Raw genomic sequence first — 72089 nt, 5'->3', positions numbered from 1 at the left:
TAGCATGACCCCTTGAGATCTTCATATCTTCAAAAGGTCTTCAATTGCAATTCAAGGCTTTGTCTTCCAAGATACGCCGTCTTCAAGACTTAACCAAACTATGCAAAAACTAGTGTCTACAACTAGGAATGATCTAAATATTAAAGTACAAAAAATACTTAATGGTGCGTAGACCGTATTTAAATTTACAAAAATACATAACGGCACGTAGTCCGTATTTTCTATCCTAGTCGGGTCCCACTAGTTGCCATTTCATAAAACCTGTGAGAGAGAGAATATATATATATTCCATTCATCCATTCACTATTTGTGAATGGCCCATGCAATTTACAAATTAAAACAAAGTAAAATGCATTTGAACAATGCGCGCACTAGTAACTAATCTAGGTGGTTAATCTGATTAACACGCCTAATTAAAACTAGTCAAAGTTGTTTAACCGATTATATATAATTTACGTCATTAATAATTGAAGCTCCCACTAAATTCCGCATTTCCTTAATTAATCTAATTAATTAAGTTGGTAGCACCCAAACTTGTCAAAATGAAATTTTTGCCAATGCTGCTAATAACCGAGGCCTAGCCTCCCAAAATTTTAATTAAAATAAACAAAATTAATTAAAATAAATAAAACGGCAAAATAAGCAACATCAAGCCTACTATGGCTAGCCACCTCACCGCACCAAGCATACACACATGCCAAGACCACGAACACACGGCCCACGACACACGGCCGCGAGCTGCTGCCACGGCACACCCGTGCGTGGCTGCTGCCGCGCGTGTGGTCGCAAGTAAGGCGGTCCTGCCACCTTGGCAGCTACATATGGGCTGCTATGCAGCCCGACTCGCCAAGGTGATGCATTGCCTCGTTTTGCGTGCCACGGCCTCGGGATTTGATCCCTTTTCGCGAGACAACAATAATTAATTCTAAATTAATTATAGAACTAATTTAGAGAGCAAAATAAAATTTTAAACAAGTCTAACTTAATAAAATTTTCAAAGTGCAAATAACCAAAATAATTCCAAGAACCATTCTTAATTAAATTGGTTTAGCTTAGTGCAACATAAAATTGAGGCAATTTCTCACTTTCAATTTAATCAATTTAAATTAAACTTGAGAATTTGACAAAGTAAAGGGAAGTTGGAAAAATATGAACTTTAATGTTCAAATGAAAATTCCAAAATTTTGTGAATCCTTGAAAATTATATCTTCCAACATGAAGATAACCAAATTTCTATCACAAAAATCGAAACTTTATGTTTCCAATCAACTCAAAATGATTAAAACATCAAATTTTAACACAAAATAACATGGAATTTAGTGGTTTTTAAAGTTTCAATCACTTATCACAAATAAAGATTGAATCTTTAACACATATGGAAGCCTCAAAATTAAAACTTTCACACTAAAAAGCAATTAGTTTGCAATTATGTGAAAATAAATCAACCTTTAAGAATCAAATACTACCAAGTAAGTGTGCTTTCAGGGGACATAAAAATGCAGAAAATAATGCAAATAATCAACCATATAATCAACTAATTATACCATTAATTTCAAGGTTAGAAAAGACTTAAAATTTTTCGTCAAAAACGAAAAAACCCCTCGAAAAAGGCATTTCTGGTCAGAATTTGGCTATAATCACAGCTCCCTCTGGGGATAAAAACCTTTCCATAACACGTTCTAGTCTTGGGCAAAAATCTGGGTTCTGGGCCAAAATCGACATTAAAACGGGATTAAAATAAATAAAACCGAGCTACTAATCTAATTAGCAACTTAAACCAGAAAATTAAGCCAAAATAAACCTTGAAAAACATGATTATAAAAATAAACGAGCGGGGCTCCGATACCGCTGTTGGGGTTTAGTGAGTCCGACTCACCGCGGAAACAAACCCCTACCCGAGGAACCACTCGCAATAATTAAAATCATAAAGCATAAATAAATAATCACAAAGAAAAGATCACGAATCTTACCCTCGAAGCGAGATTCGCCCAAAAACCGGGGCTCTTACTTGAAAGCTACGAGCACGTCAAGCGCCGTGCCTCCGACGGTATCCACCCACAAAAGGGCGAACACAACTTTAAGGTCTACTACCTGGGGGTTAGCGAGGTCCGACCAAAACCCGAGTGTTATATGAGTTTAAGAGTTTTCCCAAAATTATGGAATGCTCTTTTTAACTCCCATTCAAGCATTATTTCCAATGCCCAAAGTTGGGTATTTATAGGGAATGATGGAGTATGAAAATCTCTCCCATCAATGTGGGACAATGAGATTTTCACATTTTATTTTAAAGCTAAAATAAAATTATTAAGCAAACTAGTAATAAATCAACAAGTGTCAAGCATAAATGAGAGAGTAGGTGAGGACCACTTGGAGATGGGGACCAAACTTGCTCCCCACTCTCTCCCTCACCTTGTGCCACATGGCAATCCCACTTACTCCCATATTTCAACCTTCACCTTATTCACGGCCCGAGCCAAGCCCGAGCCCGGCCCGAGCCCAGCCCGCACCCAGCCCGCACCTGGTGCTGCTGTGGCGCGGCTACTGCTGTGGCGTGGTGCGGCTGCGGCTGCTGCCGTGGCGCGGCGCGGCTGCTATTATGCCTAGCCGCGGCTAGCCCTGGCTGCCACCACGGTGCGCCAGCTCGTCTTGCCCCTAGCATTCGGATGCTCGGGGCACTCCGATGCTAGGGGTATTTTCGGGAATATTGTTGATTTATTATTATTTTGCGCGTCTCGACTTTTATCATTTAGACTCGACTTCCGACGATCGGTTTCGACGCTCTAAGCTCGAATTACCGACGTCTAATTATTTAACACTCAGGCGACGAATTAATTTCTTCCGAATTAATTCGTCGAGTTTGTTCGAATATATTTGCTTGGGTGTGACCCGAAGGGTTCAGTCAAGATTAAGCTGTAATATTAATTATATTAATATTACTGATCGGAAGCGGCCTCCACCCAGGCATTCCGATCACTTGACCTTACTGAATATATTAGCTTTCTAATAATTCTGAACCCGCTATCAGAATAATACACTTGTTCGAAGGACACTATTCCTTTCAAATAGGACCAGTATATTCATGATATGCATAATTACGAAACACAAAATAATTAGAATTTCATATTTCAATAATAATGTCTCAGAATTTTGATAATACATTGCGCGACTGGTCTTATGCTTTAACCAATGCTGACAAAAGAGAGTTAGAATTGTTCCATGTCAGGGGTTTACTAGCCCTGAGGCATGTGGCGATTGAACATGATTTTCTTAGGGTAGCATTGGACTATTAAAGTCCAGAAACACATTGTTTCAAATATGATTACGATGAAATTTGTCCCCTGCCGGAGGAATTTGGTGCAATCTTTGGATTTCCTGCTAGATGGGCTCTCTGGTATTGCTGCAGGTAAAAATACGCTCCGAGTAGCCCCCGTAACACGAACAGGCACCGTATCACGGTTGCTGTCTGCCATGACACGGTGAAGTCTGTCGTGTCACGGGGAATATGCATTTTTTTTTTACTGATTTTTTTTTTGTTTTTTTTTTTTTTTTTTGCAGATTTGGTTGATGGAGCGTTTAGAATTATTTGAAGCCCCCGCCGACGTTGAAAAATATGGCCCCTAATGACCTAGTCCGTAGGAAAAAGAATTACTCTTTGAACATGTCGTATGAAGACTGGAAAAATTTCTTTGCAAAGAAGGAATTTTCCATTCGTTGGGTGGTGCCTTGGTGGAGTCTTACTAGGATGGTTGGTACGAATGATACTCCATATTGTTCTTCTCGACTGATGTGGCAGTATGGACTTGAACAAGTAGTTCCACGCTATAACGATAGTCCTCGTGAAGTATCGTTGCATGAAAGTAACGTTCACAAGTACGAGACTTATTGGATTGGAAGACCTTTGTGGACCGTTTCTGCAAGTGACCAAGCTCCTCCTCCTTTATCTAGTGCATACAAGGCATGGTTGAACCCTAGAAGTAGGAGGGAACGATTCGGATCACGCAAGTCTGATGTGAAGAGTCGTCTTGGAAATAAGAAAGCACCTCCTAAAGATCGTCTAGGTCCAAGAACACAAGGGATTGAGTTTAAGACTCCTATAATGCCGAAAAGGAAAAATTATGTTAAAGGGAAGGGTAAAGAGAAGATAGTCTATAGAGAGAAACAACCGAAGAATTTTAAGAAAGGTGAAAGGGGTGAAAGTTCGACTAGGGGTGTGACGGTTTGTGCTACAAAAGACACATTAATGGTGAAGGCCGACCTAATTGACAAAGAGAATGAGGTTCCTAAAGTGAAGAGGGATTAGATCAGTATTGCTTTGCTTTTATGATTTATAATTTTTTATTTAAAATAAGGCGTATGATGCCAATAATTGTAGTCACATTTATTTCAATAATAATAGCATATTTATTTTAGCCTTAAATAAAAAATTACAATGACTTTTTTTTTATTTTTTTTATTTATCCGAGTCAAGGAGTCGGACGCAATGGAAGAATGAAAATAAAAACCTCGAACAAATAATGAATTCGCAAAGAATGCGTCACTACAAAAAATCGGAAAACCTGAAATTCCACCGTGTCACGGTTAAAAATCCCGTGACACGTTGCAAATTCCCGCGTCACGACAATTTTTTTTGGGCGTTCATTTTCCGTGTGTCAACAATTTTTTTTCAGGTCCATTGTGCCACGGTGGACTGTACCGTGACACGGTGGAATGTCCCGTGTCGCGGCAGAGATCCCACCTTTTTTTTAGTCGTGACGCAATGCTGAACTGATGCGCATACTTGATTGACAGAGGAAGGATTTTATTTTTTGAAGTGGTCGGGCCCCCTTGAGGGGTTGCCTACGTATCCTTAAAAAGGAATCAGGCCAAACATACCTCTATTGGGTCATGAACCCATGCGACTAGGCATAGAATTTCTTGAGTTGATCCAAGTTGGTTAAATTGTGGAAACCGTTACCGTCCATGTCTACCAATTGCGCCGCTCCGCCAGACAAGATGGCTTTAACAATGTACGGGCCTGACCAATTTGGTCTGAATTTTCCTCTTGGATCTAACACATTTTTACGAAGTGCCTTAAGCACCAGGTCACCTCTTTGATGTTCCTAGTCTTTAATTTTTTATTAAAATGTCGCGCCATACGTTGTTGGTAGGTTTGGACATGATGCAAAGCTGCCAAGCGTTTTTCATCAAGTAAGACCAGTTCATCATATCTTGCTCTAATCCAGTCGACTTCATCTAGTTGGCTTTCCAATGTGATTCGAAGAGAAGGGATTTCGAGTTCAATTGGTTGTACAGCTTCAACTCCATAGACCAAAGAGAAAGGGGTAGCCCCCGTTGATGTACGAACAGAAGTTCGATATCCCCAAAGGGCGAAATGTAGCTTACTTTGCCAATCCTTGTAATTTTTTGTCATCTTTTCGATGATAGTTTTCACATTTTTGTTGGTTGATTCGACCGCACCATTTGTTTGTGGTCTGTAAGGTGATGATTTGTGATGCTTGATATGATATTTCTGTAATAATTCTGCGCATTCGGCTTGGAAATGCGTTCCATTATCGCTGATCATCTCATGTGGTACCCCATAGCGGCATATGATATTTTTCTCAATGAATTGAGCTAGGGTATTTCGCCGTCAGCTTAGCATATGAGGCAGCTTCGACCCATTTGGTGAAATAGTCGATCGCTACGAGGATGAATTCATGCCCTCCTTGTTCTGGTGGTGTTATTTTTCCAATGATGTCGATGCCCCACGTGGAGAAAGGCCATGGAGAAGTATATGTGTAGAGAAGAGAAGGTGGAACATACTGTAAATTTGCGTAGACTTGACACTTCATACATTTCTTGATGTATTCGCGACAATCTCTCTCCATAGTAGTCAAATAATAAACCTGTCGTTGAATATTTTGGACTAACATCTTTGCATTCATGTGCGTTCCACACATACCGGCATGGAGGTTTTCCATGGTTCTGTGTGCTTATTTCTTGGCTATGCATAAGAGATTTCTCCCTATTGCAGTCCTCTGGTGGAGTTCTCCCCTGATGAGCACATACTGTGAGGCTAGGAGCCTCAAAGCACGGCGTGCCCTTTTATTAGTATTGGGAGGGTATTCTCCTCTTGTCACATAGTTAAGGATATCTGTATACCATGGCTCTTCATCTTCTTCTTGTGGTTCTTGTTCATCGCCGAGTGTGTGAACATAAGCCGGCTCATATCTTCTTTCTATGGTCAACGGCATTCTGATTGTATCCGTTGGAATTCGCACCATTGATGCTAATTTAGCTAGTGCGTCGGCGAATTGGTTTTCTTCTCTCGGCAAATACGTATATTCCACTTCATCTAGTTGCTCCGTGAGAGTTTCTAAATGAGCTTGATACGTAGCGAGACTTTCACTTCTCACTTTCCATCTCTTGGAGATTTGGTTAATGATTAGTGAAGAATCACCGTAGATTCTGAGTTTCTTAATTCCCAAGGCGACAGCTGTTTCTAATCCCAAAATACATGCTTCATATTCTGCGGCATTGTTGGTGACATCAAAGTCGAGCTTCATGGAAATTGGGATGTGCTCTTCATTGGGTGATATAATGAAGACTCCTACACCACATCCTTTTTGGTTTGAAGCTCCATCGCAATAGAGCGTCCAGCTATCATCTTCTGTCATGAGTAAATCTTCGTCAGGGAAATCGTACTCATCTTCTTCTTTCTCAACTTCTTCTAGCGGAAAGTCTGCTAAGAAGTCAGAAACGCAGAACCTTTGATGGCTTTTTGTGGTACAAATTTCAAGTCAAACTGAGCAAGATTGACTATCCACCTTGATAATCTGCCATTGAGTGTTGCTTTTTCGAACAAGTATTTAAGAGGATCCATCTTAGACACGACATGCACTGTATGAGTGAGCATGTAATGTCTTAGTTTCTGTGCGGCCCATACAAGTGCGAGACACAATTTTTCAAGTGGTGTGTATCATGTCTCATATCCTTGAAGCTTCTTACTCAAGTAGTAGATTGCATTCTCCTTGCTTTCAATCTCTTGTGCTATCATTGCCCCCATCGTTTCTCTTGTGACCGTAAGGTAGAGTCGAAGAGGAAAGTCAGGTATTGCTGGCGCTAGCACGGGTGGGTTTGCCAGGTACTCTTTGATTTTTGTCGAAAGCTTTTTTGCAATCGTCATCCCATGTGACTGGGACATTTTTCTTAAGCTTCTTGAATATAGGTTCACATATCGCTGTGAGCTTTGATATGAACCTACTTATATATTTCAACCTTCCAATGAAACCTCGAATCTCCTTCTCATTCTTAGGCGGTGGCATAGCCATGATCGCCTTTACTTTTGTGGGATCTATTTGAATCCGTCGAGAACTGATCACATATCCAAGTAATTTGCCTGACGTGACTCCGAATGCACACTTTGCTGGATTTAATCTCATGTTGTACTTGCGGAGTCTTTCAAAGAACTTGCGAAGTGCAATGATATGGCCTGGGCGATCTTTGGACTTAACGATCATATCATCGACATAGACCTCCACCTCTTTGTGCATCATGTCGTGTAACAATGCTGTAGCTGCTCTTTGGTAGGTGGCACCCGCGTTTTTTAACCCGAATGGCATTACCGTATAGCAATATGTACCCCATTGTGTAATGAATGTGGTTTTCTCCATATCTTCTTCAGCCATCAATACTTGATTATATCCGGCGTAACCGTCCATGAATGATAGGAGTGCATGGTTTGCTGTGTTATCGACCAGAATGTCAATGTGAGGTAGAGGGAACCCATCTTTTGAGCTTGCTTTATTGAGATCCCTGTAATCAACACACATTCTGACCCTTCCATCCTTCTTTGGAACTGGAACCACATTTGCTATCCATTCTGGATACTTGGATACTCTGATGAAACCTGCGGCCAACTACTTCCTGATTTCTTCTTTGATTTTGAGAGCCACATCCGGTTTCATACGGCGCAGCTTTTGTTTGACAGGCTTCATACCTGGAATGAGTGGTATCGTGTGCTGAGCTATATCTCTGTCAATTCCTGGCATATCTTGGTATGACCAAGCAAATACATCAACAAATTCACTAAGCAAGTTAATTAGCTCTTTGCGTTCATCTTGACTTAGTGTTAATCCAATTTTTACTTCTTTAATAGTCGTATCATTGGAAATGTTAACTGTTTCTGTATCTTCAATAACTGCTGTTTTATTTTCGTGTTCTTCCTTTCCTTTTATTATTTCTTTGTCATTTTTATCATTAACAAAGCAATATTGATCAGGGTTAGGGGAATGACACGCATCGTAAGCAAAGGTACTCATTTTATTGAATTCATTAGCTAATACATCAAGAGGGGCAAGGTCAGCTGCAACCTCACCGGGACTAGAAAGAGATGACTCAACAAGAGACTCAGGATTGAACTCTATAGCAGAAAGAGGGTCGGCCTCAGACTCTTAGGAATCGTCTACAGACTTAGACTCAGACTCGGACTCGGACCCAGACGACTCAGACTCATCAAACATAGGACCTTCGCCAGCGGTTATTTCCAACTTCTCTCCACTTGGCGTAGTGATCCTCAATGTCTTGCGCCATCCCCTTGAAATATTATCAGCTTGGACGATTAACTCGGAATGGTCGAAATTCTTGTTTGCTATAACAGCTTGAACAAGTTCAGAATTATCATTGCAGACGGGCTTAGACTCATTCTTCTCCATTCCAAAAAGCAGGTTGATGCCTAGATCATCGAATTTCGGGCTAGTTGGTTTCTCAGTTGTGAAGAGCTCTTCGTCTTCGTCAAGAAATTCACAATCGAGGAAACATCTCGAATCCTGGTTCACGCTTCCCATCGTAGACAAATGGCTCAGGGAATTCATAGCATGGGAAGTCTTCCCCTTCTTTGATGTACTGGCCATTGAGGGTTAATGGATATGGATCCATGGCCATTTCTGTCTTCATGATTCGAGCATTTTTGCGAGCCTTCATCTTCAAGAGGGCTTGTCTCACATCTTCTTTTGTCGGCTTGAATCCCAAACCGAAAGTATCCTTCTAGAGTGCACCAGGATGGTCCCAAAATTCGGCCATTTTCTTTTTGAATCCGAGGGTCGTTCCGGGGAAATGCCCTTGCTTCTTCAGAATGGCATTAATATTGGTGTTTGAATAGGGATCGAAGTCGAGATGGCACTTTTCCTGCTCTTCAATCACGAGAACATAATCTAGTGAAAATCCCCAAAGATCTTCATCTTCTTCGTCATGTTCGACATGGACGATAGGAGTGTCGATAACTTGAATGCGCATAGGAGAAGCATAAATAGTAATTGGAACCCCTCCAACTATGGCTTTCACGTTCTGGTGCAGCGATGATGGAACCGCCTTTAGCTCATGAAACCAAGGGCGTCCTAACAACAGATTGAAAGAGGCCTTAATGTCCACCACCTGAAATTTGGTGCGACGTTCAATGGCCCCAATAGCTATGTTGAGTATGATAGTACCCACGGTTTGATGGCGAGTATTATCATAAGCTCGAATCCCTTGAGTAGAGGGAGTCAGTTCTTCATTCTTTATGCCCAACTTCTTTGCAGTGCGGAGTGGGCATACATTAATTGCAGAGCCGTTATCAACCAGGCTCATAGGAACATTCATCTGCCTACACACCATAGTGAGGTGTAAGGCCTTATTATGTTGATCCCCTTCCGGGAACAGATCCTTGTCAGAAAACGAAATCAGATTGCTAGTACTTGGCAATACAGTAGTGAGAAAGTTGACCAGTCCTTGAGGAGTCATGTCATCATCAACTCCTATTTTCACCAGAGCATTCATCACAGCCTTTCGATGCTCGTGGGAGGTGGCCAAAAGCTTCCATACATTCATCTCCACCTTAGTCTTTTGCAATTGTTTGACCACATCACTGTTCACAGGGTCGATGGGATCAACTATCGGATATGATTGTGGCCAAGGTGGAGGTGAACTAGGTTGTTGAAACTGTCCACTTCTGGTGAGAACCTTGACCTCAAAGTCTCCCCAAACATCTTCACTCGTGCCAAGAGATGAACAGGCTATATCCTTGAGATAGACGTCTTCATCGTCAATATCCCAAATTCCATTCACTTCTTCAGAACTCGAGACAAATACAACTTCCGGTAGAGGTTCATTCACAGGTTGAATGAGTATTGACGGATCAAAGGAGACTTCATCTCCCATGATAGCCAAAGCATCAGAAAGAGGACATGTTTGAATGTTAGGCTTCTTACCCCCTGGAGGGACAGGAAGTTGATTAGCATCAATTAGGTCTTGGATTGCATCCTTCAACCTCCAACACTTCTCAGTATTATGACCCTTTCCTTGATGAAACTTGCAATAAGCATTGGGATCATAGCTAGCGGTCCCATTCTCTGGTCGAGGTTCTGGAAATGGTCCAATTGGCATAATCAATCCTTGACCATGCAAACAGTCATAAGCAGCATCATAAGTCATTCCCAAAGGCGTGTAAACCCTCCTTTGCCTTTGGAATCTTTGAGGAGGAGCATTAAGGGCCAGAACATCATTGATATTGATATTGTTAGTAGCATTATTGGGCTTGGAAGACGAAGAAGAAGGAGTGTCGTCTTCTTGTTTTTCCAAGTGCTGTTATTACTATTGCTATCAGCAGTCTTCATTAGTTCGTCCTCGATATTGATTCCAATATCGTATACAGCTTCAAAAGTACTCAGAGGCAGAAACTTCAAGTGTTGCTTGTACTTATGAGTCAGATTGGCAATGAACAAGCGAACCATCTCCTTTTCCTTGGGGGGATCCACCAAGAGCGCGGCTGTTTCCCTCCACCTGCTTAGGTATGTGGTGAAGCCTTCATTCTCTTTCTGTTTGAGAATGGAGAGTTCACGTTCAGAAGTCTTGGCCTGAATGTTACACTTGTAACGATTCATAAAGCTTTCAACAACATCCTCCCAGGTCGCGACATGTTTGGATTCCAAAGAGTAAAACCATTGTTGACAGGCATGCTCCAAGGAAAGAGGGAGCACTGTAGGGAAGAGTGTCACATCTACTCCCTTAAGAGCCATAGTTGCAGAAAAAGCCTTCAAATGGAAAAGCGGATTATCAGTAGGCTTGAATTTGGGAATATCAGCAGTGGAAAGCTTCTCAGGAAGTTTGTCCCTTATGGACGAAGAGGTGACAGGCTGTTCCACATAAGTGAATTCTTCAGAAATTTTGCTCATCTGTTCCTTAATCTTGTCCATTGCAGTGGTAGTGACATTGTTTTGATTGTCTTGCTCTACCGTGCGGACTCTAGTGGTGAGTGTCTGCATCATGTTAGACAAATTTTCAATTGTCTTGTTAAGGTTCTCGATGTCTTCCTTAGTAGCCATTGGTTGAAAGTAGACTGGAGATAGATCTTGTGGAGTTGATTGAGGTGGTTTCCTTGTACGCCTCTTTGGTATAAGACGTTGTTGAGGTATTTACTCGAACCGTAACAATCTACCCGCGCTTCTTGAGCAAGTGCTGTGACACCGAAACAAACACACCATTAATGAACAAACTTAACCTTAACCCATCCGGAATGAATTTTTTAAAAAAAAAACTATAATTTTGAAATTCTTATTTGTTTATTTTCTTACAAAAATATGGGAGGATACTATCCAACTTACTCCGAAAAAAAAAGGACACAAAAAACAAGACTACCCTAAAATACGGTCAAAAAGTAGTGCACGACTAAGGAAAAAAGTGTGTGAACACAATATGTGAGTGATTAAGTGAGGTTATGGACGCGTGTTTTGACCGTATAGCTAGACATGACACCAAACTGGACACAGCATCCACATACGTACGCACAAAAATCGAAAAAAGACTAACAGGACACTTTTCCTGCGTACCGTGTCACAGTGCTGACTGTCGTGACACGGTGAAGTCTACCGTCAAACGGTAGAAAGCCCCGTGTCACGGCACTGTTCACCGTGGCGCGACAGAACATTCCGTGACACGGTGCGCAATTCCAGGTCAGTTTTGTGATTTTTCAGATTTTAATCGATTTTTGGTCCATACTAATTACTATGTGAAAATAAAAACCCTCGGTCATGGGTTAAACAAAAGAGTAAACACATGAAGGTTAGCACCAAACAATCACATAGCATTTAGGCACGATGATGTAAAAAAAGTTCGCAACCTAGAGTCAAGATCTATGTTCAACTATTGGTCAAGCTTTGGGTATCAAAAGGGTACCATGGTTAAGAGTTTGGACGGGTTAGCACGGCAGCCTCCCTTGAGGGTGTATGCCAACGGGCGGCTCCGTGAGTTCGTGATGAAATCGAACTTGACTCCATGGTTTGGGTGGATTTAATGACTCGGATGAACCCTTATTGCCATGAGCGTTTTTGGGTTGATAGAGCTTAAATCCCCCGGGGCTAAGACGCATGTAGAACACATACGTTTTTTTCAGAAAAATCGCAGGAAGTTGACTGTGAGGAGAGAAAATAAGCCACCGGACTGATTTTAAGATTGTCGTGACACGACAAAAGTTCCCGTGCCATGGTATTGTGTACCGTCAGACGGTGCACTGTACCGTGACACGACAAATTCTGTCGTGGCATGGCAGTCAGAAGATCTGACTGGTGCCCTGTTTTCCTTCGTGCGCAACCAAGTTATTTAATTTTTCCTACGGGACAGTCCTGAATGCGACGTTAAAACGTCTATGCAGATGCAAAAATGCCAAATTAATCACAGGAATATTTTTTCAAGAATCTTTCAAGTCTCATCCGCTCATCTTAATTAAATATCGATCACTCAAATCGATAAATAACCAAGAATCCTCCCCGGTGGAGTCGCCAAATTGTAGGCGTCGTTTGAAGTGCGCCTACGTTAAAGCATGTGTGAATATGCTTGGCACTCATAGGAAGTGGGAATTGACATAATACGATTAGGGACAAATAAAGTAGGGAGCCGCCAACAAGTTTTTAAGGAACTTGTAAAACGTTCACGGATCATAAAAGGCAACCACGATAAAAGGACAACGAAGGCAACAACGATTGACCTGTGAAGGTTACACCCCATTCATAATCCATGAGATTACTAACTCCATATGGTTCGAAACCACGAAGGAGGATCGGGGATGATGGTACGAAGTGAGTCATGGAGTCATAGTCACCCGTATTGGCCTCTACTCGATTCTTATAGTGAAAAGTGATTCCTGCGATCTCAAAGGCATACAAACAAAATATTCAATTTGCTCCAAACTATCATTAAGCTAAATTGGTTGAATATTAATGCAACACATAATTCTAAAATATTTGTGATCACTTGAATTAATAACAAGATTAAAAAGGAACCTAAACCGGTTGTCCAAATTATCTTATTAGTCGTGATTTTCAATTACATATTCCCTTTAAACATGCAATATGGTGATCATAAATATAATAGAATAAACATTAATATTGGAAGCAATTTAGCAATAATTCCAACAATATAAAATCGTTAGAAAAGTAATAGAAATAAGAGGAACATAATTCTTACTTTGATTCTGTTTGTTTGCAACTACAAAATAATAAACGAGTTAGTAACTTCAAGGAAATAATAATAAAACAACAATTAAATTAAATTAAACAAACACTACAACAATTCACCACTTGTGCCACGAATTATGCCACGGGAATTCTAAATTCGTGGCATAATTTGATTTTGGCACGGGAAAAATTAAATTCAATAATAAACTTGATATGACAATAAATATTATGCCACGGGAAAAATGATGTTTGTGGCTAATTGAAACTAGTGCCACGACTATATGTTTTTCCTATGGAAAATAAACATTTATGCCACACGTATTTATATTCCTGTGGCAAGAAGACAGTGATGCCACGACAATATTATTCTCGTGGCAAACAAACACTTGTGTCACGGGTATTTTATTCAATGTGACAATCATTATAACACTTGTGCCACATCAAAATTTATTTATGTGGCAAACATATGTTAATATAAAGCGACCATATTTCTTTTAAAGAAAATAAACTTAGTCTAATGATAGGAATCTTACGACAAAATTTCTTTTATTATGGTTAAATTTACAATTAGTTTCAAAAATGAAATACAAATTAATATGTAAAACAAAAAAAATTACAAATTCTTTCAAATAAAATTGTTGGTTATGCACTATTATAAATTTTTAACCATATGACATTTACCCAAATAATATTCAAATAAATTTGTTTAAAACATGTTGTATCTTATAATTATTGATTATTTAAAAAAAACAATGTAGTGTAAAATTGCCAAAAAATATTTTGTTTTGCATTTTATTATTATTATTAATTTTTGTTTTTTTTTTAATTTGAACATTTTAGAACATTAGCTTAGTCTTGTCAAATTGATGAATATATTTGATATTAAACGTCATATGTTACAATAATTCTGAACAAGTAGAGCAGTACCAATGCAAAATACACTAGTACACTTGCTACGGTTTTATTCAAGCCTTTTGCTCTGGTTTTGAACCGCAAAACTAGGAGTAACACATAGGAACATGTATTTGCTACAATTAAAAATCATAGCATTTTTTACCTGATTGCTACGGTTTTATAAAAAAAACATAGCCTTTTCTTATTATATGATACGATTTTAATGTGCAAATAGTAACCCAAAAGTTTTTTTTTTTTTGTTAGCATTTTTAAAGCTTAATTAATGTTGAGATAATATCTTCCTTGGGTCCCATTTTCTTCAATGTATTCTCCTTCCATAACCTCTTACATGTACATGAAGAATTAAAGTAATAAGAATCCAGGTCAGATTTATATCAAGTCAATAAAACATGGTCCATTCCTTTTTCTCTTTTTTTTTTCTTTTTTTTCCTTTTTTTTTATAAAACCCATAAAGGGGAGCTAATTAGATATATCAAGAAGAGCTACATCAAGAATACGAGAGGGAATTACATCAAACCACATTCATTGACCCACTTCCCTATGATGAAACCGGGTCAATTCACGAGCAACCCTATTCCCACCTCGTTTCACAAAAGGCCACTAAACAATAACAAAGTTAGTGCAAAATAACAAAACATCCCCTAAAATTAAAGAAAATTCACTATAGCCAATCTCTTCGCTCTTCAAAGCTTGGAAGACCTGCAAACAATCACCCTCAACTAAATTTTGGGCACCCATATTCGCAGCCAGCTACAGCCCCCATCACACGGCTTTTGCTTCAGCCACCCTCACGTCCCACTTCTCACTGCCCTGCTAGACCCCTGTAGCCATAACTTCACCAAAACCATCCCTGATCAGTACCCCAAACCACACCCAAAGTCACTACAAAGGCAGCATCAACATTAACCTTTAAGAGTCCTGCATATGTTGTCCAATCGACAGCAGCCTTCCCTGAACTAACAGCAGCAGCACAGCAAAAACCAGGCTTGGAATTTCCAGTCTTTATAGCATAGCTCAGCACTTCCCCATAGTCCCTACACTCCCCCTCCATGATCTGAGAATTCCTAGCACCATAAATAGCCCAGCAAATGGCTATAAAGTTTGCTACATCACACTCATCCATATTCAAAAAACAGGATTCCTTAATCCGTCTTCCCTTCTCACCTAATACAATCAATCAAAATAACAAAATCAGAAACAAAGAATTGAAAAAATCGAATCCAAAACACAAAAGGGGTAAATTACGAAGAAGATTCGGGATACAAGTAGCCCTAATGATGATCTACATGCACATAGGAGTAACCTTAACTTCGCCACCATAGTAGCTATCTTGAGTGAGTTCTCTCCTGAAAACTTTATTTAGTTCAGCGTAAATGACACCATCAGCACCGAACTTCCGGTTCTTGCTCATCTGAGTAGCCATTATAGCAGAAACCAACTTGTTTTCTTAAAAGACCTAACAATATAGCACTCCTGAAATGAACCAACCATGAAATTCAGAACTGAATTTCAGAACTAATTTCAGATCACAATCTCTCAACTGATTTCAGAACACCGTCTCAGAACTAAATTAGAAATAATTATCAGGACTTATTTCAGAGCTGAATTTCAAAACTGATTTCAGAACTGAAATTTAGTACTGATTTCACAACTAAAAAACAGAACTGATATCTTGAAATGAATTTCAGAACTATAATTCAGATCTGATTTCAGAGCGGACAATCAGAACTGATGTTTAGAATTGATAAGCTACAGAATTTTGAAACATATAGAACTGCATCTTAGGCTGAACTAAAATACCAATGTTCCAGCTTATTGCCTCATAATAACCTGATGAATTCATCATATTTCTCCTTCTTCGGGAACAATTTCTTCACTGCCTTCAGGTAAGCTAGGGCATTGTTGGTCATTTATCTCTATGGTGTAGGTGCACCAGCCTCGCCACCTCTAACCATTTGAGGCTGCCCCATGATTCAACTGCCAAAATTCAGCTTTTAATTTATGATTTACAATAGAACTGCAACAGAACTAAGATTTTGGTATGGTTTTTCTATTTGCAGGTATAAATTTGTAGGATAATTAAGCAATAAAGAAACACTAGCCATAACAATTCACTTGATTAATAATTCAATTAACTTTATGAACATCATCATCTCTCAGCTTTTAATTTATGATTCGAATCAAGTACAACAAGCACACAATAGTGCGACAACAAGTGGTCAGCAGCAATTTTAGCACAAAAACAGGAAGGGATGAAATAGCAGGGTAGCAACAGAGGGAAATATTAGGGAAGCAAAAACATAACGACTGCATTCTACTATCAAATAAATTGAGTATTAGGGGGCAAAGAATGGAACAGGGTATTAAACTAGTTCCAGACAGCAGAATGCAACTCAAGGTAAGGCGAGCCATAGAAATGGTCTAGAGTCCATTCATTCATAGCATAGTGACATACATCTGAGACAGATCAAATAAAAAAGTTTGGTACATTTCACCCTAACGGACAGGGGGATACTCATTATCCAAAACATTCAAATGTAGCATGTAGAGTAGACTCAATACCATTCCCACAGTCACACACACCGTGTAAGAGAGAAAATGCATGTAATGTAGCCTTTCTCAAACTGCTTAGAAGTCCTTACAGGCCCTCCAAAGTGTCTAAGCTAATTTCTATTATGTGTCCATTTTTCCATTTATCATCCACAAGAAGGGAAAAATAAAACCTTTTACAAAAATATTAAGTACAGATATTATATGTCTAGTATAAACAATACTAATACTACAGAAATGCATATTTTTTCCAAGGAAATGCATATCCTGTTAACTTCACTAATTCAACACAATTTCCAATTACCACATCGTGGTTCAATCAATGTATAGGTCTCTTATATGATAAGCTGCTGCACAACTCTCACTAGAACTTTTATTGATGGTTGAAATACTAAGAAGAAATTAGAGGGTATATGACGTTCCAAGCAATTAGACAGAATCAGTAGATATCATAATTAATGTATAGCTCCAGAAGAAAAAAAAAATTAATATTTTTTTAATATCAAATATTAAACCCAAATCAGATCCGAACTCAAATCTCACAAAAAAAATGCAAAATATATTGAACACCAACTAAATCAAATAACTATCAATAAATAGCTCAACATTCATCATAGTCCATTGAAACCCATTGAAACCCGAAATGTTGATTTGAAACCCATTGAATTCGAGTTCGAGTCACATTATGAAATCAGCTAATTGACGGATGATGATGGATTGAAAACAAATTTCACAACCCATTGAAACCCGAAATGATATTTGATATCACACATATATATATATTATTATTTTTTTTCTTAAAAAAAAAACCCAATAAATAACGTTAATTGATTTACATAAACATAATTTCAGAGAGAAATTAAATTTCAGATATAGGAGAGAAGGAACTTACCTGAGAATTTGAGATTTCCCACTTGAGTCTAGAAGAGAGTAGTTGGGTTAAAAGCTTGAAATTGGTAGAGAATAGAGGATGGAGTAAAGAACTGGCTTTCCCAAAAAAAAAAAAAAAAAAAAATAAAAAAAATGGAGTGAAGGATGAAGAACGCAGGTTGAGGAATTGAAGCTGTTAGTGTTTGTTTTACACCCTTTTTCTTAATGTTTTTTGTTTTTAATTTTGTTTTTGATTTTTTTAAATTTTTTTATTATAGATTAGTTATATTGAGTATTGTTTTGGAGGGAGTTTTACCGCCTAATGTTGATGAGTTTTACTTTAGGGGTAGAATTTCACACAAAATTTTCAACCAAGATAAACTCTTTACTGATTATGGAGGTAAATTTCCCTCCTACATTTTACTTGTAGCTTTGTAAAATTAATTTTATTTTTATTTTTTATTGATTAGAACTTTATTTACAAAATTATAATTTTATATTCGAATTGCTCACTGAATAGATATACGATAGTATGATATGAGACAACGATCCTAATATGGAGAATTTGCTTACGAATGTTTTTATTTGATTCAATTATTAGGTATATAGTAGATCTAAATCTTTTTTTAGATGTCGTATAACTTTTATTTATGAACGATTTTATATACTCCCTCCGTGTTTTTTTTAAGTGACACACTTTCCTTAAACAATTGTTTTTTTTTTTAAGTGACACACTTCCTCTTTTAGAAATTCCTTACATTTTAATAATATATTTTCACCCCACTATCCCTTACTTTATCATTTCTCATTCCTTTCATGGTCCGCATTTCTTCTCACAGTCTTTTACTTTATCATTTTTCACTCCTCCAACCTACCCCACTAACATCTTATTTTATTAAATTCAATAAAATCTCCTAAAACTACGTGTCGGTCAAAATGTGTCACTTAAAAAAAACACGGAGGGAGTATAAAAAAAAAAACAAATAGTGTACAACAAACATAGCATTCGATACACATTAATATATCTAAATGTTTTATTTTATAAATATAAGTATAATCTGAAATAATTTAGTGCTCCGTAATAGATATGAGCATTGTTTCGGGGTTTTCTGGTGTCCTGCGGGAGAGTTACAATTTCGAGACTGGAACCGGACGCCTGTACCTGCAAAACAAACGGATGCTCCGGATGATTGGAGATCCGCCTCCGACGGTCAAGTTAGTACTTGATTAAGGAGTAATTAATGCGGAAATTAAAGTGATTGGGTCTCTCTAGGTGAGAGTATTTAATGTGTGTAATCTGCGTCCTCTCCCTTAATGAGGATTAAGGGAGGTATTTATAACCTCGGGAAACGTGCCAATCTAGGTTTAGGTTAACCTTGGGCTGATTGGCTTCCCTCGGAAGTTGGGCCTAGGTGACCGGCTTCTCCATTAGGCATGGAGTATGCCACATGTCATGACATAATAAGTCCAGGGTGGACGAATAAGCGTGTGCCACGTGGCAAGCCCTGAGAGGTCCAACTAGGGGACACTTGGCAGGACCTGATTGGCCCACGTGGCGCATTTCGATTGGTGGGAGCAAAATCCCCTAATAATTTGCCCCTCACAGGTGGCACGTGACTGGTCACGTGTTACCTGTGACAGATGTCGCCCTGTAACAGGCGACGGCCTGCTACAGGTGTCACTCGGCGAGAGGCCGAGAGATTCTCCCGCCAAAATTTTGAATTCTGGAAGTGACCCTTCGCCTTCTCACTTCGCCTATATAAAGGAGTGTTGACTTCGGTCATTTTCACACTTGAAAACTTTGTGAGAGAACATTCGGACCCCTGAACTTGCTTTGACATTTTGGACCCTTTCTGCCTACCGCCTGCTCTGACAAGCCAACTGCAAAGGATTTTCAGAACTTCATCAATCCTCACTCGTTCAGGTAACCGTCGGTTCTCTTACTCTTAATTTTCTCTTTACTTTATTCTTTTTTGAAATGGCACCACGGAAACACACGACACGACCTAGGTTAGTGATCAGCCGGTCACCGGGGACGGCTGAATCTAGGACTAGGAGTGCCGCCTGCCCTTTTCTGGACCCATCTTTGCCCTTTATACAAAGTCCGACTGTATCTGTGTCTATGCAGAGCATGATGGCCAGAACAAAAAAGACTGCCAGGATCTCAAACTCAGACGGCTCCTCCCACAGGGTGCCGATTAGTGAAACATCTGACCAGGCGCCAGATGTGGAAGTGAAACAAAGCGGCTTGAAAGCCGGCAGTTCTGAGGGAGGAGTCAAAGTGACCCCTTCCCATTTTACAGTTGACAATTCTACATTCTCTCCTGCTCCTTTGAAAGGAGAGGAGGCGGGCCCCTCCGGGAGAGGAGAGGAGTCGTCCTCTTCGGACTCGTCAGAGGACGAATCCGAGTCTAGCTCTTCTGGCCATGCTTCTCTGGACACAGAAGAGAAAAACAGTCGCCTACAAGAGGCGAGGCTTTCTCACGCAGTTGAGAAGGGGGACGATTGGGCGGAGCCATCCGCCTCTCACCGAGAGCAAAATACCCCCTACTACTGCACGGTACCTCGGGGTCGGATCACGACCATGCAAGAGAAAGTGGGGAGCTTTATCGCAAACCACACAATGGGCCCCGGCTTTTTAGTGTTCGTGCCGGATCCAGAGGACACAGTCGTCTGGCCGGCTAGTACCAGTTATGATGGCGCCTGCTTTGGCTGCTACGAGGCGGCCATTAAGGCTGGGCTGCGCTTCCCACTACATCCGGTTGTTCAGCGGATCTTGGATGGGTATGAGTTGGGGTTATGGAAGTTAGCCCCGAACTCCTGGGTCAACGTACTCGGCTATGTGGCCGGGTGCGAACTGCACGGGGTGGAGCCGAACTTCGAGGCTTTCGCCTACATGAACTACCTCAGCCGAACCCCTAAGGCAGGCGGTACCGGCTGGTATCAATTGACGAGCCACAGGGGCTACCTCATGACGAGAGGTAAAGCAAACAAATGGAAGGACTGGCGGAGCACCTTCCTTATCATTGAGAGTTCAGACACAGAGCTGAACAAGCGCTTCAACAGGTGGAACAGGAATCTGCCCCTTCTTGCAGGCGGCCGCAGCATGCCGCCTGTTCTCCCCAAGGCTAAGAAAGAGATCCTAGATAAAGGACTCTTCAAAGTAGAGTCGAAGGTGAACTCTACTTCAGGGGTACGAGAGCAAGTACCCCTGCACTGCGTCCCGAGCTTCAAATGGCTCTACGACGAGTACTTTTTGGCCGCCTGTGGCCTCAGCAGTCGGTGCTCAAGAGGTAGGCGGCCTATCGAATACTCTGTTGTTTCGTGCATTTCTTGTTATGACTTTTATTAACTTTTCTATTTGTTTTTGCAGCGGACGCCATGAGCAAAATTACCGCCTCCAAGACTGCGGCGGCCATGTTGCGGGCCTCCATCATGCAACAGTCTTCAACCGACTCCCCCAACAAGGGGGCACCCTTGGTGGGCTTCGAACCTTTCACCCTCTTTTTGGAGTTGTGTTTATGCATATACTGACTCTTTTCTTCTTTTTTAGACGGGCGCTCCAAGAGCTTCTTCTTCCCAACAGCCGGACCCCAAGGCCCGGAGGACGACTGTTGCGAGCTCTCCTGGTTCTGCCAGGAAACATGCGGCGGTTGAGAAACAGCCGACCACTTCTTCTAAAACTCCAGCTGGGCCACCTAGAAGTATGAAATTGTCCTTGTAAATTTTAGACTTGCTCCCTTCTTTACTAGGTCTAATCCGTTTGTTTATGCTTGATGCAGCCGGCCCTCAGGAGCCTGACTTGGTCAAAGTGGCCAAGTCTATGATCAAGGCCGTACCTCTAGCTGAAAGGGAGGCGGTCAGGGGTGTCGGCACCCTTGACCTAGACGGGATTGCAGGGGTCCTTGCTGAGGTATACTTAGCATATTTTTGAGTATTTGAATTCCAGGACGCCTGTTTTCTTTTTTGTTTGGAAACTGACGCTTGTTCCCCTTTTTACTTAGGCCCTACTCCGAGTGAACGGCCTTCGCAAGCCGCTTGACCGGAAGAACAAAGAGGTAAAGGCTGCAAAAGCTATGGCCGCCTCTGACTGTGATAAGGCAATGTTTCAAATTGCCCAAAATGAAGTTCTGACAATTGATATTCTTTATTATCAGGCGCAGGCTACCGCCGCTATCCGGGCTCAGTTAGAGGCGGCCCAGAAGAGGAATAGCGAGCTGGAGGCGACCATCAACAACCTCAAGACCGACCTGAGACCTCTTCGCCAAAAGATGTCCTCATACGAAACCTTGGAGAAATCCTTGGCGAGCGTAAAGGAACGCCTGGTGACCCAGGAGAAGAATCTTACTCAGGAGCTCTCGGAAAAGGCCGAGCAAGAAAAGAAAGAGCTGGTCCGGGAGATGATGGAAGACTCTGCTCAAATCCAGCGCATGACTTGGGGCCGCCTCTTCCCCAATGCCGACTTTGCCTCCTAGGAAAAAACGTACCGCCAGTGTTCTGATAGATATAATCAAGAGATCCTGGCGGCTGCTGAGGAAGAGGCGCTGGAGGAGGAGGAGCAGCCGGTAGTGGCGCTTGTGCCGCTTGGGGGTAATACATCGAAGAAGGATGCAGCTGAAGCCGAGTCCAGCAAAAAGAGTGCTGACCAGGCGGCAGCTGCTAATATTGAAGATCTGCCCCCTTCATAAGCTTTATGTCTTCTTTCCCCGGCCTGCGTGCCGTTTGTTTGTATTTACCCGGCCAGGGGGCCGGGGCTCTGAATATTTTGTCGGTCTTTAATGACCGGCTTCCTTTTAATGAATATTTTTGTTTTGCTTCAAATTTGTTCAAGTATTGAATATTCTGATATCCAATTGTACACTATACCGACTGTTTTACATGGCCGATAGTTGCAGACAGGTACGGATAGTTAGTCACGCCGCCTATGCCCCTGGACGACTGGTTGTCTGTTTCCAGGCTAGACGATCAGTCGGCCATTTATCCAATCGGTATTCGAACCATTTTAAAGACTGGATCCCCTTTAGGCAGGCGGTTCTGTCATTTGTAAAATTAACCAAGTAGGAAAGTGGTTTCCTACTTGTCATGTTTTTAGGCTAGAGACTTTAGGCCGTCTAGGCCGACTGTTCCCCGCCATATTTAATCTAGTGTGAACAGGTGTTGTATGAACACCTTTTTAGTTTCATACTAAATTTTTAAGGAGTGACCAAGTAAACATGATTGTTACCTAGTCGCCAAGTAACTGAGTAGTAGAGGTATCAAGCGGTGGGTACCAGTTGTTCCCCTTTATTCGCCAATGTTTGTTGGCTTTTAACTCATAGGTTGTTAACCTAGCAGGAGTAGTGGTTGAGAGCCCCTGTTTGCTAAAAACAGGCGGACGACTCATACCTTTTAGGCTCCATACTAAGTTTGAGAGAGTGACTATGAGTTAACTTTGGTGTTACTCAGTCGCCGTCACTCCTGCTTGAGTAGTAAAGGTACCAGGCGGCGGAGGCCGGCTGAACCTTTTGATTCGCCAATGTTTGTTGGCTATTAACTCAAGAGGTACCCCCTGCATTTATCCCAAGTAATACAGGCGGTCATCTGACTCAGATGTCAACTGCTACCACTGGTTTGGTTAGTGATAGAGTTATCCTTGTCTCAAAAACGGCTACGTGGTTGCCCTTGGGGACAGTCGTATAGGTGCCGTGTAATTAGTTTATAGAGCAATGTTCCACCCAAAAGGGAGCTGCTCTCTGCGACGAATTTCATCCGGAGGGATGCCGCCGGACGCCTGCTATGATGTTGGGACAGGTCGTATTAGTTTTGAAGATTGGATCAGTTGTCTTGGCGCCTGGTCTGATCATTCGGTCTGTGGCCTTGGTTAGTCCTTTGGTGGACGCAGATGCTAAGTAAGAGGAGGGCAGCTGCCTATTTAGGCACAGGGTCGGCCAGGCCACCATCATTTTTTAGCTAAGTATAGGAGGGTGGTCGTCTGTCTTGGAATCGACTGTATGTCCAGACGGCATGCCCCTATGGTGATAGTAAAATATTCAATGGAGAGTAGCCGACTGTAAAGGTACAGGCGGCATGCCCCTCTGAAGATAGAGTAAAATACTCAATGGAGAGTAGCCGACTGTAAAGGTACAGACGGCATGCCCCTCTGAAGATAGAGTAAAATACTCAATGGAGAGTAGCCGACTGTAAAGGTACAGACGGCATGCTCCTCTGATGATAAAGTGAAATACTCAATGGAGAGTAGGCGACTGTAAATGTATAGGCGGCCTGCCCCTCTTAAGTAAGAATAAAAATTAAACATGGAGAGTAGCCGACTGTTTGTCAGTAGGCATGCCCCTCTTAAGTAAAAATGAAAACTGAGTATGGAGAGTAGCCGACTGTTTAATAGTAGGCGTGCCCCTCTTAGTACAAAATTGAATATTAAGTATGCAAACTTTTATTAAGTAGCCCTTGACTATTTATATCATTCAAAAGAAATATTTCTTAAGATTATCTACATTCCAAGTTCGAGGCAACGGTTGGCCGTCTGGTGTTTCTAGACGGTAGGTACCGTCCCTGACCTCTTCACAGATTCGGTAGGGTCCTTCCCAGTTGGGAGTTAGTTTGCCAGACTCATTAGCCCTTCCAACTGCTTCCATTTTTCTAAGTACAAAGTCCCCCACTTTGAGTGGACGCCTGTGTACTTTTTTGTTGTATGATCTAGTCATTCTCAGGCGGTAAATTTCATGGCGCAAGACAGCATTGCCCCTCCTTTCAGGAAGTGAGTCTAATGCCAGGCGCATGGCTTCCCAGTTTGCCTCTTCGTCATATAGCATTACTCGAAGAGTCGGCTCGTAGTGTTCTATTGGAAGAACAGCTTCCGCACCATAAGTTAGGAGGAATGGAGTTTCTCCAGTCGCCCCTTTTTCAATCGTCCTAATGGCCCAGAGAACATGTGGTAATTCATCCGCCCATAGGCCGCCTGCTCGTTCAATCTTTTTCTTGAGACCGTCTGAGATGATTTTATTAAAGACTTCTACCTGGCCGTTTGCTTGTGGACGGCCGACATATGCAAAGTAGTGTGCAATTCCTTGGTCACCCAACCAGCTTTTGAGAACAGGCGTCTCAAATTGGGGACCATTATCAAAAACCATAGACATGGGAACCCCGAACCGAGTGATGACATTTTTCCAAATGAATGAAATTACATCCTTCGTCTTGATTCCCTTTACAGCCTCCGCCTCTACCCATTTAGTGAAGTAGTCGACGGCAACAAGTATGTACCTCCTTCCACCTGTAGCAGGCGTATATGGACCCAGAATATCCATGCCCCACTTAGCAAACGATAGTGGGCTATGAATGGTAGTGAGGTCAGTAGCCGGACGGTGAATTAGTTTGCCAAACCTTTGGCACTTGTCACATTTTTTCACCATCCCCATCGCATCTGCTTCTAAAGTAGGCCAAAAGTAGCCCTGCCGCCTTGCCCGTTGAGCAAGCGTCCTACCGCCTATATGGGAAGCACAGTAACCAGAGTGAAGATCATCTAGTATCTCTCGCCCCTTTTCTGGAGTAACACACTTTAAGAAGGGTTGAAGGTACCCCCTTTTGTGAAGTTCTCCCTTTATTATTTCAAAACTGGTTGCTCGTTTTTTCAGTGCTGCCGCCTGTTGATGATCATCCGGCAGGGTACCATTTGTCAGATATGCCCTGATTGGATCCATCCAGGTTGAGCTTCTGTCTAAGATTCCAATAGGGTCTTCCTCAATGCTTCTCTTCTCCATTACTTCCCAAAAAACAGTTCGAGGAGTATCACAGGAGGCGGATGATGCTAATTTTGAAAGTGCATCCGCCTGGTTGTTTTCTGATCTCGGCACTTGGGTCAGATGGAAATCCTCAAGGGAGCCGACTGCTTGTCGGACCGCCTGTAAATACTTGATCATGGCCGGATGGGTTGCTTTGTATTCGCCATTGTACTGACTCACTATCAATTGTGAATCGGAACAGGCGTCTATTTTTCTTGCCCCTGCCGCCTTGCACATGCGGATTCCGGCTAGTAAAGCTTCATATTCTGCCTCATTGTTTGAGGCCTGAAAACTGAAGCGTAGAGCATACTCGTACCTGTCGCCCTCTGGCGACTGACATATGACGCCTGCTCCACAACCATTTGAAGTAGAGCTTCCATCCACATATACCTTCTAGACTTGGTTTGGAACTTGAGAGTCAGGAGGACGAGTCATCTCAACAATAAAGTCAGCAAAGGCTTGCCCCTTCACTGCTTTTCTAGGATCGAAGGTAACTTCGAGGCTTTGTATTTCTATGGCCCATTTGATCATTCGACCTGACGACTCCATGATGGTCAGTGGCCGCTTGATAGGTTGGTCTGTATACACGACGACTGCATGTGCCAAAAAGTAGGGCTTCAATTTTTTAACAGCCATGAAGAGTGCAAGACCAAATTTCTCCACTAAGGGATACCTCAACTCGGCATTTTTCAGTACGTGACTGACAAAGTAGACCGGGAGCTGACAGCCGTCTCTTTCAGCAAGGAGAACAGCGCTTAACGCATGATCAGAGACGGCCAGGTACATGTAGAGTACTTCTTTGGGCAAAGGGCTGACCAGCCTCGACAAGGAATGCAAGTGAACTTTCAATTTCTGGAAGGCCGCCTCAGCATCCGGCCCCCATTCAAACCTTGCCTTTTTCTTAATTGCCTGGAAAAAGTATAGGCATTTGTGGCCTGATTGGCTTAGAAATCTTCCCAAGGCCGCCAGACAACCTGTTAACTTCTGAACCTCTCGGATGGTACGAGGCGACTGCATGTCGATGACCGCCTGCACCTTCTCAGGGTTCGCCTTTATTCCTCTCTGATTGATAAGGAATCCGAGAAATTTCCCAGACTCAACTCCAAAGAAACATTTCCTGGGATTGAGCATGACATGGTGCCGCCTGAGTGTGGCGAAATTTCTCGGAGGTCCGACAGATGATCTTTCTGAAGTTTAGACTTGACAATCATATCATCAATATATGCCTCGACATTTCTCCCAATCTGATCAAAGAACACAGTGTTTATCATTCGCTGGAAAGTGGCCGGGGCATTCTTAAGACCAAACGGCATGACCGTGTAACAGTATAACCCCTGATCAGTGACGAAGGCCGTCTTCTCCTGATCTTTCTTCCATAAAGGAATTTGATGGAAACCAGAGTAGGCGTCCATAAAGCTCATCAAAGCATGGCCGGCTGTTGAGTCGACCAGGTTATCAATTTTAGGCGGAGGGTAACTGTCTTTGGGGCACGCCTTGTTTAAGTCTGTGTAGTCTACACACATTTGCCAGGTGCCATTCGGCTTTTTAACAAGCACCACATTTGCAACCCAGTCTGGGAAGTAACATTGCCGAATGAACCCTGCATCAAGTAATTTTTTAACTTCGGCGGCTGCCGCCTGACTTCTTTCTTCGCCATGGTTCTGCTTCTTCTGCCGTACCGGCTTCTTTTTCGGATCCACGACCAGTTTATGTACCGACAGATCATGACTAATGTCTGGCATTTCATGGACTTCGAATGCAAAGATGTCCTTGTATTCTTTCAATAGTTTGTGAAAGTCGTCACCCAGGTCCCTTAGAGCAGTCGTCCCAACCTTGATTGTTCTGTCAAGACGCGAGTCATCTAAGATCAGGTCCGTATGCTCACCAGCTGGCTGAGGGCGGAATTCATCCGACCGCTCCTCTGCCAATGATTGCTATTTTCTGTCTTTTCTTGCGGCCCCTGTCTGGGATGCCTTTCTCTTCTTGCCGCCTGCTTCTTGAACAGGCGCACTCTCCTTGACATTGTCAAGGTCTATTTTTCCACCGCTCGACATAGTGGCCATAACAGTGGGCTTGACATCCGAGAGATAGCACTCTCGGGCCATCCTCTGATCTCCCCTTAGGGACCCGACTGTTTCATTATCCCTCTCAAACTTGAGCAACATAAGAGATGGGATTATAACAGCCTTGGAATTATTCAGGGTTGGTCGTCCCAGAATCATGTTGTAGGCCGAGAGTTCTTCTACTACTAGGAACCGGACTACCATGTGTCGTCCTTCCCCTTTTTCGCCCAGGCGGATGGGTAAATCCACTCGTCCCACTGGGTGGACGACTCCTCCTCCAAACCCTACTAAAGGGTGGGATACCGGATGTATGAAATCAGTCTGATATTTTAGTTTCGACAGACATTTGCTACTGATGAGATCTGAGGAGCTTCCGATATCTATGAGGATTCGGCCAACTCTCTGGTTGGCCACTTTACATTCAATAACGATAGGGTCGTCATGCGGCCCTCTTACCCCTCCTAGATCTTCTTCAGTGATGACAATCTCAGGAAATGAATATTTGGAGGGTCGTTCTTGGTGTACGGAATTTACATATAACCGTCTGATATTGTCTTTGTTGCCCCTAATAGTGGGGCCGCCTCCTGAGAAGCCGCCTGCAATGGTGTAGACGACTGCATCATCTGTATCGGAGCTGTCGGCCTGTTGATTCTTTTTGGTCGACTGCTTTTTCGAGGAAGTGTTCCCCGTAGATTTCTTGACATAAGTGTCAAGGTCACCTTGCTCAGCCAGGCGGTCCAGATACCGCATGAGAGTGATGCATTCATTGGTGTGATGACCAACATCTTCATGATAATCACAGAATTTTTCTTGGTTCCGATTGTTTTCAGAACCCTTCATGGGGACTGGCTTCTCAATTGAGATCCGTCCCTTGATTTCCTTTAGGATAAATTGGTTATCCTTGTTAAACACATACTTTGGGGAGTATGGTTTGAATTCTTTTTTCTTCTTCTGGGACGGCTGTTTAGAGGAATCAGTTGCCCATACCTCTTTTCTCTTCTCGTCTTTGTTTGACGACTGCTTCTGTCGTCCTTCTCTTTTGTCAGACCTTTTCCCGTCTGACTGTTTTACCGTACTACAAAGATCAGTCGCCTGTATATAGGCTTCCGCTTCAATCAAGGCCTCTTGAAGAGTCGCCACTCTCTTTCGGACCAAATCAAATTTGAAGGTCGACCCGTCTTTGAGACCTCTGAAAAAGTCAGTATAGGCTACTTCATCCGGTAACCCTTGAATTTGTATTCTCATCAGGTTAAATCGCCTGATGTAAGAACGAAGCCCCTCCTTCTCGCCTTGCTGAATTGTTCCTAAATCAAGGGTCGTCTTCTTCGCAGGGATGTTCATGGCGAAGTTGGAGGTGAATAAGTAAGCAAGCGTCTTGAAGTTATTTACACAACCAGTCGGCAGGTTGCCGAACCATTGTTGTGCAATTCCTTTGAGAGTCGCTGGGAAACACTTGCACCAAGTGGGATCATCCAACCCTTGAAGGTACATCAGGTTGGTGAATGCCATCAGATGGTCTTCTGGGTTAGTAGTGCCGTCATAGGCGCCTACTAATACATTTTTCACTTTGGCCGGCTGAGCGGCTTCAGTAATTTCCTTGGAGAAGGCCGACGGCTGTTCACCAAGTCTAAGCAACCGTAGCTGCCAGTCCATAGGTTGGACATTTTTTGCTGCATGTCCACCAAACGGAGGTGGCTGTAAAAAATACTGTTGTTGCGGTACAAACGGTAAGTTTGGTACCGCCTGGTCGCTATGAAAGCCGGACTGACGGGAGGTGCCGCCTGACTGACCCTCATGATACGACTGAGTATGCCTCATCGAGGTATTTCGCAGACTGTCTTGGAAGTTTGAAGTAGAGGCCGACTCTGACAATCGGTCACTCTTCTTCTGCTCTAGCAGTAGCCGAGCGTCTGTGTATGTTTTCCTCGACCCGTCCGCCTGAATATGACAAACAGGTTTCCTATTTCCTGGAGTAGGAAAACGGTATTTTGTGAAATCAAGGGCAGGTGGCTCCCACTTCCTAGATTTAGGATGAGGGGTCGCCTCTCGCCCTTGAACTGGCTTCCTCTTCCGTGAAGTGGAGGGTTTCTTAGCCGACTGCTCCTTGTCCAGAGCAGGCGGCTTCTTGTTGATCAACTCTTGAATTTCTCCCTTGAAGTCCCTCATGAAGGTCATGAGTTCGTTCCTTGTGATGGGAGCAGACCCATCAGTCGGCTGCTGCCGAACAGGCGGTGCGCCTGCTGGCTCGCTTCCAGTTTGAAGATGTTCCCGTTCCCTCCTTTCGGTATGACGGGTACGTCGGGCCCTTAGGGTCCCGTCTGAAGCTGTGTGAGCTTCAACTTCAAATTCATTCTCAGTATCGTGGTCCGACTGAACTAGAGGATCGTCCAGGGGACGTCTCTCTTCAAGAGCCGGTACAAACGTGGGTGCCATCTCAGAAGTACTCTCCCCACAGACGGCGCCAAAATGTTTTGGGGTTTTCTGGTGTCCTGCGGGAGAGTTACAATTCCGAGACTGGAACCGGACGCCTGTACCTGCAAAACAAACGGATGCTCCGGATGATTGGAGATCCGCCTCCGACGGTCAAGTTAGTACTTGATTAAGGAGTAATTAATGCGGAAATTAAAGTGATTGAGTCTCTCTAGGTGAGAGTGTTTAATGTGTGTAATCTGCGTCCTCTCCCTTAATGAGGATTAAGGGAGGTATTTATAACCTCGGGAAACGTGCCAATCTAGGTTTAGGTTAACCTTGGGCTGATTGGGCTTCCCTCGGAAGTTGGGCCTAGGTGACCGGCTTCTCCATTAGGCATGGAGTATGCCACATGTCATGACATAATAAGTCCAGGGTGGACGAATAAGCGTGTGCCACGTGGCAAGCCCTGAGAGGTCCAACTGGGGGACACTTGGCAGGACATGATTGGCCCACGTGGCGCATTCTGATTGGTGGGAGCAAAATCCCCTAATCAAGCATAGTTTCAAAATTACATTACAATGATTATACAAGTACCTATATATATGAATTAAGCTAGACGGGAGACTATACTATTATATGAAATAATTAGAATGGGGTTGTTAAAACATGGATTAACAATAACCTAATATTACTCTAACAATATTGTTAATCAATTTTATGGGATTATTAAAATAGTATTGGATCGAGGAACTCTATTAGTAAAGTTAAATTACTCTTTAACTCTTTCTTAGACTAAGGGCTTGTTCACATTTACTGAACTGAAGCGAGCTTAACTGAACTGGACTAAACTGAACTGAATAGAGTTGAATTGAACTGATTGGAGCTAAACTTAACTTAACTAAACTAAACTGAGCTGAAATGAATTTTTTTTCAAGAATGAAGGAAATTTGGAGCTGAACTGAACTAAACTGATTAGAGCTGAACTGAATTGAACTAAACTGATTGGAGCTGAAATGAATTGAACTAAACTGGTTGGAGCTGAAATGATATTCACACAATTAGATTATTAAATGTAAGAAAACATAATTAATTGTGTACTTATTGTCGGAAGTTAACACAATTAATATTTTATCAATAATTCAATTTCAGTTATTACTTTTATATTTCGAGGATACTTATTATGGGGTTATTTATTCAAGGGTTATCAGTTACGGGTTAGTTATTCATGGGTTACTCGGTTGGTTATAAGTTACTTAATTGTAGTAACCCTTAACCGACCAAGTAACCCCTTAAATAAGTAACTCTTGAATAAGTAATTTCGTTTTTTTTTTATTATTAATAAGCACCTTTATAATATATATGTAGTTTTTACTTTTTTTTCTAGAGGAACAATATATACTACATTCTATAATATATATATATATTTATTTATTTATATACACCACCTTTGATTTTTAATTACTTGTAACTTTGAGGCATTATTAGTGAGATATAAATTATTCCGAAGTTGCAACTAATAAAAATCGAAGGTAGTATAATTAATGTAATATATAGTTATTACATTATGAATAATCATACATGTGTAATAAAAAAAACTAGAATTAACCACTTCAAATTAAATAAAAAAAACAAAGACAAATCAACAAAACACAAAAAAAGATTAAAAAGGATATAAGGTCATTATGTTATATTGATACTTATATAAAGTATCACTTAATCTTAATTAACAAATAATGTTAGTTCACCCTATTCAAAAAAAAAAAAAAAAAAAAAAAAAGAAAAAAGTTAGTTCACCGATTAGGTAGCTAATTACCCAAACAAAAAAATCTCACAAACACTAATCTCCTCACAAATCCCAATTTTTTTTTTTTGAATAAAGTCCCTAAAGGGGACTAAATCTCATTAATAGGAAAATTAGAAACCAAGAGAGACAATACAACCAAGGAAATCCGAAACAAAAGTACGACTACCTACTATCCCAAAATTGATTAGGCGCTTAATTTTTTTTTTTTTCATTAGCCGCCACTTATTAACAAATTTAGCAAAACCACAAAGTTCTCCTCAAAAATCAAAAACCTTCCTATTAAAAAAAATTCAGAAACCTTGTTTGCTGATAAACGAGAACCGTTCGTTCGAAGGACCCTAATTGAAAGATTCGACTAACGCTCAGAAGATCAATTCTTGGACAAAATTTCAAGGTTAGATCTATTTACTGCTCGCTTTTCTCATATGTTGTGTTTTAATGTGTGAATCGATGGAAATTTTAATTTATTTTTTCTAATACATATGTGGTAGCAATTGAATTACGTTGGATTGTAGTTTCTATGCTTGAACAGATTTGTTTTCGAATTTTGATTTTATTTTTCTATTTTTGCTTCAATTTGGTGTGGCTCAAGATTTTTGCTCTTTAATTTTCATAATTTCGATTTTTGTTCTCGAATTTTGATTTTATTTTTCGATTTTTGCTTCAATTTGGTGTGACTCAATCCTCCGGTATACTTCAGGCTTACAGTCCATAACTGAGTTGTAGTGGTATCAATCTCTCAATGTAATGCATATAAATAAATATATGATGTGATTCATGCATGCAAATTATTTAGAAGACTACTACTCCGTACTTCTTAGATGAAGTAGCTTTTAATTAATAAACTAATAGGGTTGTTGTAGACTTTGATTAATGATTTTCCCATAATTAATAACTATATACATGATGGTGGTTAAGATCTAAAAATGAGATTTAGTCCTGGTGGTTCTTGGACTGCCACACAAAAACAAGCTTATCATAATAATTTATTAAATTATTATCATATGCATTTTGATTTGAATTTTAGTACAAAAAAAAAAATGAACTTTGAATCTTACAAAACTAATCATACATATTTGATGATTGTTAAAAATCTTCTTCCACCATTGCAATTTCACTGAAAATGTCCATAAAGTTGAATGGTTAAATGCTGAGTTTGTGCAAGTAGTATAAAAAAAATATTCTTAATAACTAACAAGTTTGAAGTTTATAATACTTCGGCCCTATTCTTTTGAGTTTCTGGGTAGAGTAGAATAGAGCAAAACAATTCAAAAGAACGGAACTAAAGGAGATAGAGAGAATTTATTAAGAATAAGGCATATTTCCTCCTTTTTTTTGTTAATAAACTCAATCCTCCAATATATTGATGTATACATAAACCTGGCAAATTCTGTTGGAAATGTGGCATTCTAGTCATTGTGAATTATGTATGACTACAGATAATTATTATTATTATTTTTAATTAATATTACTTTTTAATTTTTTTTAATAATTAGCTCTCTTTGCATTTATAGCTTTTATTTTCACATGGATAATCTGGATGTTCAAAAGAGGTTAGAGTGGATGAGGTGTGCTAATAGGACAGACAATCTCTATATAAATGGAGTTAATTCCTTTCTTCAATTTGCTTTTGGTGACTTAGAAACAAATAGTGATTTAGGAGAAGAGGAAAAGAAGGTACCTTGCCCTTGTAATCGATGCAACAATGGTCCACATAAAACAAAGGACGAAATTTACATCGACTTGATAGTGAATGGAATCGAGCAAGGTTATGTTCGTGTGATCTATCATGTAGAATTCAAACCCCCACAAAAGAAAAGTAGAAATGATTTGGGAGATAATGCTCATGATGATATATTTAGAATGATCCATGACAGGTTTAGTCTCAGAGTCTCTAATAATGATGACATAGATGACATGTTAGATGAGGAGCAACAACCTAATGAGTTTGATCAACCTAGATATAAAAAGGATACAAAAGAGGCAAAAATGTTTGAAAATTTGATGAGAGATGCTCAACAAACTTTATACCCCGGGTGTAATGAATTCTCTAAATTGTCATTCATTTTGAAGTTATTCCAAATCAAATGTATGGATGGCATGACTAATAAAGCTTTTACTAGTATGCTTCATATGTTCAAAAATGCTTTGCCTAAAGGTGCTGTTTTGCCATCAAATTATTGTGAAGCACGTAAGATTATTACTAATCTTGGTTTCGATTATGAAAAAATAGAAGCATGTGAAAATGATTGTATGCTATTTTGGAAAGAGAATGCTAACCTTGAAAAGTATTCCATATGCGATACTAAGCGTGATAAAGCTTCTCCTAAAGTGTTACGCTATTTCCCACTAACTTTGAGGTTGCAAAGGCTATTCATGTCGTCCAAAACAGCAAATGAGATGAGGTGGCACTCTGATAAACGAGAAGATGAAGGAGTACTTAAACACCCAGCAGATAGTGAAGCTTGAAAGCATTAAGATAAAGAATATCCTACTTTTTCTGTAGAGACTCGTAACGTTAGGTTGGGTTTAGCAAGTGATGGATTCAATCCATTTGGCGGGCTTAGAAGTGACTATAGTATATGGCCAGTACTGGTTGTTGTATACAATCTCCCTCCATGGATGTGTATGAAACAACCTTACACAATACTATCTTTGTTAATTCCAGGGAAAAGTGGACCGGGAAATAACATTGATGTGTATTTGCAACCATTAATCGAGGAGTTAAAAGAATTGTGGGAAACTAGAGCTCAGACTTATGATGCTTCAAGGAATGAGTACTTTCAAATGCGTGCTTCATTGTTATGGACCATAAATGATTTTCCTGCGTATGCAAACTTATCTGGGTGGTCTACCAAAGGAAATAAAGCATGTCACTCATTATATGAAAGAAACTAGCTCTGCTCGGCTACCAAATCACGGGAAATGTTGTTACATGGACAATCGTCAATTTCTACCTACCGATCATAAATGGAGAGATAATAAATCCTTTAACGGGAAAGTAGAAAAAAGAGGTCCTCCTAGGAAATTATCTTCTAATGAGATTTTAGAACAACTAAAGGACCTTGAAGGCATGAAATTTGGTAAAACAATGAAATTGCTAAAGAGAGATGATAATTGGAAGAAGAAAAGCATTTTTTTTGAATTTCCGTATTGGAGTAACCTCTTACTTTCTCACAATCTTGATGTCATGCATATTGAAAAAAATGTGCTTGACAATATTCTTGTTACATTGCTAGATATTGATGGGAAGTCAAAAGACAATCTAAAGGCTAGACATGATTTAAAGCATTTGAAGGTTATGAAACATCTTGCTCCTACATTAAGAGATGGAAAGTGGCATATTCCTCCGGCACTATACACCTTGTCTAAGGCACAAAAGGAAAAAGTTTGTAAGTTTTTAGAGAATTTAAAGGTTCCAGATGGATATTCTTCTAACATTTCTAAATGCATAAACCTCGATAAGCGTAAAATTTACGGAAATTTCACCAAATGCCACTGAGCAATCTAAAAATTCACCAAATGTCATCGGACTTTTCAAAATTCACCAAATGCCATCCAATTTTTAAAACATTTACCCAGTGCCATTAATGACCAACGGCCGTTAACTCCGTTTGTAATTAGGGGTTAATCATGACACGTGTCATGACATAATTAGACCATTTATCTTAATTCATAAAAATAAAAAAAAACCAAAAAAAGTTTAAAAAAAATTAAAAAAATATTAAAAAAAAACAAAAAATTTTTAAAAAAAACCCTAAAATTTTCCCAGCCACCCCGACCACCGCCAAACCCTAACCCCTCCCCTCATCTCGCCGGAAAACGGCCGGTCACCACCGGAACCACCAACAATCGGCCGGCCGACCATGTAGCTCCCCACCTGACCCACCGCCGACCCCAAAAACCACCCATGCTGCTCGTCCCGACCCCAAAAACCTTGCTCCCTCACTGCCACCACAACAACTCCACCTCCAAGCACCACACTGCCCCCTTTGCTACACCCACACGCACCACCACATCAGCCACGATTAGCACCACCCAGCCCCCTTCGCTGCTCCCACGCGCACTAATTGGTCCAAATCCTCAACACGGATGCACCGCCACTTCACCGCCACCACTACAGAACCCATTTGGGTTTCGGGTTCAACCTAGAAATCCCATTTTCTAGGGTTTCGGGTTTTCTGGGTTAAGTCAATTTTTGGTGGTTTAAGGTGAGGGAATGGGGTTTATAGGAGCCGGAAAACAGGGGAGGGGGTGGTTTCGAGGCTGCGGTGGTCGGGAAGGGGTTGAATCATAACCGTTGCTCGTGAAGGTGGAGGTTGGTTGTGGTTTTCGCGGGTTAAGGTTAGATTGGATGGGTGGCGCGTCAGGTAGGGGTGGTAAGAGTAACAATGGGTAGGGGTCGGCGACAGCGGGTGATCCCGACTCGGCAAGTCGGTTTCTGGGCTGGGGAGAGGTGACTTGCGTGAAGGGAGGGGGAGAGGGATAGGGAATGGTGGTGAAGGTGGTTCCGGTGGTGACTGGCCGTTGTCCGGCGAGATGAGGGGAGGGGCTAGGGTTTGGCGGTGGTGGGGGTGGCTGGGAAAATTTTGGGGTTTTTTTTTATTATTTTTTGTTTTTTTTTTTTAATTTTTTCAAATTTTTTTTAACTTTTTTTGTATTTTTTTTATTTTTTATGAATTAAGATAAATGGTCCAATTATATCATGACACGTGTCATGATTAACCCCTAATTACTAACGGAGTTAACGACTGTTGGACATTAATGGCGCTGGGTGAATTTTTTAAAAACTGGGTGGCATTTGGTGAATTCTGAAAAGTCCAATGGTATTTGGTGAATTTTTAAATTGCTCAGTGGCATTTGGTGAAATAGCCGTAAAATTTATGGTTAAAGACCCATGATTGTCATGTGCTTATGGAACAACTATTGCCACTTGCAATTCGTGGGGTGTCCATACCCAAAGTGTACGATGTGATAGTGAAGTTGAGTACATTTTTCAAGGACTTGTGTTCAAAGACATTGAAAGTGAAAGATTTGGAAAATCTTGAACGTGAAATTGTAGTCACCTTGTGTGAAATGGAGAAAATATTTCTTCCATCTTTTTTCACCATCATGGTCCACTTGTGTCTTCACCTAGCTACGGAAGCTAAAATTGGTGGACCAGTACAATATCGTTGGATGTATCCGTTAGAAAGGTACTTATGCATTTCAAATTTGATTTAATAATTTTTGTAGACTCTTACGTAGATTTAAATGCTATGTTCGCAATAAAAGTAGGTCAGAGGGTTCCATCGCGGAAGGTTACATCATTGAGGAGTGCATGTACTTTTGTTCAAAATACTTGAATGAAATCGAGACAAAATTTAATCAACCTGAGAGGAATGATGATGCGGAAAATGATGACTACAAGGGTCTATCAATTTTTGCATCGTCTGGTGTTCCTTTAGGGAAGGCTAAATGTAGGTCTGTTAGTGAAGAAGAGTTAACACAAGTTCGAAAATATGTACTTAAGAATTGTGATGAAGCACAAACTTATTTAGAGTATGATATTTTTCTTTTCTATTTATAAAAAACTTCAAGTATACTTTCCCATGATTATTTTATAACAACTATTCTTTTGAATTTCAGTGAATATAAAGAGTCCACATCAAACAAAAATTTAGTTGATTGGTTTCGTGACCGGGTAATTTTTAGAATCAACTGTAGTTATTTTTTAATTACAAGTGTAGTACTAGTCTAAGTTTTATTTAGCTAATATTCTATTTATTGTTAGGTCATCGATTTGCCTAATGATTGCAATGACCAAGTGGTGAAAGATTTGAAAACATTGGCTTTAGGTCCTTTGAATTTGTGTTCAATGCTTCAATGGGATTCTTGCAAATGGATTCAGATTCCACACAAAGAATACAGAAATGAAAAGGGTACACCAAAATAGTGGTGTTACAATCAAAGGCATTGCTAGGAATATGGAAAAAGATTACTACGGGATTCTCACTAACATACTTGAGATACAATATTTAGATGGAAAGCGTGTGGTTTTGTTTCATTGTGACTGGTGGGATGTCAATAGGGTAGGAAGAGGTGTCAAAGTTGACAAACATGGCAATGTGAGTGTCAATAGTCTTTGTTCATTGCGTACCAAAGAACCCTTTGTGCTCAGGTCTCAAGCTCAACAAGTCTTCTATGTTAGTGACGGACTTGATCCCGATTGGCTTGTTGTTGTGAAGACCCATCCAAGGCATCACTATAATGTTGTAGAAAAGGAAGGGACCGAAAGTGAAGAAGATGCATTGCAACAACTACAATCTGAAGGTGCTCATATCTCAAGCTCAAGTAATTTGCAAGAGACTCATGATCCATTTGTTGAAATAAGAGATGATATTGGTGAAATGATCGTAGATGCTACCAAGAAAAATCAACCCAAAGATCTAAATGATATGGACTTACAAACATTAGATGACGACGATTTGCTAGAGGATGATGATGAGGATGACAGTGAGAGTGACCAAGAGAGCGACGATGATGATATTGATATTGCTTAATTTTTTTTTCTTTTTGTTTTTTTTAGCATGAATTGTATGTGTTGATACATATATTCATGGATTCCTGAAAAATCTTTGTAGTTATAATTACTTATTTTTTCACACTTTGCATTCGTGTTTTTATTGGCTTATTTGAATAGATATATTCCAGGATGTTTTTGTTTTATGCACAGTTATTGGTAAATGGCTTGTAGTATTTGACAGTAATTGTACACCATGTGTATAGTAGCTGGCAGCAGCTTTGCATTAGGGATGCAGTGGATGGTAGTAGATTATATTAGGCAGTCAATGTGCATTACAATTCTATTGTAAAATTGTCTAACCCTATTTGTTTTTTACTTTGTAAATGCAGATGAATGAGTATGAAAAAAAGAGGCTTCTTACAATAGCAGCCAACAAAAACAGACTTAAGTCGTTGGGCATAAAAAGAGTCGCATCTTCTTTGACAAGCTTGGTTGAAGGGACAAAAAAAAAAGAAAAAAAAAGGAAAAAAAATTGCTGGCATGGAAGATGATGAATATGTTCCCACTAATGATGAGCTTGAGGTTCGGGAACGTGAAATATAACCTCAAATCAGGTTTATAAGAAAGGTATAATATGAACTAATAAGTATGATTTATTTAGTTTTTCAACCAACCTCTATAGTTCTGGTAATTTTTTGTTAATTAATTTTTATCAGGCTAACATAAGACATTTGAGAGAAGGAAACAAAAAAGACAATTTCATTCCACCAAACACAGTGGCAAAGTTTCTAAAGACGAACAAGAAAGCACAAAACACAATGGCCATGGATATCTTAGAAAAAGGTACTTCATTATTCTTGATTTTGGTTTCTAGCTTATTACTGTCAGTTTGATCTTATTAGGTACCTTAGTTACCTAATAGCTACTACATTTGTCAAAATTTTAGTCAAAATTTTCTGTTTTTGACATCTGTAGGATTTTGTTCTTAGCTGAAACCATGAAATGATGGACTATTGTTTCATTTATATGGTCACTTGTTAATATTGTAATATAATTTAGCTTTCGTGTCGTTGTTTGTTGATAACACATAGCTTGATTACGTTTGTATGGCATATCTTATGCTAGTCTATACAGTTTGCATACTTTGTTGTGGTTGTTTTCTGCCACTAATTTATTTTGTTTCATGTAATTATTCTTAGTTATATCACCATTAGATTAAATACATATCTGCCCACCAATTTTCATTTTTGAGTGATAAAAATACTGCTCTATATCTCCCCTAACCTTCCCTTGACCATTTTGTTAGTCCATATGTATTATACTAATATCCATGTACATATGAAAACATTAGTTTTGGTATGCAATGTAATTGCTTTTACGTAAAAAAAAAAGTTATTCAGCTAATGAAATAAGTGTTTAGTATAGGAAAGTTGGGTAACCTCATCATTCTATGAGTATTCATACTCCAACTAATGTTGTACGGTTCAAATTTATTTTGTCAAATTCCTTGTTCTTACCATCTTCTATGAATAAATTATTGGTATTTTTGATATTCCTCAATAGTATATGCTACATGGCATGAAAGAAAGTCAAACTCCCCATATTCATGATTTCATGCTTGATGTTTAATGATAAATTTTCTGACTGTTATATTAGAGGGTTGTTGCGAGTAGGTGTAGCAGTATATCACATACAAAATTTCATTCCAGATTGGATTATGATGATGGCTTACTTATTGTTAAAGTTTCAACTCCATATCTCTATATGCATGCTAAAAGATTGGCTTACTTATTGCTAATAGCTACTACATTTGTCTTCTTTCCCAAATGCCAAAATAGAGCTTCTGAAAAGTGGTTCTGCTCTGATTAGTTGTCCCCTGCTGCTGTTTGTTGTTGGTGTCTGTCTTGTGGGTTGCTTGGTGTGCTTGTGCCCATTTGTTGCTGTTGTTTGCGCCTGTGGTATGTATGCAAGATAGGTGGCCTTGGTCTTGGTTGATTCATTACACATGTCAAAAAGCGGGCTGCCAAACCTTCAGCTAGATCATAACACCAACCATTTAACCATCTAAGTTTTCAATTTTAATTTTTTTTTATTTTTTAGTATATTTCATGTAATATGAGTGAACTAGATAGGTGCTTTTTGGTTACATTGAACAAAATCAGATTATCAATTTCACGCATATTGAACAGAATTGCAATCCTTATTATTCAACAATGATACCAAATGTGATCAGCAGAGCTGCTGGCAGGAGCACCCGCAGGCTAGCTGCGGTCAGTGCTGTCCACTACAAGCTGGCTGCGGACTGCACTGTTCCCAGCAGACGCAGCAGCCCTTGTGGTGTCCGTGGCAGCATTGGCAGCCTCTGTGACCTCTAAAACAGCCTCTAAATCCTCCAAAAAATCCAAATCAACACCCACATTATCCCCCGGAGCTTGCACTATAGTTTCGTATACCTCATCCCCGTTGACCCATTCCATTACACATAGCTCTATTTTTATTAAAGCAAACAATAAATCAGTTAATAAAGCAAACAATAAATCAGTTAATAAATCAGTTATAGGTTTTGTGATGAATTAGTAAAATTTCAATTAACCAGACTCATGGGAATGTTTGTGGATGCTATAGATTCAATATCATCACTCAGAGAGTTTCAGCAACAATCAAAACCAATCCTTCCTTATTACTTCAGTAAAGACTTGTTTTTATTCTATACATGTAAACAGAAAACGATGAAGAAATTGGAGAAACAAAGGAGAATAATAACACTGTTGAGGGGGGCTATGATGAGGAAGGACGACAGATTGGTCAACCACTTGAACTTGAAGATGCATCTTTGGATACTGAACCATTGAACGACAAGGAACTCATGACTGTACCAGAGAATGAGGACCTTAACATTTCATCAGGTTTGACTTTATTATCCCTTAAAACATATATATATGACAATATGCTTCAAGTCATGTCAATTCACTACCCAGTGAGCTTATGCTTGATACAGGTGCCTCTAAAATAAAAGAGGAACGGTATATTGTAGAAAGCTTACCCTGTTATCTCCTGAGGAAAAACTGAATGTGGAGTTTGACAATGATGGTGTGGCTATTGGTGATAATGCTTCATTATTTTCTTTCTTCTTGGGTCAACAAGTTCGAAATAAAGCTATATGTTCGGTACAAGTTAAATGTTGGGACGATTATAAATCTGAAACATTAGACCATTTGTGGGCTTGCATCACGGTAATATGTTATCATAATAAACATGTTTATGGGGTTTTTGTTTCTCTTATTAACAATGAAACATTGTCAACTTGATGTATGAGCAATAATTAATTTATCTTTGTCTTTTGCAGAAGTGGTCATTTGATGACCCTGAAAATAGGCAGGAGTGTGTTATGAAACATGCACAACGTTTATTCAGAGGTGCTAGGAGCAAATTGAAATCAAAGTACTTTAATGATAAAAACTTGAAAACAAAAGATGAACTTCTCAAAAATAAGCCTAGTCATCTAACTAAAGTGGAATGGAAGTTCTTGGTTGACTATTGGAGTGAAGAGGCGGTTATGGTAAAATACACAGATAATATATCTTTATTCTTATATAATTAACGTATATTATTGATTAAATCCTTTTTATTGTAGGAGAAGAGCAAAAAAGCAAGTGAAAGTAGGGCACATCAAAAGATGCCTCACTATAATGGCACTAAAAGCTTCGGTCGCACTAGACAAGAAATAGTATGTAACAACTACTCTGTCTAATTTTAACTTTTGATTCTTGCCATATATAGGACTACAATACTCTATGATGTCACATCAAGCCTTAATTACTACCTTTACTACATTCTATCATTTTCTAAAGAGCTCAAAAGGCTACACTAAATAAACTAATGAGACAAGCATCTGTTGCAGCTGTAAGTGGTTAGTGTTGCAGGCTGTTGTGGGTGGAGAGTGCTCCCCTGTTGTTGCTGCATTTTCTATGACTTGCACACAAGCCTTGCTTTCACACTAGCCCCCTCCCTTCCTGCATACCAGCCCCCTCCCTGCCTTCACACCTGCCCCGACCCCCTCCTGCCAGACTGCACATACCTGCATCCCCTCCCTACTTGCACACCAGCCTCCCTTCCCTGGATTTCCTACACACCAACCTAGTCCTTTCATACATAACAACCCCCACTCCCTCCTACCACTTACCTGCCTGCTTGCACACTAGCCCCCCTCGCCCTAGCATTCCTGCACACCACGTCACCACCCACGCCCCCCTTCCCCGGCATTCCTGCACACCACGTCACCACCCACGCCCCTTTCCTGCACACACCTAATTATAATTTTTTGTTTTTTTTATTTTTTTAGGCTAAATTAGAAAATAACACATGTTAAAAGACCTAATTTTGTTTTTAACACCTTAAGATTTCGAAGTTTAATTATAACACCTGTTAAAAAATAAAAATTTTGCTTTCACCACCAGATAACAGAAACTGTGACGGAATTTTTTGGTGGGGCCCACATAGTCGTTTACCCTCCAAATTCCATCCCCTTCAATTCGAATTTATCTTCTCTGTCATTTATTACCACCCAACTAATTTTGTTTCATTGAATTTCGTCTGCAAATCTTGAACAACCAAAATTACTGCGAACATTCAAACCATATACTGATTGTTGTGATTGAGAAATTGAGTTGGAAGAGGAGGTGTCAATATTGGAGCGAAACAAGTCAGCGAGATTCCGTCAGCCATTTCCAACATCCAAAAAGCTTGGACTTTTTCGTGGATTCTGACAGCAACAGGAGTAAGATTCCAATACAGGTACCTTTCGAACCCTTTAAAGTAGTTTTCAACAAGTACTGTGTGCTGCATTATGCCATTTGTGTGGGTGTAGTAGGGTAATTTGGGAAAAAAAATTAGGAACCCTAAGAACAGTAAAATGGGTTAATTTGTAATTAAAGTTGAATTTGATTAAATTAAGTATGATTTGGTGTAATGTGTGAATTATTTAGTTTAAATCATTGATTTTATTGACTGTTGACTGGTTTGTCATTGTGTTGGTTTAAATATGTTTGATTTTGTTGATTAAAGTATTGCGGTTGACTGTGTAATGGGGTTAGCTATGTTGGGTTTTATTGATTTGCTTTGCATTTGTTTATTAGGTAGAAAATGGCCGACAACGAAGATGGATTAGTTGATATAGTATTTAGAGTAGGGGGTGCTTTTGTTACTAAACAAGTGTCAAAATCAAAGCATTTGCTTTGTTGGTGTGGTGGGTTATGTTATTGGAGGAGGGATGTGGTAGTGGATAAGATAGATTTGCATTATTTGAGGGTAGCTGCTGTGCATGGGTTTGTGAACTTTAATGTCCATGTCCCACCTAACTACAAACTTTGGTATAAAGAAAGAGGTAGGACCTTTAACACAGGGAGAAGGGAGTTAGTAAATGAAGAGGAAGTGAAGGGGCTGCTGGAGACAGTGAATGGGGAAGGGTATGTTGAAGTATTTGTGACTGCTAATGAAACATTAAGGCCCATACATGAGATCCAGGCCCCAGTAAAGGCTGAGAGAAAGGGGAAGAAAAGTTCAGGTAAGCCTGCTGTAGTTAGGAAGAGCCCAAGAATTAACAAAAATGAGCCTAAGGTGAGAGAGGGTGAAGAATCTCCTAAACCTAGATCTAGACAGGGGATAGAAAGGGTTGAAGGGGTTTCTGCTGAGATTAAGGGGGTTCCTGGTAAAGGGAAGTTGTTGAGTAAGGGGAAACAAAAGGGTAAAGCTAAGCTTGAAAGGGGTTCTGGCAGTGTGAAGGTGTTGGATAAGGGAAAGGGAAAAAAAAAAATCTGTAGGCAAAGGATTGATTTTTGAGGATAGTAGTGAGGGCAGTGAGACTGGGAGGGAAGATGATTTTTCTTCAAGTGATGGGAGTGAGATTGACATAACTTGGGAGCCTGGAGAGGAGGAGTATGACAGTGGGGATGTGAGGTGGTTTGTGCAGAATTCTGAAGAAATTTTAGCTAAGGTAACAAGAAGTCTTGGGAAGCAGTTTGATGTACATGATGAGGGGGTTTCTAAGGATCCAAAGGCAAGGTTGATAGATAACTTGGATGTGAATGAGGTACAACTACAAGAAGAAATTGAGGGAGAATCAGATGACCTAAGGAGCTTGGATGGTTCATCTGATGAAGAGGACAAAAGTCCATGGTTTAATGACAAATCTGACTTCTCAAAGCCTGTTGTACTTGTTCATAGGCTTAGGTTTAGCAATGCTACAGTGTTGAGGAAAGCTTTAAGAGTGCATGCCATACAGAATAGGTATGGGTACTATTTTTTACACAATGATAGTACTAGGATTACTATTCAGTGTAGGAATAGGTGTGGGTGCAAGTTTGACACAAAGACAAGTAGGATGCCTTTGTGTATATGCAGGGGTGGAGTGAAGTGTAGTTTCAAGATCCATGCTACTAAGTTAAAAAGACAACAGACTTGGCAAATAAAAACCATGAAGTTGGAGCATAAATGTGTGAGAAGCAGGGAGAACAAGAAGGTCACAGCAGAGTTCATTGCTGAGAGGTATCTTGAGGAGTTCAGAACTAACCCATCATGGAAGGTTAAGCAAATCAAGGATAGGGTGCTTCATGACTTGGGGGTAGAAGTGACCTACTACAGGGCTTGGATGGCAAGATGTAGAGCTAAGTTGATCATTTTTGGTTCAGCAAGAGAGCAATATGCTAGGGTATGAGATTATGGGAAGGCTGTAATGAAATACAACCTTGGGTCTGGTTGTAATGTTGTGATTGATGGCATTGAAAAGCCTGAGCCTCCCTTGTTTATGAGGATGTTTATTTGTTTAAGGCCTTTGAAGGATGGGTTCTTGAAGGGTTGTAGGCCAATTATAGGGGTGGATGGCTGCCACTTGAAAGGAGGTTATCCAGGCCAGATTTTAGTTGCAGTCTCCAAGGATGGGAACAACAGCATTTACCCCATTGCTTGGGCAACTTGTGAGGTTGAAAACAGGGAGACTTGGGTCTGGTTTCTGGAATCCTTGATGCAATGCATTGGAAGTGCAGATGGGGCAGGCTTCACCTTCATGTCAGACAGGCAGAAGGTAATATTGTTTTGATTATTGTAGTCTTATTTTCTGTCCTGTTCTTTATTGTTTGAAGTGTGACAAGTAATTGTTGATGATGTTAAACAGGGACTGGTTGAAGCTCTGTCTGAAGTTGTGCCTAATGCAGAGACTAGGTTCTGTGTTAGGCACATTTGGGCAAATTTCAAGTTGAAGTTCACTGGATCAGTTTTCAAAGAGCTCTTTTGGAGTGCTGCAAGAGCAACAACATTTGTAAGTCTCTAGGTGACTTTAAATTATTTTGAATAAGTAAATGCATGATATTGTTCCTGTTCATGTACCTACTTCATGTAATAATGTTCCTGTTGTGTATAAAAGCAAAATAAGAGCAACAACAGTTGTGTATGTTATTCTTTCATGATAATGTTCCTGTTGTGGTTGTAGGTTGAGTTTCAGATAGCCATGCAACAGATTAGGGAGCTTGATGAGGATGCTTACAATTATTTGGAGAACATCCCCACTCATCACTGGTGCAGACATGCATTCAGTGACAGTTGCAGGTCCAACATGTTACTAAACAACATGTGTGAGACTTTCAACTCTGTTATCAGAGATGCAAGAGACAAACCTATCCTCACCCAATGGAATGGATGAGGAGGTACATGATGAGGAGAAATAATGAGAAGTGGGAGGACTCCAAGGAAATCACAACCAACATCACTCCATATGTGCATAAGCTATTTTAGAGGATGAGCTATGTGGCTAGGAATTGCATAATTGAAGCTGCCAGGGATGACACTTATGAAGTGCAGCTGAATGATGACCAGGTTCTAGTTGACTTGCCAAATTGGTCTTGTTCCTGCAATCACTGGCAATTAACAGGCATCTCATGTATTCATGCATTTGCATGCATAATGGATCAGAGGGTTGATGCTGAGCAGTTTGTCCACCCCTATTACACTATGGACACTTACAGAGCAGCATATGAGCCTGCAATTCAACCTATGCCAGGCCCAAAGCATTGGGAGAGAGTGAACATGAGAGAGCCTCATCCACCAGCATTCAAACAGCAGCCTGGAAGACCTAAACAGAAAAAGAGGAAGCTGGAACCTGGGGAGGGAACATCTGCAACAGGAAGGGAGCAGGGAAGAAAGAGGAGGAAAAGTTGGTGTAGGATTTGTGGTGGATTTGGCCACTATCCCAAGACTTGCAAGGGCCCACATGAACCTGAACCAACTGAGCAGAGAACTGCAGGAAGGCCTCCTTTAAATTCACCTTGGGTAGTTGAGCAAAGGAAGAAGAGGGAGATCAAAGCTGCTAAGAAGGTATGCTGTTGGATTTGTAACTTTTCTTTTAAAATTTGTGATGAAATTGGATGTTGATACTTGTTTATTGGTATTTGTGTTTAATAAACAGAGTGCAATAGGGGCTGGTCCAAACAGCATTGGGAATAAGACTTTTCCCTAAGAGCAACCTGGTTGTGAACCATTGAGTAAGAGGAAAGGTTCACACAGTCAACAAGGGCAGCCACAAGCCAAGCATCACACCACCCCCTCTTCCAGCCAACCTGAACCCAATGCTACTGGAGTGCAGACAAGGAGGGCTAAGCTGCTGACTTCCAGACAAGGAGGGTTGACACAATGATGTTTGAATTGATTTTCTGAACTTTAGTTGTTGGTTGTATTTTCTGAACAATCAGTTGCAATATTTGTAGCTTTACTTTTGGGTTTAGGACAAGGATCCTGTTTTGTTAAATTAATACTTTGCTTTAAGGCTTTACCAGCCAATTTTGTTAGGCACTGCAACAACAAATTAGATCAACAACTTAAATGCAATATCAACTACTTAGGTACTTACTTAATTCATTGCTTTCATAATTGTGTACATTAGTTTGCTTGCAATAGTGGTTCACTGCCACTTATAAATCATTACATTACTATATTACTGTTTCATGCAATTACTAGCATTACAAGTTATACTTAATGCATTACAAACCCCCTAATAAGAAGGATCACTAATATGACCAAACTAATCCCAACAGCAAGACTAAGAACAGAGTGATCTGATCTAGCATTCCTTCCATGCATCTCTCTGTTCATCTTGTTCCTGTCAGAGTTTAAAGCCTTGCATTTCATTTTCAGCCTGTCCACTTCATTCAGCAAACACCTCAACTGTCCACCAAGATCATCAACTTCCCTCTTGTAATCACTAATTTCCCCCTTCAACAGTTTCTTATCTAACAACAAATTGTTGATCACCTCTGTTTGCCAGGCTGTCCCATCTTGTTCATCCACCCATTCAAATGCTTTACAACCTCTGCTCTCAGTTACAGGATCGTAGAACTTGCATGTTCTGAACTTACGACCAGGGTTCTCCCTTGTCCAACTGGTAAGCTTTGCAAAGGGAACACCACATTTGCACTTCTTCTCCTTTGAAGGTGAGAAACTTGTAGAAGACATTTCCTGCACCAATTTGCCATCCATAATAAGCAAAACCATTCGTACTATGAAAAAAATACAATTGAACCAAGGGAATTAAACAGTCACTCCTACAAATCAAAACCCCCAAATTATTTCTACAATGAACCCTAATTTCATTTTCTCACAAATTACAGCACAATTAACACACAATGAACCCTAACTATTTACGAATTACATGACTATTGCCAGATACGACCTGAATTATGCATTTAAGTCAACAACATATAGATTAATTTACGCCTTATTTTTGAAAGATAAATTAGGGTTTCTAAAGTGCTATTGACGCAATTACCTGATTTGATATCTACGTCCCCCAAACAATGATGGTAAAATCAAACAATTTCGCCAATTTGTTAGTCAGAATTCGCAAAATGTGAAGCAATTTTGTGTAATCAGCTCAACAATTCTACATTAGTGAAGGATGTCGTAACTATATAAAGCAGTTTGGAAAAAATAGCCGTTATTGTGGGCCCAGCTAACAGATCCTCTAACGTTGTTCCAATTTAGGTGGTGAAAGCAAAATTTTTATTTTTTAACAGATGTTATAATTAAACTTCGAAATCTTAAGGTGTTAAAAACAAAATTAGGTCTTTTAACAGGTGTTTTTTTTTCTAATTTAGCCTTTTTTTTATTAGCTGAATTCTGAACACATGGAAAATTAAATTCTATTGGACATAACTAAATGTCATTAGCTTCCAAACCACTAAAATTTTACGAAGTAATTCTCGCACGTATTCAAAATATGCAAACGTACAATAATTAGGAGTGTAATTTGATTCTAAAAACTCTGTAATGTTTGTAGAGGAAGAAGAATGGTGGGAAGTGTTCTCGAGTTGATGTATTGGTTGCAACTCGCACAAGAAAATCCGAGAAGGCTGTGAATGCAATCAATTTGGCAAATAAAACTCATGCAGTAGTAAGTTTATAAGTTTTATGTTTGTTATTTTCCATTTAACATTTACCATCTTATCTTCTAACTTAATATTGTTTATTCATAGGATGAGTAAACAAATTAAAGGAACAAAGAGAGCAAGGTCTTAATGAGAAAACAGATGAGCAAATTATTCAGGATGTGCTTGGCAAAGATACACATGGGTATTTGAAAGCATATGGACCTGGTAGAAGTATTACGCAACATTTTAAAGTAAAGCCCTCTCGAATTGATCTTACTCAAGAGGTGAATGAAGTTAAAAAGAAAGCAGATCAAGCAATTGAAGATGCAAGAAAAGAAGCTGAAAGTGCTAGAACAGAAGCAAAACAGGCTAAATTAGAAGCTGAACAAGCCAAAAAAGAGGCGGAAGCTGTTAAGAATGACGTGGACAGAAAAATTGCTGATAATAATGCAGTTTGGGAGAAGAAGTTTAGTCAACTTCTGGATTTTCTTTGAGCAGGAAGTTCATCTGATTCAGGATGTCAAGGTTCAAAGGAATGAAGTAAGTAATGCTATCTTCACCGGTTATGCATTATACATTTTATCTTATATTCAATACAATTGTTACATTTTTTAAAGCTAAAGAATCTTGACCTCTTACGATTGGCTTATAGCCTTCCTAAAACTCACATTCATTACGATTGGCTTATATTAACTTGATCATTTATCTATTTATTTATTGTAGGTAACAAGGAGCAGAGCACAAACATATTGTCACATGGTATATATAGAGTATATATTGTTCTTTAGCAACATAATTTGAGTGTTTTTTTTTTTGTTTTTTTTTTGGTAAGAGTGAGCTAGTGATGAGACAATGAGACAATTGATTTATAGTATGTTTGTATGTATGGATATCAAACTCAAGTATGTTTGAATGTACGAGATTCCAAGACATTAATATGATTTTTTTAATGTTATGTATCTATTTCAACAATGACAAATATGACATATTTGAGGAAAACTCCATCTGTAATATTCAGTTATGCTTATATCATAGATAATGCTGCAACAAATTAAAGCTTATGCCTATTGAAATTAGTAGCCACGATAATCATTAGTGTTAAGAGATATTATTTGTCATGGTAGCAATGTGGCAATGGATTTATTTGCCACGGTATTATTTGTGGCAAACAAATAAATTAGCTACGGTATATTGCGGAGACAAAGTTTATTAGCCACGGTAATATTTGTGGCAAAGAAGATTACTGGTCACGGTAATGTTTGTGACAACCAAGTTTATTAGCCACGGTAGAATTTGTGCCGAAGAACTTGTTAGCCACATTAATATTCGTGGCAAGTGAATTTGTTTTCCACGTACATACCCGTGGCATAAAAATCGAAATTTGTCACGACATCAATTATCCCGTAGCAAATTTCATAGCCACGGTCTCTTGTGTCACAGGAGTAAATTTCAAAATTCCCGTGGCTACACTACATTGCCACGAGAATTTTAAAATTGTGCCACGATTTTACTCGTGGCACAAAGGTCAATTTGTTGTAGTGGAATGAGAGTCCGTTGAACAATCTCAAGGAGTTCGAAAAGTATTGCAACACTATCAAAGTAAACGGAGTTTCTCACGAGTTCATCCGGCTAAATTTGTTTCCCTTTTCTCTCATAGGCGGGGCCTTGGAATGGTTGGATAAGGAGGTAAAGCCAAACTCCCTAAGAACATGGGACGAAGTCACCAAGGAATTCTTGTCCCGGTTATACCCACAAAAGAAAACGGCATAGGCTAAAGCTTTGATTCAAGGGTTCAAGCAAAGACCAAATGAAGGCCTTTACGAAGCATGGGAGAGGTATAAAGAGTACCAAAGGGAGTGTCCCCACCACGGAATTCCAACCTATCAAGTCATTCAAATTTTCTATGGAGGCCTAAGTCCTCAAGGCAAATCATGCCTTGATGGGGGAGCCGGAGGTCCCATAATGAATAGGACGGAAGAAGAAGTGGTGGACATTATTGAGGATGTGGGAAATACTATAGAGATTGGCAAGATGGTGAGAGGGATTCAACTAGCAAGAGTGGCTCTTTGGTGTACTCTATAGACCATCTAAATGCGATCAAAAACCTATCCTCACAAATGACAAACTTGGGGAAAGAAATGACCGCAATCAAGGCCAAGTTGGAAAGCTCCTCTTCTTTTCAAGCTTCGAATATTCCCTCCCAATTTAAGGGGAGAGGTAATCTTTGTAACTCTCAACCCCCTCCCTGCTCAAATAATATGCCTAGTGGTTGCTTGTTTTGTGATGCATGTGGATCTTATGATCATGACTCTTGTAATTGCCCTCATGTTTCTCCGGAATGTGGTGATGATTTGGATAACAATGAGAGTGAGCATGTGAACTATGTGTCAAATAATAATGTGCAAAGGTTTGATAATAAAAGAGGTTAATGGAATAGGAATTACCAAAACCAAGGTAATTTTGACAACTATAACCAAGGTGGTGGTTATAGGAATCAAGGGAACCAAGGTTCTCGTGGTAACCATAACAATCAAGGTTATAGTAGTCAAAATCAAAACCAAAATTATGGTAATCAAAACCAAAGTTATGGAAATAATAACCAAGGTAGTGGTAACCATAATTAAGGTTATGGTCAAAATCAAAATAGGGGTAATTGGAACAATCAAGGTAGGGGAAATTTTCAAAATAATTCTCAAAAAGGTCCCCCACCCGGATTTGTTCCAAAGACTCAAGGTGAAAATTCCTGTTCACAAACTTATTCTTCTTCTAGGACTAATTTGGAGTAAATAATTGAAAATCAAACTAAGTTGTTGAACATATACTTGGCCGTTAGTGACAAGAAATTTAATGAGATGATGACCCGCAACAAAATTCTCGAAAACCAAATTTCTCAACTTGCTAATGCTTTGAAAGACCAAGAAATCCCTTCTTCTTTACTTTCCCAAGGCCTAGATCCCAAGAAACCCGTGAATGCTATTGTTACAAGGAGTGGTAAGGTTCTTGAGGAGAGATTGCCTAGGAAGAGTGAAGACAAGGAGGTCCCCAAGGAAGCTTTGGTTGAGAATAAGGGAGATAGAGCATCTTTAGATGAGGTTGTGGTTGAGACACCTAGAGAGGTGAGAGTAGATAAAGATATTGTGAAACCCAAGCTCCCTTATTCCCAAAAATTCATGAGGCACAAATTGGATGAGCAATTTGGGAGATTTATTGATATGCTCAAACAACTTCACCTTTCTCTACCTTTCACCGATGTGATCAACCAAATGCCTAAATATGCCAAATTCCTCAAATACATTTTGAGTGGAAAAGGACATGTGATGTTGTGGAGACTATCAACTTGACTGAGAATTGTAGTGCGATCATCATGAACAAAATGCCACCCAAGTTGAAAGACCCCGGAAACTTCTCCATCCCTTGTGCTATTAACAAGATGCAAATTGATAATGCTCTATGTGACTTAGGAGCTAGTGTAAGCCTAATGCCATTTATCAAATACTTGATCTAGGTGAACTCTTACCTTCTAACATTACCTTAAAACTAGCTGATAGGTCAATCAAGTTTCCAAAAGGTAAAGTGGAAGATGTTCCATTGAGGGGTGGGAAGTTTGTGATCCCGATGGATTTTGTTGTTCTTGAAATGGAAGAAGATGCTACCATTCCTATCATTCTAGATAGACCCTCTCTTGCTACCTCGGGTGCTATGATAGATGTCAATAGTGCAAAGATTTCTCTTAAGGTAGGAGATGAGGTCATAGAATTCGATTTGAATGAAAGCATGAAATTTCCATGTTCTTCTCTAGAAAATTGCATGATGATTGACTTTCTTGATCATGTTGTGTGTTCTATGCATGAGCACTTGCTCACCTCTAATGATGCTCTTGAGAATGTTTTGTTGAACAAAGATAATGTAGGTGCGCCAGGCAAGAAGATTGCATTGTATGAGGAATTGCTTAATGGAAGCATGGAGGATAATGTAGGTACGCCATGCAAGGAGATGGCATTGTATGAGGAATTGCTTAATGGAAGCATGGAGAAAGTGGATGAATACATGTGCTTGAAGATCTCAAGCCAAGAAGCTTTGCAAGTGGCCACAACAAAGTGCCTATGGTAGAGCTTAAACTTCTACCATCAAACCTTAGGTATGACTTCTTAGGCCCAAACTCCACTTACCCCGTAATTGTTAGTGCATCCTTGAGTGAAAGCCAAGCTCAAGCGTTATGTTGCGTCTTTATAAAGCAACAAGGTTCTTTTGGCTATACAATTGATGATCTTAAGGGTATAAGCCCCGCTTTGTGTACACACCATATAATGCTTGAGGAAGGCACCCTTCCTTCTATTGAACAACAAAGAAAGATACATCCTCAAATGGGAGAGGTGGTGAAAAAAAGAGATCACCAGGCTTTTGTATGCGGGAATCATATTCCCCATCTCACGCTCTAGTTGGGTCTCTCCCGTTCATGTAGTTCCTAAGAAGGAGGGTATGACCGTAGTTAAGAATGAGAGAGGTGAGCTCATTCCCACTAGGACGGTCACCGGTTGGAGGATGTGTATAGACTATAGACGTCTAAATACATCTACCAAGAAGGATCACTTTTCCCTTCCATTCATTGATCAAAAGTTAGAGAAACTAACAAGGCACAAGTTCTATTGCTTCCTTGATGGCTATTCGAGATTTTTTTCAAATCCCAATCCTCCCCGATGATCAAGAGAAGACAACATTTACATGCCCCTATGGGACCTTTTCTTATAGGAGAATGCCCTTTGGCCTTTGTAATGCCCCCACAACTTTCAAAAGGTGCATGATGAGCAGTTTTGGAGATATGTAGGAAGAAGAAATGGAGGTGTTTATGGATGACTTCTCCGTAGGCGGGGTTTCATTTGAAGAGTGCCTTGTGAATCTTGAGAAATTTTTGGCACGATGTGTGAAGGTTAATCTTGTCTTGAATTGGGTGAAGTGCCACTTCATGGTGGAGGAAGGAATAGTGCTTGGACACAAGATCTCTCATAAAGGAATAGAGGTGGATAAGGCCAAGATCGAGGTTATTGAGAAGCTTCCACCTCCGGTGAATGTCAAGGGAGTGAGATCATTTTTGGGACATGCGGGCTTCAATAGAAGATTCATCAAGGATTTCTCACTCATCGCCAAGCCCCTAAATGATATTCTTCAAAAAGATGTTGAATTTGTTTTTGATGGTAAATGCTTAGAGGAATTTAATAGGATGAAGAAGGCCCTAATCTCTACCCCTATTGTTCAAGCCCAAAGATGGGATCTACCCTTTGAATTGATGTGTGATGCTAGTGATTGGGAAATTGGAGGTGTTTTTGGACAACATGTGGACTAAAAGCTACATGTGATTTACTATATGTCCAAGACACTAATGGGGCTCAAAAGAATTACACAACAATGGAAAAATAATTCTTTTCCATTGTTCACTCTTTTGAGAAATTCCGGTGTTATTTGTTGGGTTCCAAGACCATTGTCTTCACGGATCATGCGGCTCTCAAGTATCTTTTTTCCAAGAAAGAGTCCAAGACAAGGTTGATTCGTTGGGTGCTTGAACTACAAACTTTTGAAATAGATATTAGGGATAAGAAGGGTGCGGAAAATGTTATGGCGGACCATCTTTCTCGCCTTGAAGATGATAAAATTCATGATGATGGTTTACCAATTGAAGATAGAATGCTTGATGATGTCTTGTATGCCTTTAAAGTTAAGGAGCTCCCATGGTATGCCGACTTGGTGAACTTTCTAGCATGTAGGGAGTTTCCACCTTTTTTCTCTAAGGACAAACGAAAGAAACTCAAGAAGGAGGCAAGACATTACTTATGGGATGATCCCATTTTGTATAAACGAGGGGTTGATGGCTTACTTAGGCGTTGTGTTCCGAATGAAGAGGTGCCTAGTGTTCTAAAGTTGTGCCATTTGGATCCTAGTGGTGGTCATATGGGTGTTTCCAAAACCGCTACTAAGGTTCTTCAATGTGGTTTGTTGTGGCCACATCTATTTAAGGATTCATGGGGCTTTTTTAAGTCATGTGACCGATGTCAAAGAGTTTGGAATATCTCCAAGCGGAATGAGATGCCTCAACAACCTATTCTTGAGTTGGAGGTGTTCGATGTATGGGGGATTGACTTCATGGGACCATTCCCATCTTCGTATGGGAATCAATTCATACTTGTGGCCGTGGACTATGTTTCTAAGTGGGTTGACGCCATTGCTTCCCTAACAAATGACCACAGAGTAGTGTTGAAGTTGTTCAAAAAAATCATCTTCCCAAGGTTTGGTATTCCTAAGGCTGTGATAAGCGATAACGGTTCTCATTTTGTTCACAATGCTTTCCAAAAGATGTTGAGGAAATATGGGGTTCATCAACGGTTTGGCCTTCCATATCATCCGCAAACGAGTGGCCAAGTCGAGGTCTCCAATCGTCAAATAAAGCTTATTCTAAAGAAGGCGGTTGCAAGGAATGGAAAGGATTGGTCGGACAAGTTGGATGATGCTCTTTGAGCCTATAGAACGGGCTTTCAAGACACCTATTGGCACCTTTCCATATCGCCTAGTCTATAGAAAATCATGCCATCTCCTGATGGAGCTTGAACACCGTGCTTTGTGGGCAATCAAGAAGATAAACTTTGATTTAGAAAGTGCAGGGGAGAAAAGGTGGTTGGATCTTCATGAGCTAGAGGATCTTAGACTTGATGCTTATGATTGTGCTAGCACCTACAAAGCTCATTCCAAGGAAGCTCATGATAAGCTTATTGAGAAAAAAGAGTTTTGTGTTGGTGATAAAGTCCTCCTTTACAATTCATGAATGAAGTTTTTCCCCGGAAAGCTCATGTCAAGATGGAGTGGCCCTTTCTTAGTGAAAGATTTTTTTGCTAATGGTGCCGTGGAGATTTCTCCTTTGGATTCCTCATCTTCTTTTAAGGTTAATGGTCATCGGCTCAAGATATACTATGATGGAGTGTTTGTTGGTCTTATTCATAAAATGGTTCTTTTTAAGCCACCTTGAATGGGTGGTAAACGTCGAGCTAACAATGTTAAACAAAAGCGCTTATGGGAGGCAACCCGGATTCTAACCTTTACTCTTTTTTCTTTTCTTTCCTTTCTTTAATTTTTCTTTGTTGATTTTTGCTCTTACCTTTCCTTGTGTTTTTGGTTTGTTTTGTAGGTTTCCTTCATTCATCAACTATGGACTTAACGTGTTAGATGAGGATGGAAAAAGGAGAATTTTGAGTGTAGGGGAAAGGGCACCCCACGGACTTGGAGAGGCCTCGGGTGCCCTTGCTTTAGAAAAGGAAAAATCGGATCAGGAACTTCCCGCGGTCTCCCTGCGGGCGCGGGTGTCTCAGAGAGGACGCAGGGAGTATTGGAGAGGGTGCGGTGCATTTTGTCAAAAAAGGGATCAAGAACTCCCCGCGGGCTCCCTGCGGGCGCGACCCTTCTGGAGAGGGCGCAACATCATTTTAAGGTAAAATCGAGGGATTTTTCAAGTAAGGACCCGCGGCCTATCCGCGGTCTCTCCGCGGGAGCGGGCAATTCCCCGCGGGCATAGGGAAGTCGGGAGAGGGCGCGGCTAGTTGGGTTACTAATGAGCCTGTTTTGCTTCTCTCTCTCTCTCCTCTCTTATTTTTCAATTTCCCTTTATTTTTCAATTTCCTCCTCTCAAACCCTAACCCCCAAATCATCTTTCTCACACAAATTCACTCAAATTCATCCTTGTTTTCACTTAATTTTCCATCACAATTTCCTTCATACTCCATTTTCATCAAGATTAGTCCCTTTTCTCGTGGTTTTTCGGGAAATTCGAGTCCAGACGGGTTTTTGAGCTTAGTTTGAGTCTTTAATCTTGGTATACTTCTAACCTTTGTTTTATTTTTCTCAATTTTAATTGATTATTATACATTGGTTTTGGTTTGCCTTGATTAAGCATGACTATGATGTTTATGGTAGTTTGTATTGTGATTTTGGAATTATTTTGAGTGATTTGTGCTTATTTTTGTGATGGATTGTTAATGTTGTTGGTTGTTGTTTGGATTTTTTGTTGTTTTGTTGCTTGTACCAGGTACTTTGTAGTTTGTGGTGGTTTTGAGTGGTATTGTGAAGGTGGTTTGGGAAATTGGTGGTAGTGTTGGTGTTGATTTTGGGTGATTGTGTAGTTTCTTGTGTTGGTTGAGCTTGTGACTATGGATTTGTGGAGAAAGGTTAAGAGTAACAAGAAAAGTTCAAACCAATCCCCCGGCCAATCCTCCCAAGGCCAATCCTCTCGTAGCCAACCTTCAAACACCAAACCTCCTCACAACCAAACTACTCAAGATGATACCCCACCTCCTCCTTTACCTCCTCTTAAATTTCACAATCGGTCTAAAATCTCCCTATCTATAACAAAATGAAATCCCAGAAATTTAGACCTACCCGCAACTATCTTCCCGATGATATGGTCAAATTAGGAGTTGATGCCGATCTTGACATCTTACTCTGTAACCTTGGTTTGGATAAGTTTGTAAAGTCATCTCCGCGAACCTATTTGGAACCGTGCATTGAGTTTTTCTCCACCTTTGAGTATAATAGGGCGGGGGATACTGACTATATCATCTCTTTCCAACTATTCAATTTCAAGCATACCATGAACCTTGCCGAATTCAATAAATACCTTGGCTTCAACCCCAATACCGATATCTATGAGCCCTTGGTTGCCCTTCTCAAGTCCGATTACAATGAGGTTTCATGGTGGAGAGCCATTGCTAAAAAGAAGGTGTTTGACTCTAAGAATTCGCTTGCTAGCAAAATCTTTCACCTGACTCTTAGAATTCTTCATCAGATTCTTGGCTATGCCGTGTTTAATAAGCAAGATCTTGGGAAGCTTTCGAGGGAGGAGATCTTAGTTCTTTGGATGGCTACAAGGTCGGATTTGGGGCCGAGGTTGAATTTTTGGTATATTTTTATGAATTGTTGTCAATTAATCATCAATGGGAAGAAGACGGGTGAGATACATTGTGGTGGTATGATTACTAGATTGGTGCATTATTTCAAGCAAGAACGTTTCTTTGGGTCTTGCACTCCGGTTGGAGGGAGTAAAGACATGTATCTAGATTTGAAGCAACTTAACACTTTGCGCTTCATTACTAGAACTAAGAGAGACGGTGTTTATTCTTGGCTAGTGCGTAATGTGCACCATTGTTTACTCCTAAACCCGGTTGCCACCTCCATTACTCGAGAGGATAGGAATGTTTGGATGATTCCTATGGACAATGGGAGAGTTGAGGATGATATGGAGGAGGATGATGATAATGTGAATGATGGTGACGATGATGATGATGATGGAGAAGGTGGAGAAGGAGAAGGTAGAGATGAATAAGAAGAAGAAGAACAAGAAAAACAACAACAACAACAAAAACAATTTCAACATGAACAACAACAACAACCGCAGTAAAGAAGAAGAAGAAGACAACAACATCAACAACAGGACTACCAAGGATATGCCTATCTCCGTGAGATGGAGGCTATGCGTGAGCATATGGAGCGCATGAAATTGAGCATGCAAGGTATGTATTCCAACCATCAAACCTTGTCTTTTCAAACTAGCGCCCTATATGACGCTAGTGTGCGTAGGGGAAAGGTCACTCCTTCGGTGAACTACCCATATGTACCGCCCCAACAAGGGCATGTTCCATCTTTGGTGGTGACAACCTCCCCACGTACCCCTATTGGCCCAGGGTTACTCACCCCGATGAGCCAAAGCGTGATTCTCAGATGATTCCGGTCATTATGACTACCGGGTTTCGGGGGAAAGTAATTATCGGGGTGACCCCGACAACTACTATGTTCACCCCACTCACCCTGAACTCTGTATGTAGCCCGAGCGATTTGACCAAATGTCCACATCCCAACATGACCTTTTTAAGGGTCGTTATGGGTTCCCTCCCGATTTTACCAGAGGTTAGCATGTGGGTGATGGTGGTGCCGACCCTAGTGGAAAATAGTTTCCCCCTTGGTTGTTTGATTCCCTTTTTGTTTCCTCCCTTTTTGCTTTGCATGTTTTTTTAGCATCGCGGTCGTTGCCCTTATTTTGTGAGGGGGAAAATCAAAAAGGATGTTTTAGGGTAGGTTTTGGGGGAGGCACCTTGGACTCATGGGGATGTGTTTGAAAAGGCTTTGATGGATTTGTCTTGATTCACTCTCGGTAGTCTAGTTTGTATGATGTTAGTCTTGTTGTCATGATTTTGATGATGATGATGTTTTGAGGTTTCTTTTTATCATGATGATGATGATGGTTTCTTTAGGTTTTTATACATAGTTTTCGAGTAAGCTTTATTTTGTTTGCTTTTGTTCGGAAGTTACTAACAATTTCATTTTGTATATAGACCTTTTCTTTTTCTCACCTTGCTCGTAGCTTATGCTTTGGTCTTCGAAGCTTCTTAAAGGAGGCCGTTCTTGCACCTTGGTTATTGTAGCATAGCTTGAATACTTGGTGAGACCTTTCTAGTTTTATCTTTTTACTTTTATTCATTTACTTTTCGTGGTTGCTTAGATTAGGATTAGTGTTAGGGGAGTTGAACGGTTCGAGGATGTATGATTATAACACCTAGTGTGTTTGGGGTCTTTGGCGATGTGGCCATTTGACCACTTGTATGTCGATTGGGAAATACGTGTTATGATTGCATCTTTGTACTTTTCTTTGTTCTCCTACTTTTCCTTTACCATTGCTTTCCATCTTTTATTCTCTTTTCTTTTCTTTGCTTTTTGTTCTTGGTTTTGTACATAGGTTTTTAAGGCTTTATTCTTCACTCTTTCTATTTTGACTTGGACTTGTAAACAATGGACTCTTGCTTTTGAATAATATTCTTACTAGGTGGTCATGTTATGCACGGTTTGAGAATACGTTTGGTTGATTCTAGGATAAATCATGCTAAGGTAGTTGGTTAGAACTAGTGGGATCATGAAGCCGGATTCTACTTGTTTGTGGCATGTTGGTAGTTGCTCCCTATCTTCGACTTGACAACCTTAGTGAGTTTTGGCTACAACAATGTGAGATTCATAATTTTTCAAGCTTTCAACATATTCTTGCATGAGCGACGTGGATCCTTGACTTTCTCAAACCTAATCTAGAATCTTAACGGATGATTCCTAAGAACGAGACCGAACCACCTAGGGAGGACAAACGCATCTTTTCGGGGAGGTATTTTTCCTTTTTCTAGGATATTGTCCCTCTTTTTACTTTTGGTTTTTGGGATACATTTGCCTACTTGCTAACCCTTTTAGCCTTTTTCCCTTCTTTTCATGCCACATCTTTACATCTTGAGCCTTTTGTTTCATTTTCATTTTCATTTTTGGTTTTTGTGAAGCAATGGTCATTGTTGATGGAGATTGTGGTCTATGAGCAAGTTTGTGTTGTATATACATTGTGAATAATGGCAAATGTCTAGTAAAAAGCCGTCCCAATTCAAAAAGGCAAGGACAAAATAAATGCAAGTTTGAAAATAAAAGTCGTCCAAAGATAAAAGAGGCTAGGACAAACACTATTAAAGAAAGAAAACAAAAGAGGAAACAAACATAAAATAAAATAAAAAAATAAAACAAAGTTAAAATTGTAAAAATGCAAAACAAAAATTTTTTTTTTTTTATGTGAGTACTCTTCCTTTTTGAGCATTGATGACAATGCTCCATTTAAGCTTGGGGGCGGGGGGAGCGTTCTCACGCTTTTTGTGTATATGTTTGTGATCCTAGCTTTGAATAAGCTTGGGTGATTGCTTAGTTATGGTGTAAAGAAATGCGAAATCTTTGCTTCACAATTTAGGTTAACCACTAAATTTTAAATTTAGCCTACCTTAACCCTTTTTCCTTACGTTACAACTTTTGGGAAGACCTTTTGACCTAGGGGTTGAGTCATTCATCGGTGGAAGGAATCGTGGGTTTTATCCTAAGGAAAGGGGATGCGAAGTCAAGATGTCGAGTAGCCAAAATTTTGATCTTTTTCTGGTTCCTTCGCGAAATCTATGAGACGCTCACTAAGGGAAGATATGAGATTAGTAGGGGGAACGCGGTAAGATCATTTGGGATGAAAGTGGAGTGTGATAACTAGTTCCTATGCTTAGCATATTTATGTTTCAATCAACCTTAGGTATCTTATAACGTCCATACCATGATTAACTTTAAAAAGGTAGTCATTCATTATAATTATAGTCACTTTGTAAAGTCCATTTCACAAATATTTTTTATTAATTGTTGTTTTTCAGACTTTACTCTTTATTCTTGTATTTTGCCTCATTTTTGCTTCTTTTATTTTGCTTAATAAGAGTCATAGGTTATCTCTAGGAAATCTTTATGAGAGCATTACTCGTCCTCTAGGGCAATCTAGGGGTTTAAATGGCTTGTCTTTTGTTGCTAAAATTGTTCATGATTTCTATGAAAGTGAGTTAGTGTATATTCTCACCTCCTTCTATTTCTTTTTATTTTGAATACGCCCTTCTTTTTCCTTTTTAGCCTTAGTTTTGCTTAGGACGAGCAAAAGTCTAGCTTGGGGGAATTTGATGATTGTCATTTATGACACTCATAGGGTAGTATTCTAGGAAGATTTCATCCCTTTTTCATGCTTTCTTATCTTATTTTTGGTCCTTTTCCCTTTAGTTCCTTTCTTTATTTCTTTCTTTGTGTTTTTTGTGTTTTCCTCTTATTTGGCCTTTTTCCCCTTTTACTCATTTCCTTTGTTTGCTCTTGTAGGTACCTAGGAGTTGTCTTTGCAAAGGGATCAAGATGAGCTATATTGACTAAGCAAGGAGGAAGCAATATGCTCTAAGAGGGCTTGGAGAGGCCTCGAAGAAGGCATCACCTCTAGCCAGGTTGTCGGTGGCGCGGGTCCTGAAGGCCGCGGGCGCGGGCTCGATTGCACTAAATTAGCCAAATTCGACCAGGAACTCTCCGCGGTCTGGCCGCGAGCTTCCCGTGGGCGCGGGTAGATTGGAAAGAGCGCTCTAGATTAGAGAGATCGTGACCCTTTGATTACTCTTTGGGAGCAGGGGATTCGCCGCGCCCTTGTCGCGGGCGCAGTGGCTTTTGCCGCGGGCACAGGCTAGAAGACCCGCGGGCGCGGGCGTTGCCCAGATAGCCCGCGGATTTTGTTATGGGTTCCTTACCCATTTCCCCGCGGGCGCGGTATTTTTAGAGAGGGCTCGGGGATCTTATTTTCCTTCTTTTCCTATAAATACACTTGTAATTCCTTTTTGAAAACTAACTTTTAGATAATTTTCATTAGCTTAGTTTTAGAGAGAGAAATTAGAGAGAAGTTAGAGAGAAGTTCATGGATTTGGATTTGTATTTCAACATTGGTTCAATTTTGCTTGGATTTCTTCATATTCAATCATTAATATTAGTGAGAATCTCTTCTTTTAGTTCATATCTTTACTTGTTTGTTTTAGATTCATGTTTGATTGTTTGATTTCCTTGGATTTGAATTTGATATTGTAGTTGATATTGTTTTCTCATGATTTTGATTTAGAATGATGATCAATGCAATTTCTAGTGAATTGTTCTTGAATTACACCATGATTAGTGAGTAGATTAGTTGCTAGGGAGAGGGGGAAGCATGCTTGATTGATAATTTATGCTAGTTGATGATCATTGATTGATTGAATTGTTGAAATTAAATTGGTTGAAATAGTTTTTCATGTGATTAATTAGATTAGAGTGATCAACCTATAAGATTAATCTAGATTGCATTGCAATTCTTAATGACATGAATCATCAATTTGAGAATTGTTTTAATTGATTGAGTTTGATTGTGAATTTCCTTGATTAGCCATTTATAGTGACCACTAGCTTGGCCTCTAGGAAATAGCTCTTGAATTCTCTTGATTGGTACTATTGTTTGTCCTTTGCAATGCTCGAATCAATTGAATGAACTATCAATTAGCATGATTATTGAACTTGCATGTGGAACCTATATCCCTAGTGTTTAGTTTCTTGAATTACTTGATTAATCTAACATTGTTACCATAGTACCAACCATTTTCTCACTACAATCTTCGAAGTAGCTTGACTTAGGCTATAGTTAATACCGACTCACACCTTTGGGTTCGACCCTATACTTGCCTTATACTTGTATTAGGTTTTTTTAAGGATTTTATAAATTGTATTTGATTTTGGGATAGACAATTAACGACACGTTTATTCTTCTATCAATACCTTTGTTCAAGTCTCACTTTTTGATAAACCGATAATGGCGTCTCAGGAAGAAGTTAATGAACTCAAGAAGGATATGGCCAACTTAACTGAATTAATGAAGAGTATAGCTCTTCAAGTCAATGACCCTGTATGGAAACAACAAATGGAGCTCATGCAAGAAAGCTTGAGCAAATTATCCAGTGACTATAGACTTCAGGGCTTTAGCTCACAAGGGGTCTCAGTGGACAAGGAACTTCTTCAGCAAAAGTTCAATGCCAGTGACACCCCTAAGTTTAAGCCAACTGAAAATTCTTTCTTTCACTTTAGGGCCTTTGAAACTATAATGAACATTCAGGGGATTGATAGTAAGATTTTTCATTCCTTGTTCTCACTATCTTTAGAAATCGTTTGTCAACAGTGGTTCTTTTCTCTTGAAAAAGAGAAAACCTTTTCTTGGGATACCATAACAAACGCTTTCGTAGATAGATATAAGTGCAACATCCAAGACGAAACAAACCACAAACAACTTGAGATGTTAAAAAAAAAGAAAACAAAGGTTCACTTCTTTCTTCATCAAATGGAGGGATTCTCCTGCTAATATGGTTATGGTTCCTACTGAAAAAGAGTCTGTAAGGATGTTCATCAAGAACCTTTAAGAAAAATATGCAAAGCACTGAAAATACAAACACAACTTGAATACTTTCAAGGCTGTGTATAATATAGGCATTGACATTAAAGATGACCTTCTAAAAGATAATAGTGCGAGAGGAAAGAAGAACGACAATCCTTCTTCTTCCTCTCTCATTAACGAAGTGCATGCTACGAACTCCTCTAAACCACGAATCCAAAGTTCGAAAAGAGTGTTCACTCCGCTTAGTATGAGTTATGAAAAAGCTTTCGAAAAGCTACACTACAAAGGACTAGTCGTGCCCATAGGACCTATCAAAGACCCAGTTCCAGAAGCCAGGTCACCTAAGTAGGATCCTAATAAACATTGCAAATATCATCAAGAAAAGGGTCACAATACTGAGGAATGTTGGAAACTCAAAGAAGCTATTCAAAACCTAATCAATGACATTAAAACTTTCGAGATTCTAGCAATCGTAGAAGATCAAACATCCTTCACTCAACCTGTAGGTGAGCCCATGATCGAGATAGCTTATATAACCACTATTGATGAAGTAGCCATGATTGAGAAGGATGAAAGAATTTTCTTAGATAATACCAGAGAAAATTTGTCAAGTCTAAAAAAAGATGTTTGAAAATTGCAAGATGTCATTGCCATGCTCCTAAATGTTGTAGAAGGACTAGCAAATCGGATGATGGTTATCGAACAAAATTCCCACCAGGGATTTAATGAAGAACTCAATGCTCCTAAGCCACGGGCAAAAACGGACCATTGAAGAATACACACCAATAGGAATGACTTATGATGAAGCTATTGACTATCTTCATGATCAAGGTCTCATTCATCCCGTCGGCCTCAGTTAAGACCCACCACCTAAGAAACGATCTCCCAATCGTGATCAAAACTCTTATTGTAAATATCATAGAGGCCATGGTCACACCACCGAAAAGTGTTTTACCCTCAAGGATCGCATTCAAGAGCTCATTGATTCAAATCACCTTAATGTTCCTCTTAGACAACAGGAAGGCCAAGAGTAGTAACAATAATAGCAGTGGCTGGAAAGGAAAGAAGAACGACAATCCTTCTTCTTCCAAAACTACCCATTCAAACAACGTTAGCACGTTAAACTTGGATGAGGTCCTTGTCATGAACAAACGAGAGCAAAAGAGATCCTTTACACCTATTGGCATAAGTTATGACACAACATTCGATCTCCTTCATGCTAAAGGTCTCATAACTCCCATTGGACCTATTCAAGATCCCGCACCTAAGTAGGGTTACCTAGTTGGAATCCAGATGCACACTGCAAATACCATCAAGGTAGGTGTCATACTAATGAGAGTTGTTGGAAGCTAAAAGAATTAATCCAATATCTAATTGACAATAACAAGCTTCCCATACCTCTAAATGACAAGAAGTCCAAGTGATGATAAAGCATAAGATACGATGCGAGCTTCAACGACAAGATTTCGTGACCTATTTTTCTTAGATTTTTTTATTTTGTATGTTTCTTTTCTCCCTTTAATAAAATCAGCATTTGTTTCCTTGCATATGATCATTGCATTGCATAGCCAAAAAAAAATCCATTTCGAACTAAGCACAAGGTATACCCATGATTAGAGGCACCTCTTGTAGCCATGTTATACCTTTCATCCTTCAAATATACAATCTTTACGTGATAACTCACTTTGAGCCTCGTCTAACAATATACCTTTCTTTCTTAAACTCACATCTACCTAACCTTGGGACGGGATGGTGTGTAACTTATGCAATTTTCAAAGAACAAAAGCTTAAGTGAATCAAATTATTAAAATAACAAAAAAAATAAGTGTACAAAAGGGAAAGTGTTCCAATGTCTTTGACATGAACATGTCTTTGATATGAGCATGTCTCAGATTACGTCTCTTATTAAGTGCTCGGTACCGTGCCTGAGAAACATGAATGCCAAGTGAGTGATAGACCGCATGATCGGGATTTCCCACACTTATAGAAAAGATTCAAAATGAAAAATGAAAAAGCAAAAAAGAGAGAAAAATGTAAATAAAAGAGAGTTTAAAAGTGAGAAAAACTCAAGCATAAAAATACAAGGTTTCAAATGCAAGGTTGCACACCTTGGGAGTTTATCTAGGGGCTTGAGCCTTTATCCCTTTTATAACCTATAGCCTAACCACATTACAACCCTTAAAAGACCTCTTTAAGGTATACACACACTTGTGCGAGGTTCGGCTAGTGCTACGTTCGGCCTGATTCCTAACGGATACGTAGGAAACCTCACAAAGAGGTGTGGCCGTAATAAACATGCATTCATATTAACATTCACACCCTCACACCATAATCATATCAAAGGATCTCCAACGCTCATCCTTATTCATTTAGAGCTAGAATTGGGGGCTTGATCCTTACATTATTAGCCAACCCAGCCTAAGATTCACCACCATTTGACTCTTTTCAATATATTTTTCCACACACTTAGCCCTTGTGGACTAACTTTAGTCTCACTATCACACACATCACAGATACGTGAAAAAATATACTTCTCTTAGGAACCCTTTGTCATGAAATCTTAACACAACGCTGAAGCATGCCTTGTCATAACAACATAACTTATCATTACATCATAAAGTATGAAGTACTTAGCCTCCGCGCCTAAGTTACCTAAATACTTCCATTATCGAGTCAACTAGGATAGTCTAAGATGTTACAATCCTTGCACTATGAGAGACAACGTTAACAGATTAAGCTTATTCAACGTGCACTATCAAACACTTCGATTCTTTTTTGTGTCCTTCTCTTTCGAGAGAAAGTCAGTACCCTCCACAAAAATGACGAATTTTTTTTGAATTTTTTCTTTATCACGTTTTGAGGCAAGCACATCACAATACAATGTACACAAGAGTCATGAGTCACACGTGTCAATTCACCTTGGGTCAACCTCAAGTCAGTTAGTCACATTGAGTCAACCTCAAGTCAGTCAATCACCTTAGGTCAACCCTAAGAAAAACGTCAAGCCTTAGGTTAATCCTAAGAAAAACACCAGCAAAGTCTTTTGTAATCTATTGATTTTTACAGGATACAACCATTCAGCTTAGCTCCTGTTCGCAGCCAACCGAATGATTGCAACAAACATTCACGTATTAAAGCTCTTTTTCTCAGAGATGCGTGGGCATCCTATTAAAGCTATTTTAATCAGAGATGCGTGGACATATAAAAAAGAAGCTCTTTTGTTCAGAGTTGATTTGACATATCAAAAAGCTCTTTTTCTCAGAGACGCGTGGGCATGTCATTCAAAGCTCTTTGTTCAGAGACGCGTGGACATTTCTTCAAGATCTTTTGTTCAAAGACGCGTGGGCATCCTATCATTCAAAGATCTTTGTTCAGAGACGCATGGACATTTCTTCCAAAAGCTCCGTTGTTCAGAGACGAGTGAACATTCCTCCAAAAGAAGCTCCATTGTTCAGAGACGAGTGAACATCCCTCCAAAAGAAGCTCCATTGTTCAGAGATGAGTGAACATCCCTCAAAAAGAAGCTCTTTTGTTCAGAGACAAGTGAGCATCAACAGCGGCAAAGCACTACCACAACATCAATACAACAAATCGATTACCCTCATAGACGTGTGCTCAACGGTGCAAGATACACGTTTCTTAACTCTCTTATCTATTTTTACTAACGCTAGTTTGCAGTTATCGGCGTTACAAGAAAGATTTAGGATTGTAGAACGTTCCAAATCATTCTCCGTCTCTATTGTTACATTGACTTTTATTTTTGAAACTTGCGTTTCTCCAAACTCAATCAAAGTGGGGGCTTCTATAGACACCAAAATGTGTCTCCCCAAAACCAAACCCAGTGATGAATACCTTTCATGTCATTTTATTATCGAACAAAGCGAAAGTGTGATGAGGATGTTTTCGTTAAAATATTTCTTCTTTCTGTTTTTGAAAATATTTCTTTTCTTACCCTATTTATAAAAAACGTGCATTCCAGTTTATTTTGTTCCATGATATGGGTCCAATAATAGTTTAGCTGGATGGGGCTTGAAAGACCTTTCCAACAGTATATTATAAGCCCAATTCCGATGAATATTGAGGAAGTTATGGCCAAAATACTAAACTAGGCCCAAACTGGATTTTACCTACGACCTAGGCCAATGATCATGTGGAGGGTCCAAAGGTTTAATCCTATTCCTAAACTAATTTGGATTAATTGTAAACTTCCATAAGTTTCGAACAGATCTTAATTATCCTTTTTGAAAAGATAAAATCAAATAGTTTGAAATTGAATAAAACTTTTCTTTTTTATTAATTCTAATTCTGTTCGAATTTAAAGATGTTCGATGACAGTCAGATATCATACTTGTGCCTCAAATATTGAAATTATCTTTCCAGTGATAAATTATAATATCAATTCCGAGCTTTAACGAAAAAGGTATGAATGGAATACGAAACTCTATCCTAAAACTGACACCCTTCCAATATTCGGCCATATCTTTTTATCTACAAACAATTTTAATCTGATTCTAATTGGGTTAGAAATTAGACTTCAAGATATTTCCATCAACATATTATATTACTTATTTAAACTTCTGGATCAAAAGTTATGATAAAAAAAAATCCGCAAAAAAGCAGTCCCAACGCCAAACAACAGGTCTGTCGTCTGGCGCTTCTACTGTCATTGGCGACAGGAGGTCTTTTATTCCGAATAGGACTCAAACTCTTTTCTTTCGATTTTCGTGCTATTTTTTTTCTATAAATAGGGGTCATATATCCCCGTTTTTAATCATTAACAACAATCATCTCTCTTTTTCTCTCTCTAAAAGCTAGAAGCTTTCCTTCTCTCTCTATTCTTTTTCTAAACCTTCCCTTTTGCAAAATTCCTCATACATTAGTTCCAGACACACCTATCCAAGTTTAAAGTTCCATTCGCCCTAGACTTTAAAGGTTTTATATTTCTAAGGGTTTGGTCTTAAATCCCTATTTCAATTATTTAATTTAATTGTTTGTTTATTATTTTCCTTGAAGTTACTAACGTGTGTATTTTGTTATTAGAAAGAGATACGAGGCATCAATGTAAGTAATTTAATTGTTTCATTGAAATTTTGATATAGAAATCATGCTTAAATTATTTTGTTGATTCCTAGTACCATGTTAGGATGTTTTATTGCTTCCTAGTATCATGTTTAGGGTAATAACTAAAATTTCTAATATCAAGTATATTATTATGACGATTCCTATTTCTTTCCTAATATCATGAAAGGGTTAACATTGATCTTTTATGCTTAGTGAAATGCTAGGGTTTGTTATTAATCTTGTTAGTATCATGCCTAGGATCTTGCTAATAATATTATGCTTTAACATGATTATTTTAATTATGATTGTTATTGTGATTATTATGATGATTTTTATTATGTTGTTTGATGTTTATTATTGTTATTGTTTGATCATGCTTTTTATACATGTTTAAAGAGAATTTTTACTTGTAATCATGCTTAATAAGATAATTAATAATCTTACTTAAGGCTAATATGATTATAATTCAAGTGATTTCCAATAATAGATTTGTTTGTGCATTAATATTCAACCAACATAGATAAACAGGTTTAGGGTAAACCTATGATTGCATGTTAGTCAGAAAGATCACATGAATACGAGAAGAATAAAGTAGAGGCCTATTATTAGGGCAGGTTCAATGTCTTTTAGGTTGGATTTGTACCTTCATCCCCGAACTTCCAGACCTATTAGAGCTAACGATCTCCTGGATAGTTAAGTGGTGTAACCTTTACCATGTGCGTGAATGGTTTACAAGTTCCTAAAACTTGTTGGTGACTCTTTTGCTTTAGCTTCCTTCCCTTGAGACGCCACCATGCTTAAGTGTTTGATCACAGTGGGGCTCAAGTATGGGATGGCCTGAAACATTCCCTACATCTAGCCTCCCTCTTGAGCCTCTTTCTCCGATTCTTGGAAAATGTAGGAGGAAACTCCCCACAAGCAAGATAGTTCACCAAATCGGAAAACCATGGGAGTTCCTTCACATCTATAGCATAAAAAGAATCGTCCAACATTCTATCTTCAATGGGAGACCCATCTTCTTGAACTTGAAAATCCTCAAGTCTAGTTAGATGATCCGCTACAATATTCTCCGCTCCTTTCTTATCTCTGATCTCAAGGTCAAAATTTTGAAGCTCTAGCACCCAACCAATTAGCCTTGGCTTTGATTCCTTCTTCCCAAAAAGATATTTTAGGGCTTATGATCGGTGAACACAATTGTTTTGGGCCTTAACAAATAGCCAAGAACTCTTTCTCTGTTGTAGTGTAATTCCTTTGAGCACCATTAATAGTTTTTGACATATAATAAATTACATGAAGCTTTTTATAAACTCTTTGACCTAAAACACCCCCAATGGCCATGTCACTTGCATCACACATCAACTCAAAAGGTAAATCCCATCTAGGGGCTTGGACAATGGGAATAGAAATCAAAGCTTTCTTCAACTTGTTGAAAGCTTCCAAACACTTATCATCAAATAAAAACTTCACATCCTTTTGAAGAAGATTATTAAGAGGCCTTGCTATGAGAGAAAAATACTTGAGAGAAAAATCCTTGAGGAATCTTCTATAGAACCCTGCATGTCCTAGAAATGATCTCACACCCTTCACATTAACCGGAGGTGGTAACTTTTCAATACCCTCAATCTTTTCCTTGTCCACCTCTATGCCTTTGTGAGAATTTTGTGCAAAAGGACTATGCCTTCTTCAACCGTAAAATGGAACTTTTCCCAATACAACACCAAGTTCACCTTCTCACACCTTGCCAAGCACTTTTCAAGATTTTCAAGGCACGCCTCAAAGGAAACTCCACCTACGGAAAATTCATCCATAAACACCTCCATATCCTCCTCCAACATGTCTCCAAAGATACTCATCATACACCGTTGGAAATTTGCTGGAGCATTACAAAGGCCGAATGGCATTATCTTATAGGCAAAGGTACCATAGGGACAAGTAAAATTAGTTTTCTCTTGGTCATCGGGGTGAATAGGAATTTGGAAAAATCCCGAGTAACCATCAAGGAAACAATAGTACTTGTGCCTCGTTAGTCTTTCAAGCATTTGATCAATGAAAGGAAGGAAGAAGTGATCTTTCTTGGTGGATGTGTTTAGACGTCTATAGTCTATACACATTCGCCAACCCTTGACCGTCCTCGTCGGAATAAGCTGACCCTTTTCATTCTTGACGATAGTCATGCCCCCCTTCTTTGGAACGACATGAACGAAAGAGACCCACCTAGAGATTGAGATGGGGAATATGGTTCCCGCAACAAAAAGCTTAGTAATTTCTCTCTTCACTACCTCTCCCATTTAGGGATGTAGTTTCCGCTGTCGGTCAATAGAAGTAAGAGCCGAATGGCATTATCCTATAGGAAAAGGTACCATAGGGACAAGTAAAATTAGTTTTCTCTTGGTCATCGGGGTGAATAGGAATTTGGAAAAATCCCGAGTAACCATCAAGGAAACAATAGTACTTGTGCCTCGTTAGTCTTTCAAGCATTTGATCAATGAAAGGAAGGAAGAAGTGATCTTTCTTGGTGGATGTGTTTAGACGTCTATAGTCTATACACATTCGCCAACCCTTGACCGTCCTCGTCGGAATAAGCTGACCCTTTTCATTCTTGACGACAGTCATGCCCCCCTTCTTTGGAACGACATGAACAGGAGAGACCCACCTAGAGATTGAGATGGGGAATATGGTTCCTGCAACAAAAAGCTTAGTAATTTCTCTCTTCACTACCTCTCCCATTTAGGGATGTAGTTTTCGCTGTCGCTCAATAGAAGTAAGAGCGCCCTCCTCAAGGGTTATGTGGTGTGTACATAAAGCGGGGCTTATACCAATGAGATCATCAATGGTATATCCCAAAGCACCTTGGTGCCTTCTAAAACACCGCATAATGCTTGAGCTTGGCTTTTACTCAGAGATGCACTAACAATCACAGGATATGTAGAATTTGAGCCTAAGAACTCATACCTAAGGTGTTATGGTAGAGGTTTGAGCTCTACCATGGGAACACCTTTACCTTCCTTGGTTGAAGCCACTTGCAAAGTCTCTTGGCTTGAGATTTTCGTGCATATATATTTTCTCATCACTTCCATCAACACTCCCATCTAGCAAATTCTCATATAAAGTCATTTCCTTTGCTAGGAGCACCTATCTTTTCCTTATTCAACAAATTGCACTCAAGAGGATCATTAGTTGTGAGCAAGTGCTCATGCATGGAATGTACAAGATTGTCTAAATTTCAAATCTAATGCAATTATCAAGAGATGAAGAAGGATATTTCATACTGATAGAGGAATAAACGTGTCTTCAATTGTCTATCCCTAGATAAAATACAATTTATAATAACCTAAACAAACCTAATACAACTATAAGGCAAGTATAGGGTTGAACCCAAAGGAGTGAGTCGGTATTAACTATAGTTTAATTCAAGCTAATTCGAAGATTGTAGTGAGTAAATGGTTTGTACTATGGTAACAAAGT

General features: G+C 39.6%; 3 protein-coding genes across 11 annotated transcripts; 2 read left to right on the top strand and 1 right to left on the bottom strand.

Annotated features, from left to right (window-relative positions):
- Positions 1-14396: 14396 nt before the first annotated feature.
- Positions 14397-18056, bottom strand: LOC110729231. 6 transcript variants are annotated; one of them, XR_002512856.1, is made up of 4 exons: positions 17824-18056; positions 16182-16358; positions 15685-15854; positions 14607-15545 (listed from the first exon to the last, which is right to left on the bottom strand). XR_002512856.1 is itself a non-coding variant. In XM_021908943.1 (3 exons), exons 2-3 carry the CDS (start codon positions 16225-16227, stop codon positions 15217-15219), a joined length of 375 nt encoding a protein of 124 aa, XP_021764635.1. In that variant the 5' UTR covers positions 16228-16358; positions 17824-18056; the 3' UTR covers positions 14607-15216. The 6 variants fall into 6 exon arrangements, 2 of the variants coding, with proteins under 2 accessions (XP_021764635.1, XP_021764636.1); XR_002512857.1 differs by having other exon boundaries at positions 16212-16358; XR_002512858.1 differs by having other exon boundaries at positions 14397-15545; positions 15691-16358.
- A 13501-nt stretch (positions 18057-31557) lies between these two features.
- On the top strand, positions 31558-49833 carry LOC110729230. Of its 4 annotated transcripts, XM_021908940.1 has the most exons (12): positions 31558-32249; positions 38750-38987; positions 39077-39203; positions 41084-41266; positions 41496-41593; positions 41707-41919; positions 41995-42087; positions 43020-43154; positions 45529-45672; positions 48682-48795; positions 48878-49312; positions 49496-49833. In XM_021908940.1, the coding sequence occupies exons 3-11, from the start codon at positions 39179-39181 to the stop codon at positions 48884-48886; spliced, it is 1014 nt and encodes a 337-aa protein (XP_021764632.1). In that variant the 5' UTR covers positions 31558-32249; positions 38750-38987; positions 39077-39178; the 3' UTR covers positions 48887-49312; positions 49496-49833. The 4 variants fall into 4 exon arrangements, with proteins under 4 accessions (XP_021764632.1, XP_021764631.1, XP_021764633.1 ...); XM_021908939.1 differs by lacking the exons at positions 48682-48795; positions 48878-49312; positions 49496-49833 and adding exons at positions 45844-46724; positions 46816-47260; XM_021908941.1 differs by lacking the exon at positions 45529-45672 and having other exon boundaries at positions 31560-32249.
- LOC110729281 lies at positions 33383-34324 on the top strand. Its single transcript, XM_021909010.1, has one exon. It carries the CDS (start codon positions 33383-33385, stop codon positions 34322-34324), a length of 942 nt encoding a protein of 313 aa, XP_021764702.1.
- Positions 49834-72089: the final 22256 nt, after the last annotated feature.

Source organism: Chenopodium quinoa, unplaced genomic scaffold (assembly GCF_001683475.1).
Source record: "Chenopodium quinoa cultivar QQ74 unplaced genomic scaffold, ASM168347v1, whole genome shotgun sequence".
NCBI classification, from domain to species: domain Eukaryota; kingdom Viridiplantae; phylum Streptophyta; class Magnoliopsida; order Caryophyllales; family Amaranthaceae; genus Chenopodium; species Chenopodium quinoa.
This window is presented reverse-complemented; position numbering and strand designations above follow the sequence as displayed.

Coding starts and splice junctions, on each gene's coding strand:
- LOC110729231 (XM_021908943.1), bottom strand. CDS start 16,227: ATGATGAATTCATCAGGTTATTATGAGGCAATAAGCTGGAACATTG. Junction 15,546..16,181: donor GGCAATAAGCTGGAACATTG/GTATTTTAGTTC, acceptor TGATTGTATTAG/GTGAGAAGGGAAGACGGATT.
- LOC110729281 (XM_021909010.1), top strand. CDS start 33,383: ATGGATAATCTGGATGTTCAAAAGAGGTTAGAGTGGATGAGGTGTGCT.
- LOC110729230 (XM_021908939.1), top strand. CDS start 39,179: ATGGCCATGGATATCTTAGAAAAAG. Junction 41,594..41,706: donor ATTTGTGGGCTTGCATCACG/GTAATATGTTAT, acceptor TGTCTTTTGCAG/AAGTGGTCATTTGATGACCC. Junction 45,673..45,843: donor CTGCAAGAGCAACAACATTT/GTAAGTCTCTAG, acceptor TTGTGGTTGTAG/GTTGAGTTTCAGATAGCCAT.